The following is a 69,388-nucleotide window of genomic DNA, read 5'->3' as shown; positions in this document are numbered from 1 at the left end:
TCAGGGTGATAACCTGGAGACTTCAGCTCCTCCACACATTGCAATGCCTCATCCAGAAGCAAGACACTGAAATATTCCTTCAGGAGTGAGACAGTCTTTCTCTTGAGTTCATCAGGATTCACCCTAGCAGCTGAAACAACTGGTCTCTCTGAAACTGGAGGCACGGAAGGAGCAGGAAGGGTTTTACTAGGCAGAGAGGCTTGAGCAGGAGGCTCTGCACCAAAACCAGAGTTTGATGGCCTAGAAGGAGGACCGCCACTTCCATGCAGGAGGGCACTACTCCTACCACCTATAAAACCACCACTGCCCTCGGGTAACAGCCTGGTGTTTAGTGATGACTTGTTAAACATTGGTGATTGGACACGTCCCCCAAGCTGCATAGGACCATCACCCCTTGGCATTGGGCGGTTTCTAGGTATCTCCCGGTTGTCATTATCAATTCCAGGCATCCCAGGCATTCTCCTAGTTCCTGGCATGCCAGGCATCATCCCCCCAGTTCCAGGTCGGTTGATGGGGAAGCCCCCAGGGCCAGTAGTCCCTGGAGCGGTGGATATAAGACCACGGTTATTTCTAATGCTTGCAGTAGCACCTGGACGCAGCCCAAGAGTCTTTTCTGCCTCAGAATGTATCTCTGTGATGGTTTTAGCTTTGACCTGCAATGACAACCAATAAAATATTTACATAAATACAGCATCTATTAGCTGAATTAGAAATTAATGGCATAGAAATCTTACCTCTTCACGCCTAGGAATCCAGTTGTTCATCCGTAGGTCAAGAACACCGCGCACCATGAACTTCAGTCGGGGAGCCAGCTGAGGATTTGATGCCAGTTCCTTCAATCGACCAAAGTACACATCATTTATTCGTCGCGACTTTGGGCTTTCATCAAGCTGCTTACCAATGGTATTAAAGAACTGGCATATGGCCTCAACACTTTCTTCTGCAGGACAACCTTTATTATCGGGCCCTAGAAGCTCCTGTTCACATAGCAAAGTAGCTGTAAGCAATCCTAAGAACCTCCACCAGTGTCACGAAAAGTTATACAAGTGGAAGCTCCACTGCTAACCTGAACAATATGATGGACAATCTTTTCAGGAACCATGCTCTGCTTCAGAAGCTCTCCAATCAAACGCATGTTTCCAAGAGTGCGAAGCTTGACCAGTTTTTCCTTATCCCTACGCTCAAGCTCTTGCTCTGGAGCTGTCATCTGCCTTAATTCCTCCCTCAGCTTATCAGCACCTTCAAATGCCTCTTGACAGATATTCAAGAGCACCCGCTTAAATGTGATCTCTTTCCCACCAGGTTCATCTGATGGGAATGAGGGGAGCTTTTCATTAAGATCAGAGCACAGTTGTGCGTACATAGGGCAGAATGTGGGTTCAAGAACAGCCTTGTCGAATATAAGTGATATCACACCCTGCATTCAGAATCAACCTTAAGCTCAACTGGCAGCTGTATAAATCTAAAGGAATAGAAAAAATATGAACCAAAAAGTTAACCTTCAAGATATCAGTTGATGTAATTCCAGAGTCAATAAGTTGACCCTTGAGAACATCAAACTTCTCAGGGGTGAGCTTGTTCAGTATACTGCACAGAAAACAGAGAGCATTCAGCATATAGCCACCATAAATACTTGTATCGAACAAGCCCTTCAGATTTTTTGAAAGCAATGGCATGAGTCTGAATCACATAAAGAGCCATATAATCCAAATAGGTAAAAGTACAGAAGGAAATGATGAGAATCCCCGGCAATTTAATGGGTGAGAAAGAACCAAGGTTAAGAAAATAAAACCGAACCAGAATCTACATGGACTGACATATCCATTTAGGCTATCCATTGCTGTCAATGGCAATGATGACAATCAAAAACACATGTTTATTTTCATGTTTGTAATAAATACCAGTTCCAGGATAGTGAAATGTCCTATGGTCAGAAATCCAATTTGTTATGTGGTGCATACTATATACTTCAAACAAATTCTAAAACCATGGCTGGGAAATTCTTGAATTGTAAAAAACTATTCTAAGTGAAATTTGATGTTTCGATTTTAAGAGCTTGCAAGTTCAAAGACATTCAAGATTACAGCTGAAGCTTCATGGATGCTTTCATTACTCAAAATTAAAATCAAATTATACAGATTTTAACATAAAAAAGAATATGCGAAAACCCAAGGTGATTGTGCAATTGAGGACACTGCACTATATTCCAGATATAAAATATCACCAAAATGCTGTCAAGTTGCCAACAAGTCCACATTTTCATGTGGAGATTTTAACATAAAAACATGATGCTTGAGAAGCCAACCATGTCTTGGGTAAAAGCACAAGTAAGCCTGTACCCAGACCTTACTGCATTCAGGCCATAACCATGAAATGACACATGTATCCCATTTGATATTTTCTGACTCAAAAAATAGTCACATAGGAAATCATCAGCATCAGTTACCCTTTTACAGTCTTCAAGACACGTTCCTTTTCAGAAAGATTCACCCTTCTAGTAGACCATGGTACCTCAGCCTTGACCAAAGCAGGAGCAGGTCCTCCCTGGTTTAAAAGGAAAATACAGGAGTTGAAGCTAAAATAAAACATGAGCACATAACTTAGTTTAAATAAAGCACCAGAATACAGCATAATAACAAACGAAGAGTAGAGTGAAGGAGAAGGTCAAAGAATTCATAGTAGAACTAAGATCATCTAGATGAGGAACCGACCTGAAAAAATTGTATTAATATCTTGAACCAGACAGAGTTATTATATTATGGTTCGATAGTCATTGTGTTCCATTGAACTAAAATGTTACCAAATTTATGTAATACAGCAAAAGAATGAGACAAAAGCTGCCTGCACTTTTGGTACATTATTCATAATTAGAAGTTCAACAAGAAGCTAAAGGAAACTTCTAATGTTATGCATTTCATTAAGATGATATGGTTGATGGCAAGAGCATCTACAATTTAACTGCTTCAGGTCAAACTTTCCATGATATACAAAAGAAAAGGTGTTGGATTAAAAATCTTGTGAGTAAATTATTATTCTCGATATAGTAAAAAATTTACTTTAGAAGAAACTCTAGTTCTGACAATGCCATTAAATGGCTTTACACACTACAAATTAAGTGTGTATCGGAATAGCAAATAAGAAAATTTTAGCTGGATAGGTAAACAATTATTCAAAAAGATTGCCATAAGCAAATAAAAGGAGGGAGTCATAAATTACCTGATGGGAAGAGATTTGTGCTCTCGCGAATTGGGAGTTGAGCTGGTCTTGACGATTAGACTGATTGCCTTCTTGCTGTCTGGAGTCATATCTCCCACCAAAGTCTCTATTTTCTCGAATAGAATCCCGGGACCTCTCCTCTCCAGATGGAGAAAATTGAGCAGAACGACCACGCCAATCACGATTGTCTGGCTCAGAATAACGAATCTGAGATTGAGTTGGAGGCTGGAAGGAGCAAAAGAAATCATTACTATAAACACCATCAATCTACCACAAAGGACTTATGAAACATCAAAATAACTAGATTCCATTCTTATCTAGCACTTTTATACCCCCAGCCGCTTCTTGCAACGAAAGGGGTAATTTAAGGAGGCAAATCAAAATGGAACAAAGACTCACATTGGTTTCTCCACGACTCCAGCTCTGATCTTCACCAAAAAGCTCAGCTTCAATTTCTTGTTTGATTTTTAGAATCTCATCAAAGATTACAACAGCCTATGAGAAAATAATGGCCAAGATCAAATAACAAATAAACGAAGCATACAAAAATATATACCAAGTGATATGAGCCTCCCAAAACAATGCTATTTACAGAATACATCTCTGTGCTCTATTCACCATTATAATCATTAGGATGCTTCTGAACAGAAAGTATATGAAACCAAATTTTAAAACAGAGTGAAATAGCATGCAAAAGAATGCAAAAGTAAATTGAAAGGATGAATCCGTATATGAAAATTGAAATGAAACACCCCCCATATATTTACACTAATTTTTTATGCTCTATGCCAACAAATAAATGCCACCCATATCAGCACACGAACCAAGAATTAAAAGTTCTTTGGAAAATCAATGCCAACAAGCTTAATAAGTAATCATGTCCTCATGCATATTTAAGATCAATACCTCTCTAAGCTGCAACAGTTGGTCTCTAGTGTACCGAACACGCTCACGACCCTCAAACCGCAAGTCTCCAGTCTATAAGAAGAATACAATTGGAGTCAAGAGCTTCCAACAAAATCAACCAAGTTTAATATGCCAAAAAAATAAAGCTATTGCAGGAAGCAAGTGTTATGGGAAAAACCCCGACAATAGCATAACTGAGAAAAATGTATGGTATGGCTTACAAAACTAAGATACAGTGTTGAAACCGATGCCACAGATATACACTAGTATTATTAAACTATTGCCTTGAATCCACAAAAAGATTGCTATCATCATCTGTTTTTCCTTGGTAAATAATTAAAAGGTGAATAGGCAGAAGAATTCAACTAAAACATGCATCATACCAGCATAAGTGATTTACATATTTGGATTCTAAAATATGGCAGAAGTGGGCATGCTTAACATCATTCACATGGATAATTAAACTCAAGTCGTCAATGGACTTTACAATGTTCTATATGGAGGATTCATGAATAAAAACAACGGTGCTAATAGAACGGATGAAATTTACTTGGCCCGACCACATTCAAAAGCTCCATTCTTTTTTATATAATAAATCACAGGCAAGTAAAAAGCTGAACTTCGACCTTGCAGAATACAAAGCTCAATGAATGCTAAACCAGAAGCTACTACCCACATCAAGTAGAATAGACTGTGAAGTAGAACCTAACTAAACTTCCAACGTTTCATCATCAATATTCCTAAGAGTCTGAATGTGAGTAGGTCCTTTATGGGCAATCTGAAACTCAATAGACACCCACCTAAAGCCTACATATTGCTGTTCGTCCATATTTACAGCAGGTACACATATCAAGTGGCCAGCCAAGAATTAGGACACTACAAATTCCCAACCTTTCCAAGTTCTCATTATGAAATAACCTTTTTCATTATCGATCAACAACATAACAATCTGACTCTTAACAAAATCAAATAAACAGAACAGCAACTAAGAACAGCAGTTTAACAACATGGTAGATTGCTGGATGTCAAAAGTAGTACTTGAACCGATTATCAGAACAGTTACCAAATCCAACAGGACATAACCAAGCTTCAGTTTTTAATCCAGAAAAAACCAACCTCAGTCACTCTTAACAAGATAAAATAACAAAAGAAAAAATAAGAACAACGATTAGATATTGCAAGTAAAGAAAACATAAATAACAGATCCAATTTTTCTTCAAATCCAATCCACACTTAACCCAGACAAACCAATCCCACAAGACCACAAAACCAATGGCATAAAATCAAAACATACAGGTTTTCATAGCAAAGTTTCTAGATCCAAAGATGGGTAATGATAAAAACCTTAAAAGAAGTAGCACCGCCATGAGGACGCAAGAGAGGGAGATCACCGAAAGAAATAGAAGAAGATGTAGAAGAAGAGGACTGCTCCAAGCGAGGATTGAAGAGTCTACTCCCTCGACCACCACCAGGTCTTAAGCTTAACACCGTCTGATCACCTTGCTGCATAACTCGGTCTTTCACTCGTTTTTAAATTCCAATCCACAGTCCAATCAAAAAGAAAGAATAAACCAAGAAAGTGACAGATTCAGCTGCTAATAATAAAAGCAAGAGCTGATTCAAGATAGAGAAATAAGAAGAGAGGTTCTTTTGGGTTTTCTACTCTCTCTTCTGCGAAGAGCAAAGAAGAGAAGAGAGTATGTGAGGCCGGTCGACAATGAGAGAAAAACCAAACCCTTCTATAGGTGGTGAGTTTTTTTCTTTTACTTTTTTCCTGCTGTATTTAGGACTGCTTATGTAATTACGTCGGTGTCCTTCCGCTTGGGAATTTTAGTAAAAGATGCCGGATGAATTTTGCTTTTTCATAGAATTAAAAATAACAAAGAAATCATCTTTTTCTGGTGCTTTTTTGCAATGATAAACACTATCTCAATAGTTCCAATTCCTTTCCAAAGAATATCCTAAGTAAAAGGATGACATATAGTCTCCAAGTAGCTTTGCCAATCATCATGGTGTATAGGTAAAATCAATTTTTTTAATATAAAAAAATATTTAAATATTACTACTATTTTTTCAATAAAAAAATTAAATTATATAAAAATTAATTGAAGTCATCCAATCGACTTGATGAATATATAAATAACATGTATAACTTATAAAAATGTAATTTGATTTAAAATATTATTTAATATTAAAATATATTATATCGACTCAAATCAACACAAGTTTACTTATCAATTTGCATGTCAAGTCATGATACCATAATAATCCCATAAAAAATAAATTAAGATAAATTATGAATTTTAATTTTAAATAAACTCAATGTTGAGTGATAAAATTAAAAAAATTAATTAAAAAAAATTATTTCCAATAATCTCAATTTCTCATAATTAAAATAATATTTTTTTATTTTTTGACATCAACATCTTAAATTTATAAAAAATACTTATAAAAATATTAAATTAATACTTAAAAAAAAACAATTTGAAAATTATTTAAAAAAGAGAAGCAAGCCAGACGGGTAGGTGAACTACTTTCAAATCCAGCGTTTGAACTAAAAATTATACAAGGATAAGATCGGGACTTCAAAGCAAAGATAAATACGGAAGGATGATCCTTAAACAAAACAGGGCGAGGACGTTTTCTTTTTCCTATTTTAGCTCGTGTTTGCCCTAAACTTATATCGTCCGGGGCCCACTAATCGGTGCCCTCAGTTGCTTATCTTCTGGCCGAATGTCAAAGTGACAGCTAATAGCCTTAACACACACGTGCCGGTTTAGCCCTCCACCTTCTGTTGTTACCTTTGTGATCTAACTTATTTATCTTTTCGCGATTTTAGTTCGATTTGTTTTTATATTTAAAAAAAAATAATTTTTCTTTTTAAAATAATTTTTTTTAGTATTTTAAAATTATTTTGATAGATATTAAAAATAATTTTTAAAAATAAAAAATATTATTTTAATATATTTTTAAATAAAAAATACTTTAAAATATAACAACAATAAGAGGATGCTTGGTAGTTTAGTAGCGGTTACTTTTCAAATAATTTTTTGTGCCGAAATGCATGTCAATAATTTTTTTTATTTTTAAAAAATTATTTTTAACATTAGCACATCAAAACGATCCAAAACGTATAAATTATATTAAATTTTAGCACAAAAAAAATTTAAATTTTTTAAAAATACAGTTTACATCATGTCTAATACTCTTACCAATCTTAATGTATTCAGTAACAAGTATTCCTAACTGCGAAGGTCGGCACCTGGGGTTCCACTTCGTGTGGTTAGCAAGGGCTTCCCACTTTAATGTGTTCAATAATTCAATCCTTAAAAAAATTGATGCTGAGTCATTCATATGGAGCAAAACACATTGTGCCGTGCAAGAAATGCAAATTAAAAAGTAAAATGATCATTTCACGAGGTTTAATTAGCATTAACAAATTAGATGGAGGTAATTTTTTTTTTCAAAACAGTACAAAGACTTAATTACACTTAAAAAAAATAGTGTAAGAGAGTTTTTTAATCTTTTTTTTTCCAAATCAATAAAATAATCTAATTACTTTTTAAAACAAAAAATTATTAAGATTTTGCACAGCAACTTTGATGTTAGTGAAATGGAGAATTTAACCTTCAAATTTTAAAACTAAGATTGTTGTGTTTAAGGGTATTTTTGTTATTTTTTTCTAGTTTTTCCATTATTATCGGTTTCAATTAAGGGTAATTTGATAACTTAACAAATATAAATATTATAAAAAAAATGATTGACATATGTTAGCACATGGACGGCGTGTGCAATGCCATTCAAGGAAGAAAACTGCTTTTTATTATATCTTTAGAAGTGTCTGACTCTTATTTTCTCTCTCTTAACTTCAGTGGTCGTGTTTGTCCTTCTAAAATTCAACTGTCTTTCAATTTGTATTTATTTTGTTTTTGGACCTTAATAATTTAATTGTTGTTCGTGTTGATTTTAATATTTATTGAAGTTTATTGTTTTACAATTTTATTCCTAAGTATTTTATTTTATTTATTTATTTTTATTAAATTTGATTATCACTATCTTGATTGCTATTTTTTTTAATCTTTTTTCTTGATATGTTTTTTAATTTTATCTCTATATTTTATTTCATATATTTTATTTCATGTGATTTTTGTTTCCAAGTTTCTTTAATTCTTTGATTTTTTTTGATTTTTTTTAATTTAATCTCTAATTATTTCTTTTCATTTAGTTTTTATACCAGATAATCCTATTGTTTCTTCCTATTGTTTCTTTGATTCTTTTGACGTTGATGCAAATGGGATGTTGAATGTCACAGCCGAAGACAAGACTGCTGGGGTCAAGAACAAGATCACCATTACCAATGATAAGGGAAGGTTGAGCAAGGAAGACATTGACAAGTTGGTGCAAGACGCAGAGAAGAATAGGGCGGAAGATGAGGAGGTGAAGATGAAGGTGGAAGCAAAGAATGCTCTAGAGAATTATGCATATAAGGACGAGAAGATTGCAGGGAAATTGGACCCGGCAGATTAGCAGAAGATTGAAGAGAAGGCAGGGACTGGAACCAACTGGCTGAAGTTGATGAACTTGAGGACAAGTTGAAGGAGCTGGAAGAATTATGCATATAACCTAGTTGGGCCTTCAAAATTATTATGGGCTAAATTTCTCCATCTAGGCCAGCCCACAATGCTCACTCACTCGCTCACTTCAGATCAGACTTCAGTCTCAAAATATCGAAATTCTGTGTCTGGATAAGAAAAGAATTTCTTATGACTTATAGTTATTTTTCTCTTTAAATTTTGAAAAAAAAAAATATAGAAGCCATGGCTGGTATCACCAGCGCTAGCAGCAGCAGCTGTTTTCCGTTAGTAACCCGGACTACCACAACCAAAACGACACACTACGCGCTCTGTCTTTCTTCTCTCGATTCCAAGCTCTTCGGCCTCCGGCTTCACAACCCGAATCTCTCCAAACCGGACTCTCTCCCGTGCTCTTCTCCCAGCCCCGTCACCACTGCCCGTTTCGGCGGTCCACGATCCTATGACTCGCGGAGGCCGCGGAAGAGTGATTCCGATGATGACCAGGCTCTTAATATATCTAGCATTAGGTGATTATTATTATTAATGGCTATTTTTGTGTGATTTTGAAATGAAATAAATTGTAATTTACAGTTTTTTTTGTAATTTTTTTTTGTAGGTCAGCTACTGTGAGACTCATTGATCAGCAACAGAATATGGTTAGTTTAAAAAAATGAAATGTTGTTTTCTGTTTGGTAGCTGAGAAAATAGAATAGAAAAAAAAAGGAACCTTTATCCCTCTTTTAATTATAAATTTGATCAGTTTTAGAACTAAAACTGATAGTGGATTTATTTATTCATTTAAGGTTGGAGTGGTAACTGTTCGTGATGCAATTCAAATGGCTGAAGATACCGAGCTTAATTTGGTATATCATTCATTTTATTTTATTTTTATTTTTTTAAAATTATTGTGAATTTACGAACTTTTTTTGTATAAAGATGTGGTTTCTTTACTGATGACTACATTGCATGATATAGTGTGAGGAAAAAGATTCCATTTCATAACTATCAATTGGTTTAGACTGCATTGTTTCCTCAGTTCATCATCGAAAAGCATTAGCATCCATGTATAAATATATTTTCTTGTGGCTGGACTTCGGTGTATCAAATTTACGTGGATGATGAAAATAAAGATTAACAATGTTCAAATTTTATTTTTTTTATATATCCTTATTATGATCATCAATAGTGAATTTGAATGTGAAACACTTACCATCTTCTTGGTTAAATACCAGAAGGGAATTGCTTGTTTTGTTGTGATAGTAACAGAGTAAGTGTTCTACTTTATGGTCCTCAATAAGTATATTCTTTTGTTTAAAAAGCATTGATTTCCCCCACAGAGCCAGCATTCCTTTTTGGTTGGTGAATTGGATGCGGCACGTATGCTGTTGGTGTTGCAACTACATCCTTTGTCTAACGCACATCAAACTTCTCGTCCTGAGCTTCTGATTTGTTTCTGTTTTTTGCAGGTGATAGTGTCTCCGGATGCAGATCCTCCTGTTGTCAGAATAATGGATTACAAGTATGACTCTTTTAGCATTTTCCTTTTATAAATAAATGAAATGAAGTATATGTATGTTTATGTGGTGAAGTTTTTTACATCTTCGCTATTTCTCCACATCAATTAAAGAAGACAAACCAAGTTGCACATTTTAAATAGTGTCAACCATCATTGAATTAAATCTCCTCAAACAACAAGCATTGAGATTGTCTACTTTCCCCCCTTGTGCTGTCAGTATTGTTGATATCAAGGTGGTAATAATGAACTATGGAATGTATAGATCTATATTTGCGGTTGGGGGGCTTGATAATCCATTGAGTTATAGGTTTTAAGGGTGGTAGGATCTATAACTATGTTCTTTTATTCTGTGTAAGCCTGATATAAAGCTTAAAAGTTTTTGCTGACTGGGATTTTTAAGTATAATGGACTTTTTTTTTAATTTTATTCTTTAGAATATGGGTTTTGTATGCTTCCCGTGACACCATGTTTATTGAAGAGCATGGAGGTTTATTTATTGGTGGCCATTTCTGGTTCTGCCTTTTTTAACCTCCAGGACACAGAGTGTTTGCTTTCGATATTAGAATCTGTGCCTCTTAACTTGGTAGTCTTTTTACCATAAGCTGTATAACTTATCCAATGTTTTGGTTGCAAATTATGCTTCCATTTTGACCTGTATAGCTCATGTCTTCTCTGCTGGTCTATCTTATTTTTAAAAATCAATTAGGCATTCAGCTATTTTTGGTCTTATTTTCTTTATATAACCAAAATAAAATTGCATCGCCCTATTTTTGTGCTTGTCCATTGATTTTGAGTAATAGATATGGCCCTTTGCTGGAAGAATATTGGGATGGAAGGAAGTGCTCATCTTCTTTTTTCTTTGGTGGGGAATCCCGTGTTGAGACATTGTTCAAAATTGATGCCCTGTACAATTCTATAGTAGGCTTTCTACATTGATGTCTGCATTGCAAATGTTTTCAGTTGAAAATTGCCATAATCCTTGATTTGCTTCTCTTTCAGCAAATTTAGATATGAACAGCAAAAGAAAAAGAGAGGACAGCAGAAGAAAAGTGCTGGTGAATGCCTCTTCTATTTTATCCTTTATTTTAGAGTTTGATGCTTTACTGCATGACTAAATTCTCTTATGAGAATGTATACTGACCAAGTGTGCTCTGAAATTTTAGCAAGTCGCATGGATTTGAAGGAGCTTAAAATGGGGTAAACAATGTACTCTTAAAATGTTAGCATGTCTTTTCATTTAGCTGCCATCTCATTTATCTTTCTTCAGCTTGCAGCATGCTGTGATATTGATGGTGTTGCTGGTTGATTAACTGCTACATCTTATTGATAACTACAAAATATGACCTTCTTTCAATGCTATCATGCTCAATCCTTGCGAAGTCACATTTTCACATCGATTAGCAAATTGTTAATATCCATCTGAAAATTGATGTATCAGCATTGCTGAAAGGAAACTTACTGTTAATAAATAGAAAGCTAAGAAGTTAAATTACAAAGTGGGTGGAGTCTACTTCCATATGCATGTTGTTCCCAAGATCATTAACCTCTGAGGTAACCTGAAATATATGATATAATTTTTTCCTTGTCTAAATTTATGCTCTTGCATCATTTTAGGTGGCATTGCAAAAAGGAAAGATTTGTTATAGGAGTAGTTCTTCGTTCTGCAAATTATGAAGTAGCTAGATACCACTTGGCCATGGGGCCAGCTTTGCTTTCTCAATTAAAATTTTAATTGCCCTTTCTTTTTATTAGTTCACTCTTCTTCTTTCATCAGTACTGCCTGGACAGCATCTACACTAGAGCAGGCAGAATGTTGGAATTATGACGAGTAGAAAGTAATCATTCAAAAATGAAGCATATATGTTTCAAACTGTGTGATTTCTTCAAGATCTTTACTAGAAAGCTCAAGTATAAATGTATTCTAACTTCTAAGCTACAGCTATGCATTCTATGTTTAACCTAACACTAACACTGTGCTTTTATCAATTCTGTTGACAGTTACAATATCGACCAGCATGATTATGATGTGCGTTTAAGAGCTGCTCGGAAGTTTTTGAAAGATGGTGACAAGGTCGGCGTTATTTTATTTCTTTCTTGACATCTATGCCTGCATGTTCTGATTCCATTTGCAGGATTTTTGTTTCTGATTCATTTATTATGTTTGGTTATTTCAGGTCAAGGTCATAGTGAACTTAAAAGGCCGTGAAAATGAGTTCAGAAATAATGCAATTGAGCTCTTAAGACGTTTCCAAAATGATGTTGGAGAGGTACTCATGATGTATTTTTATTTGTTTATGCTCAAAATAATATACAAAGTACAGGAAGATTGATATGCTATATATTCTGAATCTCCTAATGTCTGGATGAATGCTAGTGCTGTTGAATTCTTTATTCTGTTTCATTCTATGTAACTTATATAAGATGCAGCAATTGTTTTTTTTTCCTAAAAAAAGAATAGAAAAGGAGCATTTTTTATGATAAATTTTTCGAACCAGGCTGGTCTAGACCTGTGCATCTCAGGCTGACCAAGTTTGAGAGAACCCAGTGCAAAATTACTTATAATAATTGCAGTGACTGGTCCTATAAGCTTTGATACTTTCAAATGGACTCACTGAACAGTATCAAGCTCATTCTGTGTTAAGGCCATTCAGTAGCAATTTCAAAATCTGCAAATTTTTACCAGTATGTCCCCTGCATATCACGTGCATGTTCTCAGTTTTCATAATTTTAGAAATGTTCATTATTTCTTCATTGAATTCTGCATTGTAACTTCCATTTGATGCTGTGATTTGCAGCTTGCCACTGAGGAGAGCAAAAACTTTCGTGATAGGAATGCATTTATTACTCTGGTACCAAATAAAGCTCTTCTACAGAAAGCTCAGGAACCTCCCAAGAAAAAAGACAAGTCAGCCGCAGATGAAGTATCAGCTGGTGTGTGAGCGCATGCAAGTTTACAAGGGGTTTTAATTATGGAACACTCGCCAGGTACTCCTGATCACATTTTGTAGGAAAGTTTGGAATCTAAGTTTGGAATCTTGGTATTTTGTATAGCTTTAGTTTAATACGACATGTACTACAAACATGATTTCATTTTTTTTTAAACAAAGTAATCTTTTGTAATCTGAATAAGGTTAGACAGGATATTGCTTGTAAGCTGATTTATTTATGTATTATTTTTTAAGTTCGAAGCAGATTAGGATGCTGTTAATGTTTGATCGTGTATAAATCCATTACTGTGGTTCTATATGCATGCTAGTCCAAGAATGTTATTTGTGATTGTTAGAGTGGGATGATTATAGGTTGCCATTTTATAGGCCACAAACTTGAGCACATAGTGTATCGCTCAAAGGAGACTGTATACAAAATGGTCGAGAAATGTCATGGATTGGAAGGTTTGACATATCACGCGGGAGCTACAAGTTAAAGATTTCAGGCCACTTTTTGAGAAAGTCATGTCGCAAGCCTTCCTCCAGCAGTTGCTGGATAAGGTTTTAAACTGGGAGGTTGGTATATGGTTACTCCATAGACAAATGCAATCAACTGCACAAGGTAGTGATTTGGAAAGAGACTAGTGATGGGGACTGGAAGTTTTATACACTAAATTAGAAAGTTCAGCAAGATTGTACCTCAAATTTGAAGAGTTTAGAGGTTCAGAGTAAAGGATGTATAGAGAAAAGGAAAGGCCACTGGCGGATAAATTTGCTTTCAAGTAACTGGTACTTCTGAGACGTAGTAGCTGTTCCAGAAGTTCAGTTTTTGCAACTGATGTATTCTAAGTTGATTCCCTATGTGCGGGGTGCTTTTGAAGTGGTGGATGAGGAGTGACATAATTTATAGACGCAATTGAATTTGAGGTCAGTGGAGCAGTGTGATCATCAAAAATTTTAGTTTGCGCAGAACACGGTGAATGCTTGTGGCAGTTTTGGGCATGTAGGCATATATTGAAAGGGTTGCTTGAAGTACAAGATCCAGAATTTACATGAAGTGAGCACAAAGTTGAGGTTGAAGAGCTTGTTCATGCTTCTTGCCAACAAGATTACATACAGAATGGCAGCAAAGGTACCGTGAAGAACAGGGGTTGGTCCTGTGAGATGACCAGCTGAGTAAGCGGGCTTAACAAAGCAAGGGATATTTAGATCTTGTCTTTATTTTGAAAGTCTTGATCAGTGGAAAAGTTGAGCCTACCCGAAAAGCCATTTCACATTTGGGCCCACCCTGTACCCTTCCCTTACCAGGTGGAAAAGCTTCTTTTTTCGAGTCTACAGGAGGGAGGAAAGCTTCAAGTGGGACATAAAACCTCGTAGCTCTACCTTGAAAAAAATACTAGGTTGGAAGGGAAAGGGGTTACTTTACTTTCTAAACGAGGTTGGAAGGGGAGGATTCGAACACGGGTACTTTACTTTCTAGTGTCGTTTTCTTTTTCCTTTTCCTTTTCTCTTAAATGGAGATGAAAAATAAAAACTCAATAAACAGAACTACCTGCCTACTGTGCCAAACTGCCTATGTAAATCAGGCAGTGGAAAACGAAAATGAAAGGAGCAGTTCATTACATTGCGTGATTGTAGAGTGTTTTCCTAAATAGAATTCTTGTATTCAAGTAGGAGAGGTTGCTCTGTCTGGATGGAGAAGCTCCAACTAACGATTGGAACATGACTTGGGTTTGAAGTTCTTGGATTCTAAGCATGCTCATTCACATGTTTTTCTGCTTGCATTAACAGTTGACGGGCAGCTGAAGCTTTGAAAGAGATGGATTCAAACTATAGCAAGCATCATCACCGGTTGGCAGATGGAGGGCCTCAGCCATGCACTCTCAAAATCATACATCTTTGATCGTTGGCAAGTATGTCTTCTGCCAGTAGGTATATGGAATTCTACTCTAGCAATTCACTCACCCATCACAAGAGAAGTATGAAATTCGAGTCTAAAGGGATAAATAGAGTTTACAGCCATTACTGAAAGGCATTTGGTTACTTGGGTATGCTATGATTACAAGCATTTTGAGCTATAGAACAGATGGAAGTTTCGATTGTGCATACATTTTTGCCAATTAATTAACATAATAAAATTAGGAGAAAAAAAAAGTATGGCAGACACGACCTGTTTTAGTGTTAACCAAGAACATGACTTCGGTTTACTTGAGCAATTTTTAATCGCATAAAACAGCACGTGTCTAACGAGCATGATTATTTCAAGGGTAAACTTTAGTTTTGCTTCTTTAGATTCATCAATATTTAACTTCTAATTGAATGAATACTAAGGATGAAACAAGAAAAAAATTAGTTTAAATAAAAGAAAAAAAAAAAAACCAAGCCAACATACTAAATCTGATCAAATTTTTAAAATTCATAATCTATGAAATCTTGGATCTGAATCCAATCAAGAATAAAAAAAAATAACAATAAAAAAATAAAAATCAAATTTGATAGGAAAAAAAATCAAAGAAAGGTAAAATTGTAAAAACAATCAATTTAAAAAATAATTTCAAACAAAATAAATAGCAATTAAAAAAATAATAATCAAATTTAAAATATAAAAAAATTAAAGGGGTTGAAATTAAAAAAGTATACTAATATAAATTACTCAAGATAAAAATCTTTCAATATAAAAAATTAAAACCAAATATAAAAAATAAGAAATTAAAGGGTTGATTTAGAATTTTTAAGGAGTTGGTGTGAAAATTTATAGTTAAAAGATTTTATTTTAGTAGTTAAACTATTGTATATTTGGATTTACGCTTATTCTGTTGGGTTCTATTAATAAATACATTAAATGGCGTGCAAGAATCATGTCTACAACAAAATAAAAGTCAAAATAATTGATAAATTAAAAATAAATCATCAAACAATATAAAAAATCATTTGGAATAAAAATCCTACGTACTCATCATTTAATCCTCCGACTCAACAATAAAAAAAGGAAGCATACAAATGCATGTCATTAATTACAGTCTTTTGATGTAAAAACACAATACATCATAAAATTGGTGTAAATCTGAATAAGCAATAGTTCAACTATTAAAACTATAAAAAAATAAAAAAATCTTTGACAGGTGTAAATCAAAATGGATAATAGTTAGGGTTTTTTTTTTTTCTAAATATAAAGTGGTTCTATTTGCTGGTGAATCAAAGCAGAAACACATCCATGTATGTGGCATTATCTTTTGACTTGTGAGAGGTACTGAAAAAGGCTTGGAGAAGCAATATATAAATAACACAAAATACAATATAAAATAAAGGGAGACCATTAATAATTAGTACGTAGTAGAGTAAAATGTACTTCATTTTCCAAGTTTTTTTTTCTTATATAAATTAATTAAATAATGAAGAAATGTTTTCCAAAAACTATAGTGTAAATACAACACACACACCAAGTTAGTCATTGAAAAAGAAGGCATGAGAGAAGGGCATGGTGGTTGAAAAAAGACGAAGCTTAACTTCAAGGCAATGGCGACTCTGCAACCAACTTCCACAGCACCGGTACCCTTACCTGGCCACATTAGGTGAAAGCAAGATATACAGCACAACTCTCCATGCCCTACCCTTCCATTCATAAAGAAGAAACATCACTCCCTCTCAACCGCCCAGTAGCTCTCTCACCCCATTCCATTCTTCAGCATGGAAGCTAGTGCTGGACTGGTCGCTGGCTCTCACAACCGCAACGAGCTTGTTGTCATTCATGGCCATGAAGAGGTAAGAAATACTAACAAAACAAACCTTAAACAAGAAAAAGCAGCAAGATACTAATCACAAGAAACCATGCATGCAGTGACTCGTCATTATTAATTCTTTGGGTTTGTTTTTGTTTTGGTGCAGCATAAACCTTTGAAGAACTTGGATGGTCAAGTTTGTGAGATTTGTGGCGATGAGATTGGCGTAACTGTGGATGGTGATTTGTTTGTGGCTTGCAATGAGTGTGGTTTTCCTGTGTGTAGACCATGCTACGAGTATGAAAGAAGAGAAGGGACTCAAAATTGTCCCCAGTGCAAGACTAGATACAAGCGTCTCAAAGGTAAAATATACAAGCCCAAAGCTATAATTTTCTGTTTTGGCATGGGATTCTCAAGCTGATTTTATTTCAAAAACTGTCTAGGGAGTCCAAGGGTGGAGGGAGATGATGAAGAAGATGATGTGGATGATATTGAACATGAGTTCATCATTGAAGATGAACAAGACAAGAATAAGCATCTCACTGAGGCAATGCTTCATGGGAAAATGACTTACGGAAGAGGCCATGATGATGAAGAAAATAGCCAATTCCCACCAGTTATAACTGGAATCAGATCAAGGCCTGTAAGTGATGCCGGTCCTTTTCTTTGATTCCAATTCAATGGATTTGTTGGACATTTTTTAAGTGGACTTTAAGAAATGCTTAAACATCTGTGCAGGTGAGTGGAGAGTTCTCCATTGGATCTCATGGAGAACAGATGCTATCTTCTTCACTTCATAAGAGAGTGCACCCATATCCAGTTTCTGAACCTGGTATTTACTCATCGCAAGCATTGATTAAAATGATTAACTGAATCACTATTTCGATTAATATTACATGAATTGCACGAAACAGGAAGTGCAAGATGGGACGAAAAGAAAGAGGGAGGGTGGAAAGAGCGGATGGACGAGTGGAAAATGCAGCAAGGAAATCTGGGGCCTGAACAAGATGACGATGCAGAAGCAGCCATGTACGTATCCGGCTTCTATATACCATCTTTTAGTAGGAAATGCCTAGACCAGTCTTGCCATCTTTGTAACTATGAATTAGCCTTAAACCGAAATCATCAAGCTGGCATTGAATGATAGGCTGTAAACCATTATTGCAGGTTAGAAGATGCAAGACAGCCACTCTCCAGGAAAGTTCCTATTGCATCCAGCAAGATCAATCCGTATAGAATGGTTATTGTTGCTAGGCTAATCATACTGGCCGTCTTTCTTCGCTATCGAATTTTGCATCCGGTGCATGATGCAATTGGGCTCTGGCTGACATCTATAGTCTGCGAAATCTGGTTTGCAATTTCATGGATCCTTGATCAATTCCCCAAGTGGTTGCCAATCGATCGCGAGACTTATCTGGATCGCCTTTCTCTCAGGTTCATAGAATGTTCAAACTAGTATATAAAACTAAAATTTCAGAGATTTTATGTTTGGAAAGAACACCGATCAGAATTATCTCAGCTGATAATTATTTCTACTGTTAAAGCAATGTTAAGAAATAAATTACAAACCGCTAATAATTTTTGCAACGCAGGTATGAGAAGGAAGGCGAGCCCAATATGCTTGCTCCAGTGGATATCTTTGTCAGTACCGTGGATCCAATGAAAGAACCCCCTCTAGTCACGGGCAACACACTTTTATCAATTTTGGCCATGGACTATCCAGTTGAAAAGATCTCATGTTACCTATCTGACGATGGTGCTTCAATGTGCACCTTTGAAGCCATGTCTGAAACTGCTGAATTTGCTCGAAAATGGGTGCCATTCTGCAAGAAATTTAACATAGAACCACGAGCCCCTGAGTTTTACTTCACTCTTAAGGTTGATTATCTCAAGGACAAAGTTCAGCCTACCTTTGTTAAGGAACGTCGAGCTATGAAGGTTCGTAATTCGCATCGACATCTATAGAATTCATCGATTTTTTAAGTTCCTGCAACCTATTTTAGATAAGATTCTATTATATTTTTGGTATTTGACAGAGAGAATATGAAGAATTCAAGGTTCGGATAAATGCGATTGTAGCAAAAGCACAGAAGGTTCCTACAGAGGGGTGGATTATGCAAGATGGAACACCATGGCCTGGAAACAATACGAGGGATCACCCTGGTATGATTCAAGTATTTCTCGGTCACAGTGGAGGACATGACGTTGAAGGGAACGAGCTCCCTCGCCTTGTATATGTATCTCGAGAGAAGAGGCCTGGTTTTTCACATCATAAAAAAGCCGGTGCCATGAATGCCCTGGTAAATAAACTTGAGAAAAAAATATTTATTTTACATGCATTAAGTTCCCTCACCTTTGAAAGGCCTGCTTTATGTGATACCTCTCGACTTCTCGCAATTTTCAGATTCGGGTCTCTGCAGTGCTTACCAATGCTCCTTTCATGCTGAACTTGGATTGTGACCATTATGTAAATAATAGCAAGGCCGTTCGAGAGGCTATGTGTTTCTTGATGGACCCCCAGATTGGAAAGAAAGTTTGCTACGTGCAATTTCCTCAAAGATTTGATGGCATTGATACACATGATCGATACGCCAACAGAAACACTGTTTTCTTTGATGTAAATCCCTGGCTTACCCCGTGTGTATGCTCTCATAACCTGTGCATGTGAAAAGTGAGATGATGTTTCTTTTCCCTGTGTTACCTGCAGATTAACATGAAGGGTCTAGATGGAATTCAGGGTCCAGTGTATGTGGGCACAGGATGCGTTTTCAAAAGGCAAGCTTTGTATGGCTATGACCCTCCTAAAGATCCAAAGCGCCCAAAGATGGAAACCTGTGACTGCTGCCCATGTTTTGGACGTCGCAAAAAGAAGAATGCTAAGAATGGTGCAGTTGGAGAAGGTACAGGCCTGCAAGGTTTTCAAAGATCTTTTCGTACTGATTTGCACAAAATCTTCTTTTCCCCTTTTGATCCTAATATGTAAAGCCTGTTGAGCAGGAATGGATAATAATGACAAGGAGCTGTTGATGTCCCACATGAATTTTGAAAAGAAGTTTGGACAATCAGCAATTTTTGTGACTTCAACTTTAATGGAAGAAGGTGGTGTACCTCCTTCCTCGAGTCCGGCAGCTCTGCTAAAAGAAGCCATCCATGTGATCAGTTGTGGATATGAAGACAAAACTGAATGGGGACTCGAGGTATGTAAACAGAAAAAATCCAGTAGCTCTGAAATGTATTGAGCAATTGAGGTTAAAAAGATGATTTATATGGTGCTTTGAAGTTTCTGTATTGAATAAATTTGCCTTTCTCCTGTGCAGCTGGGCTGGATTTACGGTTCGATCACAGAGGATATTCTGACAGGTTTTAAGATGCATTGTCGTGGCTGGAGGTCTATTTACTGTATGCCAAAGAGAGCTGCATTTAAGGGTTCAGCTCCCATCAATCTATCAGATCGGCTCAACCAAGTCCTCCGATGGGCTCTTGGTTCTGTTGAAATTTTCTTCAGTCGTCACAGCCCTATGTTGTATGGCTACAAGGAAGGAAAGCTCAAGTGGCTCGAGAGGTTTGCGTATGTGAACACAACTATCTACCCCTTCACCTCCTTAGCACTCGTTGCATACTGTTGCCTCCCTGCCATCTGCCTGCTTACTGATAAATTTATCATGCCAGAGGTAACAATACGACTGTTATTTTTTCCGTGAAAACATTACACAGAATAAAATAACAGGGTGCAGAGCTTTAAAAGGCCAAAACATTCTAAAAATGAGACTGGAATTGAATCCAATGAAGATACAATTAGATTCTTTCAAATCCTATGTTAACATGAGAACGCGATTTTGTTTATTTAAACCCTGTGATAACATGTTCCCAATTCGTTTATGATCCAGATAAGCACCTTTGCAAGTCTTTTCTTCATTGGCTTGTTTTTGTCAATCTTTTCCACGGGCATTCTTGAGCTCAGATGGAGCGGAGTAAGCATTGAGGAATGGTGGAGAAACGAGCAATTCTGGGTTATAGGTGGTGTATCAGCTCACCTCTTTGCTGTTGTCCAAGGTCTTCTGAAAGTTTTAGCAGGTATCGACACAAACTTCACTGTCACATCCAAGGCAACAGACGATGACGATTTTGGAGAGCTATATGCCTTTAAATGGACAACCCTGCTTATCCCTCCAACCACTATCTTAATCATCAACCTTGTTGGAGTTGTTGCTGGAGTCTCAGATGCCATAAACAATGGGTACCAGTCATGGGGACCTCTATTCGGAAAGCTCTTCTTTGCCTTCTGGGTGATTGTCCATCTCTACCCGTTCCTCAAAGGTCTGATGGGGAGGCAAAACAGGACACCGACTATTGTGGTTATATGGTCAGTGCTCTTGGCTTCCATCTTCTCCTTGCTTTGGGTCCGGATTGATCCATTTGTGATGAAAACCAGGGGACCTGACACCAAGCAATGTGGACTCAACTGTTAAAAGTGTGTTTATTTTCTAGTTGATTTGTGCAACAATAGAAGATACATGTGCATCCTGCTTCTAAGGGAATACGATATGCGATGTATAAACTGACAAGATGGAGATGCAGAAGGAATAAAGTTAGAGTGAAAATTTTGTGTAGCAATGTGCATTGAACCCAGTTTTGTAATTGGAATGAAAAAACATTTTCCTTATCACTCGTTCTCACACTAACAGCCCAAACGAGTGCATATTTCTGCTTTATACAACTTGGATGGCAAAAATTCTAACCACTGCACCCATCTCAGGACACCAAGAAGTTCAATCTTTTGAAGTCTCACAAGTTACCCTGAGCTGTCATGGAACATGTACCAATAATGGTTACCTTAAAATTGGATTTCTTCTAAACTGTATGAAATTCCCTGTCAATCAAGAAAACTCGGAGTGCTTGAACATGGATTTCAAAGCAAAGCCCGGTGCTCTTGTGAAGATCTTCACAGAACCCTTCACTGGAAGAACTTAACTTCAAATCCTTCATTGATTAAGGATCCCATGCTGGAAGATGCTATTATCTATTTATACCACTGTCCATTTCTGCTTGTTTCTTAAATATATCTGACGGGATCACAAAAGCACACACCAAAGTTAGTGGTACATGTTATGGAAAGAAGGTAATGCAAGAAAGTTCTTTAGGTCAATCTGAAAGGCAAACCTACAGTGAAGATTTGAGGCATATGCACTTTACCTTGAGATTGTTGACAGAAGGATGACATTTTCTATTCTCTTTGAGCTTAGCTGCGAGGCAAGTCTCCGCTATTATCCATCAGTCACGTTCAATGAAGGATATCACGATCTCCAAAATAACTTACAATCGCTCTTGTCCTAACCCTTCAATAAGAACTAGATTGTCAGAAAACTGAGGGGATATGATAAACAAACCTTTGTGTTCAGCTCCAGAAAATGTAAGCAGCATGCAAAAAAAAGCAGTGGAAAAATTTGTTGATTTCATTTTTTTCCCTAATGGAGAATCGCATGCAAATCCCATAGAAATCCATAAAACCAGAAAATCATAACTGCTTTCGCTAAACCACTAGCAAACTTGTCACAGGTCATTTTTCTTTTTTTCGACGTTGGTATACACACAGCAAAAGGAGGAAAAACGATGCATGAAATAGGTCATTAAGCTTATCCGAAACATTTCCTTTTTCACAGAAATGCAATGCACAGATTTGTAACTAAGCCACAGCAGGTGATGAAACAGCTATAACTGTGGTTAAATCAAACTTGGGCCAAAATCTCCAAAAACTCTAATTGAATCCTGAAAACAAGAATTCTTAACAAACTCAGATATCATTGTATTAAACAAAACAGTATCTCTTTGAGGCAATCTATCAAACATCTTAATAGCTATATTCTCCCGCCAAAGCTTAAGGCAAGAATCAAGAAGAGCAGAGCCAACAAACAAATCCAAACCAAACCCATCAACTATTGCCTTCGCATGTAAAATCCCACCAATTCTAGCATCCCAAAAACTCGCCTCCGCCGATATAACGAAACCATAACTATAATCATCGGGCTTCCAACGAGCGCCTTGTCTCAAATGGGTAAACAGCGAGATCGCCAACAAAGACTTGTTTTTGTTTTAAGAAGATACATCATTTGATATAAAATAAAAGACTGGTTAAATAACTTGAATAATTTTGATTAATTTTTTCCTTTTCGAACAGATATTTCAATTCATAGATCCGGTTGGATCATGCAGTGGGTTTACTTTCAAACGGATATATGAACATCAGGTTGACTGCTTAACCGGGCATTGCAGTTAACAACTGTTCTCCCAATTTTCAGTTCTTTGTTTGACAACCCTAATGCTTAAACTCAAAATGTTTGTGTCATGGATGTCAGATCCTATCTATTTCTTTTATTCAAACGGTTTCAACTTTTCTTTTATGCTCAATAACATGGCTGGCTGCGTTTTTCAACTGCAAAATCAGTATCATCACTATACACAATTTATCTTCTTCCATTTCTTTAAACCTACGAGTACATGCTGAAAATAACAAGACTGGTGCCACATTTGCCTGTTTCCCAGGGAAACATAGAATATGTAACTTTTAATTTCTTTTTTACTTTTCTGAGATCTGCTTCTACATTGAATTTCCAACCCTTAGCTTCCCTTCCCTTTCATTTTCTTTTCATTCCCTTGATACAAAAAATTACAAGAAAAAAAATGAAGAAAAAGAATAAAATAAAAATAAACTTTCCCACCGAAGTTAAGGTTAAAAAGAAAAAAATCAATTTACATTTGCCCAGAGAAGACCCCGTAATTTTATCTCTGCTGAGTGAAAAAAGTTAGCTTAGTAATTGCTCAGAGCCATGAGGGTGTTTTCATTGCCATGAATGGTGGTTGTTGCTTCTCCAGAGCTTCTTTCATTTGTATATGATGAGTCCTAATGCTGTACTCCTCTACCTGCTTGACGCTGAATGCAATTAGATACAATCCAATATATGCATGGCATGATAATAATGTCTGGGGGGGAAAAACCCTAAAATGTGTGCATGATAAGTATAGCTACAAAAAGCGATTGATTTCAGTTCTTTTCACATTTATTGAAAGTAAGCAAGCAAGGACCCCACCCCAGCTAAAGGTGTACCCACTGACAAAAATATAACTTTTCTTGCAAGAACATCATTTCAAGCCATGCAAGCAATGATGGACTGATCTTGGCCAGCCAATCTGATAGAGGACAGACCAGATTGTCCACATGTATGATCAATGAATTGCCAATGGACAAAAGGATTATTGAGCACATGAGTGAGAGAATGAAGATATTGAAAGCCCATATTGATTGATCCCACCAGCTCGGATATCTAACCAGGAAAACACTGCCATTCCTCAACCATATCAAATAAATGAAATGGTAAAAAGCTCAAACGATCGATACTGCTAGGACAGTTATCACTACAGCAATTAATTGACTGGCAAGGATTTTGTTCTGCCTTTACAAGTGCAAGACTCAAATCCAGACCAAACAGACCTAACCACTCCCACCTTGCAGCAGACAAGTTAAAGCATGTTGAGTGGCCATGTTATCCAGAGCACAAAAAAAGATTATCAATCCATGCAAATACAGCATAAGGTTGTTCTACATGCTTGCAGAGATTGAGTTGTTGGGTGTTATTGGGACCATGCAAACGTTGGGATTCTTCAATTATGAACTCAACTAAATTCATTTCCCCTTCAAGGAAGAACAAAGTTTATGATCTGAGAAAGAATGACATAGCATAGCAAGAAAGTTATAATGGCATAATCCAAGAACTAGTAGATGGTGTAGAAAAAAGTAAACATATACGGAAAGAAGGTATTCTTAAGAAGCAATTCAGCTTACTACTGATCATAACAGCACAAATTTTCCTAAATGTTTTTCTTTGACGTCCAAAAAATCCAAATGTGAGAATCGTTGATCTTACAATCCTACAAGTGATTTTGATTTAAAAATGTTGATTCACACTGCCGAGAATGCTTCTATCTAATCAACATAAAAACTTGTTAATTACTGCATCAAAGGACTAAATTTTGTATAAATTTCTTCCTATGGAAGCTTAGTTTTACAGCCATGCATGTTTTTTTCTCACCTGCATAGCTGCTGTTGATGCCAATAGAGCTTCACATTGATCAAGCTTAGCTTTCTCTTGTGCTGCAGCAGTGGCAAGCTCAGAAACCAAAGCATTCATCCCCTCCACCTATAACAAAAAAAAAAAAAGTTTAGAAGACCAGCATTAGATCTACAAATAATCTTGGCAACAGTATACAGTTTGAGGTGGGCATTGGAAATTGAGAAGCATAGCCTAAAATGTAAATTCAGTTCAATCTATTTTTTTTAGGAAAAAAAAAATATGCAAAAGAAACCATGAAAGAACTGATAAGATATCAATTTTGCATTTCAACTGAGTGGTCCCGGTCATAATGGGAATCTCAAACGAGGGTGAGCATGGTCCATAAAAATAAAAATTCAATTTGCCAATCAATTTCCAATTCTCTTTTCCCAACTTATCCACTTCAACCATCGGTAGTGAACGCATTGGGTTATGGCCTAAACAATGCATGGTCCATATAATAGCAAAAACATGCAGCTAAAATGAGAACCAAGGGGGAAAACCCCGTCATCATGCTTTATGCACTAATTAACAAAATTGAATGAGGGATAGTTAAGACATGTATCTCACTCTTGGAAGTAAAGAGCATATGGATGATCCCATTGCACGCATCACATCAACAGCTGAGCAAATAGCAACCTTCAAAGATTCTATATCTGCCTGAAGAAGCGCAATCCCAATAATGATGTCAACATCAATAATTTCTCTCTCCAGAAATCACTTCCAATCATCTTTTAAAACAAAACATACCTTTGCTCCACTGGTCACCGGAAGACGAAGAGTGCTTGCCTCCAGATCTTCCACAGCCTCAGATAAAGAATTAATATGGTCTCTTTCAAGTAAAGCCCAATCATCGAGGTAGGTGATCTGAATCAATTTACTTAGCAATTAGATAATGGGGTAGCTCAATTGGATTCAACTCCAAAAGACTAAACCTCAGTTCCAAATTAGTTTAGGAAATGAGGCATGGATAAAGAACTTGAACAGATTGTAAATTAAATTTCAACATGGTAATAGACCACCGAGATGCTTGGAGCTGACTCTCACCAGAACCTCAGCATGACATCTTTTTCACATGAAAATGTTTCTCCGTAAAAAGACAATTCTTTGTAAATTACAATATAGAATTTATAGTATAACAGGAAACTAAGCTGGTTTTCTTCAACATCAACTTGATTCTATAGGAAAAGAACTAAGATGCTGTGAAAACTTCTGATAAGCTGGATTTTAAACAAGCTTAGGACCCTACTTGATATGTTAAAAACAAGAAAAGCAACCACATTTTGTCAAATAATAGCATCTCATGTACACTGTGCATTTTTCTGAAGGCGAACAAACATTAAGTGCTTGATTTTGAGTATACCATATGCTACAATTACCCGCTAGGGTGGATTCATACTTCTTCAACATCATATTTAGAGCCACATTCTAGAAGTTAACAATGCTGCAGCAGTGCCAAGAATAACAAATCTCTTGCAATTTATCTCCCTGTAGATGCTTGTGCTCGTTAAGATCAAGGCTATCTTGTTTGTTGCTGCCACAACCAAGTTATATTTCCTTTGGCTTTTCTCTCATCAATTACAATATCTCACCAAAACTTATCCTCTCCATGCAGATACTGTTTTTGGCTCTGATTCACACAGCCTAACATCTTAAGTAAATTCAACCCATCTTATCCTGAGTTGATGCTAGCTACTGCCTTCTCAAAAATGCTTCTATAATGAGCTACAAGTTCAAACAAGCCACATATAATGAAAAAAATGGAATGGACTGCCTGTATATTTTTCCCCCCATTTACGTGTACTTTGGAGATTGGAGAAGACCTTTCACCAGTTCAGTCCAGCAGCCCTTACATTTCATAAGGTTTCTCCTTGTGCTGGAACCTTTTCTTTTTCATACATGCCTAAACCGCTAGGATGTACTCTTTAAAATATAGATTTCAAAATATACATTAACTGCTCTTCAGAATTTCAGATACTCTAGTGTACATTCAAGTTAACCAATATTCCTCCACCATAGCAATTCACCTTTCTTCTGTTTCAAACCACCACCTTCCTTTCCCCCACCAAAAAAACAGAGAACCACATTTCAGTGAGAATAAAATTGCCAAAGGATTACTTAAAGCTTCGAAAAACTGCTCTTAAAAGCTCCCCTATTCACCACCTATTCACTATCTGTTCATGTAATACAAGATCTCCCAGATGCATATAGGGGTATTTTATACATGATGGATTAGAAGCTCCCTGCACTTCCATTTCCATAGACAATAAGTGGTAATGGTGGGCCCTTAGACCCAAATATTTGCTTGCCCTATATGTTATAAGAAACCAAAACAATTCCAGTCTAAGTTGAAGCTAGATAGCATTTTAGATAGGACTAGAACTCATCTTTCTCACAAACACTTGACATACTCCCGACATGTCAGGTAATTTAACAAAACTGTTCTCATTGACAATCACGGGGATACCTTGTTGCAGGCAATTAAATTATGGATTGAAAAGATGTCCCTTTTCCCGCATCCCCCTCAAGAAGAAATGGTTGCAGCTTCTATTCGCATAATTTTAAATTACATTAATAAGAATTAAGGATCGCAACAAAATAGATAGATCTAAAATGCACAGAGGTTACGATAAAGAACTACACCCTACAACATTTCAGAGAAAACCGCTCGGTAGATGAATAGAAATAATTAGATCATGCTGTGAAGTACTAAAACAATAATGTCATGATAAAGAGAGGCATTACTTGATCAATCAATACTGCATTGAGTTTGAGCTCCAACTTCAGCTGTTGGAGATTGACCCTTTTCCTGATTACCGAATCCCACAAAGCTAAAGTGGCGTCCCAAACGTTGTATAAAGTTCTCTGCACCATCAAAACATGTTTTTATGAATTTAAAACATCAAAGGAAAGGAAATTCTCTTTCAGCATCAATGTTAAGAACAAGAGCTGAAGAGCCAAGGTTCATCTTCAATGAAAAATCACTGAAACATAAAAGGCCCATCAAACCACAAAAAGTGGTGCAATTTAACAACCTGCTGCATATTTTCTTCACAAACAGCACCACTAATTTTTTTCACTGTTTTGCATTACTCCAAACAAGCATACAACTTTCTGTATTTTATAATAAAAAACTACAGTTGTAGACTGCTAAAAGGGATTGAAACTGAGAAACTATTACCTAGAATAACGGTTGAAGGCACCATATGACTAGAATCATATTTATGGAAAGAAAGCCGACATGACAGATGCCATCAAAAGTTCCATGCAATTAACAAAACATTAAGATAGATGGCAGATTCAGGACGTCTACATTCTAAGAATATTGGTAAACGTTCAAATCCTACCTCTGCAGTCACTTTCTGAATGTAAAGAACAGCCTCTGCCCGAGCATTAGCAAATCGCCATTGCAAATATCTATTGTATAGCAGTCGTATCTGATGAGCATCTTCAATATAGCTTGCACCCTTTTTCCCCTTTTTAAAATCCGCTATAAAACTAAGCACAGAAGTGGAATTATTGGGCTGAACGGAGACACTAGATGGCCTTATCCGAGATGGGCTAACCCCTCTAGAAGGAGTAGATGGTCTTGTCCGAGATGGACTTACACCTCTATTAATGGAAGTCCTACTTGGTGATGCAGGACGCGATCCAGGAGCAGGCAAGGACTGAGATCTAACAACAGGAGTTACTAATGATATCCTGTCCGATACACTTGATGTAACAAGCTTCTGAGCACCCGATATCCGCTGCAATTTATCATCAAACGAATTCACCTCAGACACTACTCTGCCAATTTCTTCCAGTGATAACCTCGAGGTATCACTAGCTGATTTTTGTAAAGGTTTTATTGAATTATCAGGTATGGGCGTTCTCCTGAGTGAAGATAATCCAATTCCAACTGGAGTTGACAAGGCTTTCACATTCTTATCAGTGAGATCCACACTTCTATTCAGTGATGAATTAGAACATACCTTCCCACCTATCCTACTTGGCCATCGATGCTGATCAATCAATCTAGAATGTAAACCATCTACTGGTTTGGCGTTTTCTGATTGATCCTGCGAATTCTTCCCTTTAAGAGGACTCCTCTTTCTCTCTGGTGTAGGCTTTCGTGACCCAGTTGGCGTTTCAGCCTGCTTATGGACTACATTTGAAGAAGGCCTCAATGTGCGATCGGAGGAGACATTATTAACTGGTTTTTCCTTCTTACTGATAGGAATAGAAATACTATCCGATTGAAATGAAACACTGAGACTTCTCATTGTAGAGGGCCATAAACTCTCTTGTAACCGACCACCGGTACTTAGCCTTCTAGATGGCAACTGCACATCAACTGATGAATCTTGAACCGGTGTGGAAGGCCTTGAGGGTGAAGGTGGGGTTGAAGGGCGCCTCCTCTCCGCCGATTGAGATCTTTTAGGCACCACCGGGGAAGGTGTAGGCAGTGTTCTACTGAGGCTCGGTGATGGGAAACGCCTAGCAACAGAAGGTGTTGATGAAGAGGGTGATTTGTACCTAGAAACAACTTCCCTCGTCCGAGGACGGCGGGTGGTGGTTGCTGCTTTCGCTGTTGCATTGCTGTTTCTTTCAGCTGGAACCAGGGGGGGTCTTGGGGTATCCAGTACTGCTGTGTGCTTCTCTAATTCACATACATCCATCAAACACTGTCCAAATTAGACCACATTGATGGATTCTTTCACATAATTAAACAACCAAATTTGACAGCTTTCATTTTCTAGTATACCACATTGAAAGGAATCACACAAATTGCTCAAAAAGAAGATCCTTTTCCCTGCAATAAATCTGCCACAAATGCACATAACCAAGAAAAAAAAAAGGTAAGACGCTACAGAATGGCAGTCAAAAAAAAGAATATAAACCAATAAAAAAGAAAAAGTAAAACCCAAAAATTGAGAAAAGCTTACATCTTTACAGAGACTCAGATCTCAAAGATTGCAAATTTGAGAATCAAAACAAAAAAAATGCAAATGGGTATTGAATATTCATCAAAACAAGCCCAAATCCAATCAGATCATACCATGACAAAGAGGTTAAGCAATGATTATGATAAAACACCATCCGGGGGCAAAATGTGGTCACGGAAAAATCCGGAGATGGGCACAACGTGCATTAATGGTCATCACTTTTTCGGGCTAAAAGGAAAGTAACTCTTGGTGTTAAGGGGTCCCCTATGAAAATGGGGAGACTGAAGAGTGGACTACTGTGATGGAGAGGTCGAGGATAAAAGAACAAAGAAACAAAATAAAATGGGTGCGTAGGATAAGAGTGATTGTTTTTCTCTTCTTCTTCTTCTTGTTTTTTTTTTTTTTTCACTTTCTTTGTTTTTAAGCTTATACAATTTGCCCTTTTGTCCCTCTCACGGGAGTGCCATGGTCGGGTGGGCTGGCAATTGAGGTACACTCAACCACGCAACATTACCTCACTCCTTCCCTGTTTCCTTCTCCTTTTTTACTACTTTTCTTCGATGAAAGTGATATCAAAGCTTACACACGTAAACAAACTTCTTAAAAAACAGTAAAAACATAAATATATTTAGTTAAATAGAAAAATATCAAATTAATTTATCTTTTATATGGTTTTATAACAAATTTTTATACTTTAGAAACAGAAAAATATATTATTTTTCATCTATATATCTGATAAATAATGTTTTTCAATTTGTTTTTCATAATTCTTTTAAATTTTGATATTAATACTTTAAAAATATCTAATAAAAATATTACTTTAATTTTTTAAAAATAAAAAAATAATTTAAAAAACACTTTAAAAACAGAAATTTTACAGCAATGTTGTGAAATAATGAGAAATAAAAGTCACATGTTATAGGGAGAAAAATAAAATAACTGTGATGGGCATTAATGAAATAAAGAGATCCCACATTGGGATCACACAGTGAATTAATTTCTTTTTTTACCTGGGTTTTCTTGATTTTGTCATCTAGTAAAATTACGTCCAAGAAAATATTTATGGAAATAATGTGATTTGTTCTTTTGCGAATAATTTAAAATAGTTTAATAATTAGAAGATTGAAGTTGCAGGTGCTGATGTTCTTGAGGGTATGGGAACAGACATGGAAGACCACGTGCAGGCAAGACCATTGTCCATCCCCATAAATTACTACCACTTACTAACCCTCCCCCATTCATACTATTATTAATTCAAAAAAAAATTATAATTTACAGTTTGACCACTTGTGCCGAGCTTGTTATCTTCTATAATTTACAGTTTGACCACTTGTGATATTTTTAAATTATAGGATTGATTCCCTTGTGTGCAGAGCTTGTCATCTTATGTAATTTACAGTTTGACCACTTGTGAGATTTTTAAATCCTGATTCAGTGATCAGATCGATGAAAACCCAGAAGGATTTAAATTTTTCAGAGAAAATTAACATGGGTTTCTAATGAAGAATCTATTTGACCTAACAATGACTGTTTATATGTCTTTGGCATCGAAGACAGGTAATACAGCTATGAAATGGAAGAAAAAAACTGTATAAATCTCTCTGAATTCTGATGGATTTCAGAAATGGAAGACACGCAAGTTCTATGGATCATAAAAACTTTTTATATTTCTCAATTTTTTGTCTAAAAACAGGATTTAACCCGTCTCAGGAGGGAAAAAGGAAAGAAATTAAAATGTCTTCATAGATGCAAAAAAGTAAGGGAGAGTTTCTCACCTTGAATCACTGGCATTAATAAAACTGTTCTTCAATGATGGAAACTAATCAATTATGACTAGTTCTGTTAATATCGCTTCAATATCACGGAGAAGGATCGGGAATTGAACAGCAGAAGACGGTGGCGGCTTCAAGGGACGGCGGATCCAAAGAGGAGAGACTGTCAACGGTGATCGTAGAGAGAATATCACGGCGAGGGAAGTGTCGTGACCGGGTTTTATGGAGAGAGGGAGGGAGAAAAGGTAATATATTAATATAGAATTAAAGGAAAAAAAGTAAAGAAGGTTTCGAATTGAAAATGAGGGAAGGAAAGGAAACGGTTTTTCAGTTGAGAAGAGGACGCTGTTTTCGCGCCACCTACTTTATCGAGAGTTGTAGAGACTTTTCTTCTGGAGTGATTATTGTTTTTTCGCCTCTCTTTTTTTCCTTTTCTTTTTCCTCTTTTGACTCTCTGATTAATTGTTTTCTAATAGCTAATTTATTGCCTAAATTGCTCTTCTTAATACCTTATCAAACCGTCTTCCAGCCAAATAAATAAATGAAAACAACGTTGGAAATTAATTAAATATGTTTTTCCTTAAAAAAACATTATATGATGGAGAAGGGTTTTTTTTAAGGTGCCTTTGTCTTAAAATTAAACATATTTTTTTATTTTAAAATGTATAAATTAAAACTTCTTTAATTACATGATTGGTTTATCTGCTTTGAATTTCATGCAACGAAAAATATTCATTCACTGACCGTCTAATATCCCTGCTGAACGGTGTCCGTCGGGCTGCAATGATGTTAGTCCCCCCCCACTGTACCATATAATTTAGAAGTACAAAAATAAATATGACAAATACAATTCAAAGAAATTAACGGGGAAAAAAGGCCGCTAATTGCCTGCAGCTATATTTATAAAATAAAATTTTATATTTTTTTTAATTTTATTATTCAATAACCTAATTTTTTTTTAATTCTTCGTTCAATATTAAATTATTTAGAAAATTATGTTTCATATATTTTTAAATTTTTTTTTTATATTAGGTTATATATCGGTCTTCATGAATTTAGTTTTTTATTTTAATTTTAACCGTTAACATTATATTTGTTGGAAGTGTAGCTTCATAATTTTTTGTTATTTTCTTTATATGAATTTATATCGATTTTATGATTTAAGTCTCGGGGGTTTAAAAGGTTAACCCGAATTAATTCAAGTCTTTTTTTAGATATTTTTTCTAATTGAAATTATTTTTTTCAATCTCATCTGTCAACATTGTGTTGGTTGAAAATTGAGTTTTGTAGTTTTTTATTATTTGCTTTCTATTATATTGTCTCAGTCTCATGACACGAGTCACAAGTTTGACAGGTTAGCCAAGTTGACTCTGTTAATTTTTGTGTCATTTTTTAATTCAATATTTTTTTATATGAGTTTCATAATTTTTTTTATTTACTTCGTATGAGGTTATCTTAATTTCATGACTTGAATTGCGAGTTTGGCAAGTTAACCTCGATTGAATCAGTTTATTTTTTTTTCTTTTTTAATTGATTTTTTCTTCAATTTCACCCTCTAACAACTCAATCTATTATTTATTTATTTATTTAGATTTTGTTTCAATCTCATCTTGTTTGGGAATTGAGTTTTGTAGTTTTTTTAATTTGCTTTTTGTGGAGTTATTCTAGTCATATGGATTTAGTTTTTTTTTTCTTGATTTCAACCTCCAATATTAGATCTGTTGGAAAAGAAGCTTCATGGATTTTTTATTTGCTTTTTATGAATTTATTTTGGTCTTGTGACCTATGTTACAGGTTTAATAGGTTAGCTTGGGTTGACTCAAGTCAGGTTTTTATTTTACTATTTTTCAACACATTAACTATGTTTGAACTTTTTTTTACCTTAAAAAAAAATTATCTGACCCATAGTGCACGTGGGTCAAATAGAATCATGCTATCAAATAGAATCATGCTATCATGGGAATTATATTGTACAACTTTTATGCATACCTTGTATAGTTTTGTGATCTTACATAGTGGATTACACACTTGTTATTGTATATGTGCCTCAATATATAAAAATAAAAGATAGTTGCTAACATTGGTTAAAGCCACATATTATTCATAAAACTTGTTTTTTATCTTTTCTAACTTGGTATTAAAGCCTATTTTATGTTACTGCCTTAATGGATAATGCAATCAATCAAATAGTGGCTTCCACCTAATATTTTACTATAGTGATTACTCCTCACTCAATTTATAATCCATTGATAGCTACCTCTTCTCTTTTTACTATTGCACTAATTGTTCCAATTTTTTTGTTAATTATTGTTGAACTAATTAGTGCTTCTCTTCCATTAACTACTACTGATAATTTTCATTCAATAGCCATAACTTTTAATGGTGTGGTCCTAACTCTACTATCCAATACACAATAAGGTATTTCTCTAAAGTTAACTAAAATTAATTTTCTATATTAGAGGATGCAAATTAAGCTCTATTTACAAGGTCAGGGGTTTATTCTTTTGTTGATGATTCTTTTCCTAATCCTCTCTCTCATATAGTTTCCATATATATGGTTGCCCCTACAATCAATCCTTCTTTTCTTTCATGGAAACAACAAGATCATCTAATCATGAGTGCTTTTTTGCCCTTGGTTTTTTTAATGAAGTCTTGCACCTTGTTTTTAATTGTAAACATCTTGTAGCATATGGCAAACTCTTGAAATAACATTTGCTTCACCATCTAATTCCAAATTTATGCAACTTCATGGTTACTTTCAAGAGTTAAGAAAAAGAGATTATACATTTAATACATATTTACAAAAAGTAAACTCTTTATTTGATGAATTAGCTATTGTATGAAGACTGATCTTTCTGGAAGACTTTAATCTTTAATTTTTAAAGGGTTGAGAGGAGAGTTTAAAGATTTAGTACTAGTTTTTCTACCAAAACCTAGCCCTTTTATTATACTAACCTTCACAATCACATATTAACATATGAGTTTCTCCATAAAAGTTCTCTTTAAACTATTTCTAGACTTACTGGAGTTGCTTCTTTTATATCGACACCTGCGTGATCCCTTTCAACCTTCCTTGCTCTGTGCCTATCCTACCAATCTTATGGAGATTCTTTAAACTTCAATGGTTGTAATTACCATCAGAACCGCGGTGTTAAGGGATGCTTTCGTGGTGGATGGAGAAACAATAACAATAACAATACTTTTCATAACAACAATGGATATAGTTTTGGATATAATTTTTGGCAACAAGGCACTTGTTTCTCCTCCTCAGATTAGTGGTCTAATAATTGGTATGTAAAATGTCAGTTATGTAATGATTTTGGTCATACAACAATGTCTTTAGTTAGCTATTCATAATTTGCAATATAATTCTATTTTAGCATTTAATAATGCTCTTATTGCTACTTCTATTACCTGCTTTCCTGATATTGGTGCAAATCATAATGTGACACTTGATCTTAAGAACAGTTAAGCTATAGTTAAGCCAAGTACAATTTGTTTGGTTCTTATTATTATCATTTCTTGATGTTGGCATACTAATCAACTACAACTTCATAATGCATTCTTGAATGAGATACTTCAAGAAGAGATGTACATAGAGTAACCATCTAGTTTTGTTTACTCTACTCTTTCATCTTATGTTTTCCACCTTAATAAGTTTTTAGATGGCTTGAAGCGGGCTTCTTGGGTTTGGTACAATCGTTTAAGTGACTATCTCCTTTCTATTGGTTTTTAAACTTCTAAAGTTGATATTTCTTTATTTATTTTTTCTATGGGTAGTGATATCTTCTTCTTCTTTTGGCTTATGTATGATGATGACTTACTGAGAGTGATTTAGCCTTGCTCCAACATTTAATCTCTTTGCTCAATTCAAAGTTTAAGCTTTGAGATTTAAAGTTTTTTGCATTATTTTTTAGGAATTAAAGTTAAGCATATTTTTTATGGGTCTCATGTTTACTTAACAAAAATATTATCTTAACATTCTTTACATAACCAATATGTCTTTTTATAAACCTATTGCACTACTCCAATTTCCTAAAAGTATGGGAAGTAAAGAACTGTTGCTCATTCCTCTACAGGAGCCAAATATAAGGCCTTAGTTTATGACACTGCCAAAAATATATGGATTCACTCATTGCTTTTAGAACTTTGACTTCCTTTTATTTCTTCAACTACATCATAGTGTCTTAATTTAGATGCCACCTATTTATTTGTAAATCTTATTTTTCATGCTTGTTCTAAGCATATTGAGATTGACTATCATTTTATTTGTGATAGGGATGCTAACTTGAAGGGACATATTATAAAAATTATATTGTACAACTTTTATACACACTTGTCTTGTATAATTTTGTGATCTTATTACTAAATCTCCTATTTAGTTATTTATTTATTTTGTTTTTTTACCATTAATGTGTATTTTGTGGGCATTTGAACCTATCATATTGTTCTAAACTTTGTCCTACAAGCAATAGCAAATTTTCAATACATCAAAATCACCACCTAGAACAATTTGACAGACCCAGCTGATATTTATAATTATAAACAAACAAAGCATTTAATTACATTGCATTTAAATCACCATCTCCAATATCGAATAGTATTAACCACTATAAGGTCTGCACGCATGTCCATTGTTGTTTAATTACACACCATTTGCCTAATTGTGGTCCAAATTTTAGAGATGAATCTACTATTAGCATCAGGTCCCAGAAATGGATGCGAAGCTCTCAAAGGAAAAATCTACATTAAATTCTTAAAAAAAGGAACACTATATTTCCATTAATTTGCTTCATTTCAGAAACGGAAAGAAAAAAAAAACTGGGAGAAAAGACCTGAAGAGCTTCAATTAATTAAAGAGTAGTAGGTTGTTTAATCAATAAAAATCAGCTTTTTTTATCTCTCAGAATTTATTCTACTATAAATAGTAGACTCCATCTTTGCCGATCCAGAAATAAGGTAAAATTACTGATCTATTGGATGGATTGTACTAGGTTGATCATCAAGAAATATTAGATTACAAGAACCCATGAGAGAAATGGTTGAAGGGTTTGTCATCTTCCATTGCTGTCAATACATGAACTTCTCTTCGCCTCCTTGAAGGAATCCTTAGTTTATTACATCTGTCTCTGTCTTTGTCTATTCATGCTGTCCTAACGTGAAGTTTCGCTCGAGAAATTGGCATGTTGTTAACCTATGTAATACGCTAGCTAGCATAATTAATCATTTCACAAAATCCCATTACAAAGATCCCAAGGAAAGGGCGAATATGGATGACTTGACATTAGAAATAAACAAGAAAATAATCCTAATTATGAAGACTTTACATAGAGGTGGAGATCAATTAAGGATCATCTTCACATTTGAAAATTGATGGGAAGGAAATTAATCATAAACCCAATAAACAACTCAGCTAGAAAAATTGATTATCCCATGATTAAGAAAGGCCACTGTCCACATCCATAAGTTTTTGCGACTTAGATGTAAGTTTGGGCAGCTGGAGACCTGGTAAAATATAAACTTGTGTGGAGAATACAATGCAGGTTACCATGTTGAAGGAACTACTGGTTCTGTTATGACTTTGATAGGAATTATTCTAATCTTTCACATATAATATATAATCCAGTAGTTATTATGATAATAATTATTTTTTAAAGTTTTTTTTAAATATATTAAATAATTTTTTATTTTTTAAATTTATTTTTATTATCATCATGTCAAAATAATCTAAAAATATATATAAAAAAATCAATATATCTTGCTTGAAGTGAATGGAGACTTGGGTAAAATTAAATTATTTAAGAAATATTTTTTTATTATTTTTTTATATATATCTAACAAGTGGAGCTTTAAACATTATTCATTTCGCATTTCAAATCTTTTATTAATTAAATAGAGCAATTTTTATTTTATAAAACATAGCTATAAATATATCTTGCTTAAAGTTAATTTGAGCATGGAAGACATGAAGTATGAATTGAGGAGCAAGGAGTGCGAAAGATTAAAACAGTAGTACTGACCTAGACTTCGTTCAAAATAATTAGCTACTTTAAGAAACTTAATTATTTCGGAACTCGTGGAAAGAATATAAAATCTGTAAAGTTTTTTTATTAAAAAATGAAGTAGCAGAATCATGGCAACATGAATAGACATATGGGACAAGAATTTGTCTGGACTAGCCATTGTTTGATGCATTTTTCATGAAAAAATATGAGAGCAAAGTGTTTTTAGTATGATCTGCAGAGAAAACTCGTTACTACTACCAAGCTTACCACGTTCATAGAACAAGAATCATTATTGAAACAAGTTGATAATGAAGTTTGGATCAGCTAAAGAAAAAAATTTGTTTTTACGTTTTAAAAATGTTTTTGAAAAAACTTGAATGAAATTTTTTTAATACTAAGTTGTTAAGTTATTTTTTACATTCATAGCATTTAAGTTATTTGATTATTTATTAGTTAAATTTTCTCTTTACGTATTAAAATACCATAAAATTTTAAAATATTGTTTCCGAGTTCAGTTTTTTAACATTAAATTTAACATATAACCATGAAATTTAAAATCATTTTAGTTAGGAGAAAAATTAAAAAAAAAACCCTAAACACATCGAAAGCAAAAAATGACATAAAGATAGTTGGATATTTCTTCTATGATTGAGATATCAGGGTGTGGATGAAGCTCAATTATAGGTGTGTTTGGAATGTGGTGTAAATCGTGTTCCCTCAAATTTTGAATTTTTTTTTGGTTTAAATGAATTTTTATTTATGTTTTCATATCGTTTTGATGTGCTGATGTCAAAAATAATTTTTAAAAATTAAAAAATATATATTTTAATGTATTTTTAAACCAAAAACACTTTGAACCGTTACCGCTAACACAATCTTAAACACACCATAAATCACAAATAGTAGGGATAAGGGACTTTTTTTATGTGATCGGTAGACAGTAAAAGTTGAAGATCAAAAGGGTATACCTAGTTGGATTTTTCAATGGAAACATGACCGACACCATTGGCAAATTTGTTGTTGATGACAAATATGAACAAACCTTGTATCTACAATTTTTTCTTGAGTTTTCCTTCTTAGCTTTTCATTCCATTTTCGAAGTCTTGTCGGGTTTGTTTGCTTCTTCTTTTACCTCGATGGAGTGTATAATTCTTTTATTCCACTATCAATTGTTTTTACAAAGAATAGAAAAAAAAAGAAGAGAAATGGTGTAAATTTTAAAAATTGAAAGACTTAGGCCCCGTTTGTTTGCTGGAAAGTAATTTTCTTTTAGAAAGTGAATTCCGGGGAAAGTGAATTCCGGGAAAGTATTTTTCGATATTTGATAATGTAATGAAAAATAAGTTGGAAAACATTTTCCAGTGTTTGGTTATGTCATGGAAAATGAGCTGGAAAATAACTTATTAATGTTTTATTTTTCTCAAGTTTATTAAAATAATAAGGAACAGATCTTACAAATTAAAAAGTTAAATGAGAATGAAATTGAAAAAAAATATAATTTCATAAATTATCTCAAATAAAATAAATAATAATCAAAATAATAGAGATCAAATCTAAAAAATTAAAAAAAAATGAAAGATGAAGAAATTAAAATAATAATAATTAACATTTCATAAATTATTTCAAATAAAATAAGTAACAATCAAAAGAATGAGGACCAAATTTGATAGATAAAAAATTTCAATAAAAACAATGATAAGAAAAAAGCAGATAGCAATTATAAAAATAAGGACCAAAGTTAATATAAAAATTAAATTTTAAGAGATGAAATTGAAAAATAAATATTCAAAACAAATTATATATAGCAATCAAAAGTTTGAGGATCAAATTTGATATAATCAACAAATAATAACATTTCTAATTTTTTCATAACTTCCGGAAAGTGTTTTGCGTCCAAATTTTCCAGGAAAACACTTTCCTGAAAATCAACCCAAATTTTCCTTTGACTGGAAAATGTTTTCCGTTGACCAACTTTTCTAATGACAAACAAACACAAGAAAGTTTGGAAAGTGATTTCCCGGAAACCACTTTCCGGAAAACAAACACAGCCAAAAGGGAAAACACTTTCCTGGAAACCAAACCAAATTTTTCTTTGACTGGAAAGTGTTTTCGTTGACCGGAAAGTGTTTTTCATTAACCAATTTTTCTAATAACAAATAAAAACATGAAAGTTTGAAATTTGTTTTTGGCTTTCCAAGAAACAAACATGATATTATAATATAAAATTATTCATAATTAAAGGATGTTGCAATGTTTGACGAGGATTAAAATTCCACTCTATTGCTTCGAAAATAAAAAAATCTTACTCTATGACGGCTTGCTATTATTATGTAACTCCTCCTTTATTTTTGAGCGGCCCCTGCTTTCATGCCGACAAAAGCCTTAAAGTTCAAGCTACAGGTAAGCAAACAGCAATGAGAATGAGTAGGGAATCCAATTTAGATATTTACATGTGATTGTAATAAAGTTATTTTTTAAAATTTATTTTTATATTAATATATCAAAATAATCTAAAAACACATTAATAAAATAATTTAAAGCAAAACAAAAAAAATCAATTTTAAAAAAAACTCCAGTTGAAACGTCTCAAAGAGTTTTTGAGTTAAAAATGAATTTAATAAGATTTCTATAATGTTTTTTTAGGTGTTTACAAGTGAAAACAAATTGAAAATCCAAAACTTAGATCATGACTTTCCACGGCCAAAACTTGAGCTAGAAAACGACACGTTGTAGCCTTAGCAGATAACGCATCATAGGCCTTAATAAACGACACGTTATCCATTCTGTTCAAAAAATTAGGTCACTAGCCTATTTTTTTTTTTTTTTTAATGAGGTGGACAAGCTTGACCTTCTAGGCTTATACGAGTCTAGACTAGACCTTTACTTTTAGGCCAAGCATGCAAACTTGTCCTTTCATGTCCAAGCATGCTTGGAATATTGTTAAATAACCCTTAATCCCTTTTATTATTATTTTTAAAATAAAATAAAATTAGTTTTAAATAAATTTATAATTAAATAATCATTCAATTATGTCATATTTTAAAGAAGATGAGAGCTTTTATAGTAATATTAACAATTATTTTACAAATAATTATATATTAATCTAATATGCATATTTAAAAAAAATCATTAATATTCAATACAAACAAAATGTTTATTTTGGTGATTTCTTATTATAATTATTTTATATAAGTTTCTTGAATTTATTATGGGTGTAAAATAATAGATTCATGGTTTTTTATTTTTTTTAAAAAAAAACTTGTTTTCACAATCATGTTTCTTCATTAAAAAAAAATGCTTCTAATAGAAAAAACTTGGTTTCACAAAAAAAAAAAAAAAAAAAACAAGAAGAAGAGAATGAATAAAAAAATGGATTTTTTATTAAAAAAATATATTTTTCCTCTTTAATTCAAGTCATTATAATTTTTATGATTTTTATAATCATCATTAGTTTTTATTCAACAAACCATGTTGCCAATAAAAAAAATAAAATTATTAAAATAAAAGAGAACCACATGAATGAAAGGATATAGTGAATGGATTGTCGTTCTTCTAGACATGCGCTGAAACCATCATACGAGGTGGCTGGTTCTCTCTCTCTCTCTGCCACGCCATCAATCCTACTCTAATAAGTAGAGGGCCCATTTGTCTTTTCCTCTTTAGTAGACAATCTAGTACTTCCATCAACAATTTATTAATTTGAGAACTGCAAAAAGCATATTGGACCCCCTTTTTCTGATTCAATGAACCACATTCCAAGATTTGACCTTTAATCATTGTTAATATTGGGGCAACAAATTGCCTTGAGGCACTTTACCTCCAGAGATTATTTAGACATATGATATGTTAATGGTGTTTGTTTTAGTGGTTAGATTGTCTTTTTTTTAAAAATTAAATTTTATAATATTTTTGAATTGATTGATGATAAAAATAAAAAAAATATTTTAATATATTTTTAAATTAAAAATACTTTAAAAAACAACAGGTATAGTAACAATACCGAATGCTACCATTATTTATCTTTCAACTTAAGTCTGTGTTTTTTTGGGCTCTTTGTTTTTCATTTGTTGTCGGTGAGTTCTAGATATCTAAAGATTAAAATAATTCAAGTCACATGGTGAAGAATTATTTTTTTCTCCTTCTCAACCGAGTGAAAAAAAATTAAAAGAATGAACTTAATCATTTCTAGGTAAACAAGTTCAATGTTGGTTGCAAAATAAAGAACATGAAAATGATTTCGAATTCTATTATTAATTGATTTGCTATAATTGATGATTATGTTCACAATGTTGACATAATGAGAGAAATCTTATAATAATAATGTAAAGTTCATGCAAAAAGCAATTATTAATAAGAAGAAATAACATATTATGATTTATTTATTTAGTCTAGGTACAATAAATAAATAAAAAGTAAATAAAATCTCAATTTTATCCATTGTTATAAAAAAGATCAAGCTATGTTTAATAGATTAATTTAGTGATTTTTCCACTTAAAACCTAACTCGAGTTGTGTTTGATTTTAAATTAACTAGAGATTAATCTATTCAAACCCAAGTGATCTATCAGGTCAATCAACGATGCAATCGAGAATTGCGTAAAATTTAGTAAAAATAATTTATTTATTTTTATCTGAAATGACATCATTTCAGGTTTTCTCAACAAAAAAAAAAGTCCAAAAACAATAATTTTTTTTGAAAGAAAAATACTCCAATAAACCCAGGACAATCTATTAACCCACGAGTTGACTCACCCAACTTGTCATCTAGGCCTCGGTTCAAGTCCATGCATATGCCATGCCCTTGCATGTCCGAACATGCCCTTTTTTATTGAATTTTCTCTTCTTCGAAAGATCATCGAAGCTTTACTTTTCCAAAAAAGATATGCTTTGCCTGATGTGGCGTTTTGTCGATGAGACATTTCAAAGTATGGCAGTCCCGAATCCTCATGTGGTCTAATTATTTGAAGCAACAAGAATCCAAAATTAACACATTATTTTCTTCATACTCACAGAACAATCCATGATTCTCGCCGATTTTATTTTTATTTTATTTTTTGTTTCGTGGATTACTATAATTCACGTTGGATACCATAGCAAGTTAGCAGCCGCTGTCTGCCTCTTTGCTCATAAACTACAAGGTGATTTTTCCAAGGGATAAAAACAGTGGAGTTGAAAATGGGAAATGATTGATAGGATTGAACTTGAAAATAAATTAAAATAATATGTTTTATTATTATTATTAAAAAATTATTTTGATATTAGTACATTAAATATTTTAAAAAAATTTAATAAAAAGATTTAAATTTAAAAAAATATAATTTTAATTTCTATATATGTCTGCCAGAACCGAAGATTGCTCTGTATCCTGTGGTTACGTGAGATAATTGATGAAAAAAGTAAGGGTCCACAGGAATGCACTAGACTAGAGAAGTCTGACAAAAACTCATATTCGTTCCAGAAATTCTCTGTGATCCTGATGGAGCTTTGCTCTCTACACCACTCGGTGAAGAAAAAACATTCTTATGTAATTGCGGGTAATAATTTAACCGGTGAGATTTTGAATTTATTTTTTAATATCATGAGTTTAGTTTTTTTAGGATTATTGGAGATTTATATTATTATTAATTTTAGAGCCTGTAAAATTAGTCGAGTCACACGCAAGCTGACAAAGCTTATAAGAACACTTATATTAATAATAAAAAAAACATTGTAATGCCAAAATAGAAATGAATGTTCATTTGGGCAACCCCCGCCTGGTGGAAACATAGCAGAGAAGTTTCAGCCGTTGAAAGTGAGGAACAGGCCTTTCCTCTGGGCTTGATGCCTGTCCTCAATGACTTATTGGACCCGTTGCTTCTACGTAAATCTATTCTACTAAAGTTGACCAACATCGGTAATTTATCACTTCATAGTTTATATGATCACATGATCATGCAACTCCAAATTCGGAAATAAAAGGCCATGATATAGGCCAACAATAGTAAATGGAAGATATTTGCTAAATCTACTCCAATAAGCAGAAAAGGCAAGAGCAAGAAAAACAGAAGAAGGAAGTTTACTCCTACTACCATATCAAAAATCCCATCGATGAAAATCATAACTTCACATGCACAATCCTGCCAAATGTAACTAGCCAAAACTTTTAACCTGACCGAGGAAAAAGACCTCAGATCCAATATTCCAGGACTTGTTAAGGATGACTACTTTTATATTTTAAGCATGTTTGGCAATGCGGATGAAATCGTGTTTCTTTAAATTTAATTTTTTTTGTTAAAATTTTTTTTTTATATATATTTTCAGATCGTTTTGACGTGGTAATATTAAAAATAATTTTTTAAAAAAAAAAATTATTTTGATATATTTCTAAACAAAAAACACTTTAAACCATAACCACTACTACAATTCCAAACACACTCGCATACGCAATTGTAAGGACTTTCTAATTCAATCATGTCGAATTATCAAGTTATGACCAATGTAAGGATACTTTAAAAACAAAAAACTAACACCAGTCTACTTGTTAGTGAAGTGGTAGGTTGCTTGTAATAGCTGATTTCGGGGATGTTTGGGAACATTGTAACAGTTGTTTTTCAAAGTATTTTTTATTTGAAAATGCATCAAAATAATATTTTTTAATTTTTTAAAAATTATTTTGACATCAATATATCAAAACTATCTGAAAACATCAAAAAAATTAATTTGAAGTAAAGAAAATTTTTAAAAAAAATTATTTTTTTTCAAAAACATTTTTGAAAATAAAAAATAAATGGACTCTTCATCGGTTTCGGGTGGAATAACTAGTTTTAAAAAACAAAACAAATTAGAATTAATTTCATCTTTTCTCGGTCTAATTCGGATTTCTTGATTAATACCGAAGGCACTTGTTTTATTTCAGATAAGAACTAGAACAAATTTAGAACATTATGTACTAAATACACTTGAGTTCTTAATTCGATGATTGATGATTGATGTTCTAACCTCTCATTTCATTATTTATTTTTGTATTAAAATCTCTTTGTTTTTCAATTTTTTATTTTTTTTTCGTTGAACTACTTTAAGTTAATTTCATTTAAAATTTATTTTTAGATACATGCTATTTTGTTTGAATTACACTGTTTATTGTTAATTTAGCTTTTATATTTAAGGTGAAATTTATGAATCCTGAAATATTATTTTAAAAAATTATTATTTGCATTATATATAATATCTTGGGGTGGAACGTCAAAATACTTTGAAACCAAAATACATCGTAAACATAACAAAAAAAAAAAAAACCAGTATTAACAAGTATAAAGCTGCCAATTGAACATTGAATTAAAGTGTCGATAAAAATAAAACAGTGAACTTCAATCTCTTATTTAGGAAAACTTGAATCCTAGCATGTTTTTCTTATTATATTTATATTTTTAGCATGGACTTCTAATTAACTTGCACCATACTTTAAAAGTTTTTTTCTTGGTTGCGCGACACTAATTACAGCTTTTACTATTAGGCATTATTTGCGGTGCAAACCATGTTCTATAAAAATTCAATTTATTTTGTTAAAAATTAAATTTTTTTATATATTTTGGATCGTTTTGATGCGCTAATTTCAAAAATAACTTTTAAAAAATAAAAAAATATATTATTTTGATGCATTTCAGCATGAAAAATACTTTAAAAAATAACCACAACTACACCCCAAACAAATACTTAGTCGCCATGTATAACGAAATATAACTCACAAATTCAAAATTGAAAATTTTTCAATCACAGCTCATAACAGAGTATGACAACAAAAGCTAATTGTGCTCGGGAAACACTATTTATATGGATTTATAAGTGTTTTTTTATTGGAATAGTGTATTGATGAATTTACTTTTTTTTTTAATCAAAAATTCAAATTAAATTATTAGATGACACACATTATTATTAGTCAAAATTTAAATGTAGTGACACATAGCAATCCAGGTGTCTTAACCATGAAACATAATTTGAATTGCATCAATTTCTTTATTGTGTATAAAAACTTGAAGGAGTTCAAATTTCGAGATTAACATCTTGAGAAATGTATTAAATTTATTTGGGTGCACCGGATTAATGTGAAGAGTAAATTTTTAAAATCACCCTAAATAAAAACTTAATCTTGACACTAAAATTAATCCGAGAATATTGATAGATATGGATAGAGAGGTACCATATCTTCGTAATCGAATATTTATTATTTCAAAACTACAGTCATGGAGGCCTTTTGCGGTAAAAATTGCGTTTAAATATGTTATAAGAGTATGTTTAGCTAAAAAAAAATATTAATTTAATATTTTTTAAAGTATTTTTTTAATGATTTTAATATACTGATATTAAACATCTAAAAAAATTATCATTTTAATATATTTTCAAGTCAAAAATATTTTTAAAACAATATCCATCAGAATACCAAACACACTTTAGATGTTTTTAAAAATATTTTTGAATTGAAAAAATATAAAATTAATATTTTTTAATAATTCCTGATATTTTTTATATACTAATATCAAACATAAAAAAACATTTCAAAATTTATTTTAATATATTTTCAGCTATTAAAAAAATATATTATCTAGTACAATCCCAACACCCCGTAAGTCAATAAAACATACCCACCCCTGTAGGCAAGGCCAGGCCTTGAATGATTATGATTGTTATACTAAAACAAATCCCTGTAAGCCCCTAGAGACCCGCCCTTGTAAGAAGATAAAAAGAGAGAAATGGCATGAATTCAAGCTTTCGCATAATCTAGCAGATGAAACTTTATCATAAATAATCTGAAGATCTTTCAAATCTTTGTGAGATGAAGACTAATGTTACACAGCGCGCATAAGTTTCAAGCTATCATGGTGTCTTTATTTACACATGACAGAAGTAAGCTACAAACCTACAAGCACTTCTGCAATACAAGTTTAATTTCAAAGCCAACTGACTTCTAATTTTCAATCACGTATTAACCCTTCCATAGTTAGAACTCGGGTCAGTCTAGCAATCAGAACAAGATGACTTCAATTTACTCTTTCACGATCACACTAGGATCCTCTTCGACAATAAAGCACACAAACATTAGAGGAGTCAACATGACCAAGGAAAAGAGATTAACATTGGCAGACACTGAAAGACATTCCTCAGCTCCTGGATCCATCTGTTGATGATTGTTCAAATGGACTATAGCAAAATCGACTCTTCCAATCACCGAGAATCCCTCCAATTTTCTATCAGGCTGCGTTCACACAAAAAACGAGACTGAAGTATTAACAGTTTATAGACTTGACATTGACACTGAAAGTTTCTTGATCGCAGCTCTAAAATGAAATGGCATAGTATACTAACCTTCATTCAGCAATGAAATTTGGAGTAGAAGCTGAACCCATGCCATTTCTTCCCCTTGGCTGCATGGAACCACAAGCCTACCAAAAGCCCTATAAATATGAGACCAATGACCCAAGCTGCTCCTAGTACTTTGCAAATCCAGCACCTTGAGCCTTCCCCAAAACTGATTCTATGCCATCGAGAAACAAACCAAATCTTTTTGCCACAGCAAATCCTGCATGCATGCCATCAACTGCGGCACTTACAATCCCACCAGCATAACCTGCTCCTTCACCAACTGGGTAGAGCCCTTTCAAGGACATACTTTCATAAGTGTCACTGCTACGAGGAATCTGAATAGGAGAGCTGGTTCTTGTCTAGAAGAACAAATGATTCAATAGCAAGTGTGAAAAATAGATCAACGCTTAAGAAGCAAGTTTGAGAAAATATGCAGTGCAGAAGATAGCAAATGTGAATCCATTAAAAAAAAAAATGCATGTTGGATGTATTGCAAATCTTGTGTTGCCACGTGTTTGGAAAAGATAAACAGAGCTACCTCTACTCCATGGAGAAGAGCCTCATTGGAGATAAATCCTGGTAACTGAATATTCAGGAGATTTGCAAAGATAAGTTATTTTTTAATTGAGAGAATATTCAAGAGATTTGCAAAGAAATGTAGCTAAAGGTGAAAATGCTAAAACCTCTTTGTCAAACACGGAGACTGAATGCCGCAAAGCATCTGTGATGTGCATTGGAAATAACTCATGGAGCTTTGCTGCTTTCACCCCCAACCGATAGCTTGATGGGGGCAAAGATGTTACTGGCAAAACAAGGCAAGTCAACTAAGGGAGATTCAGAAGTAAAAGATCCCTGGAAAAGAAATTTACATTCTACCTGATAGCTTGCCGTCTAGAAAATCAGTTGCTGTCTGCACAGGCACTACAAAGTCTCCTCCTCCCATTACAGCTGCTCTTCGCTCAAACTCCCTCTAAATGATGGGGAAATTATTTCAGGAAAAAAGAACCAAGAACCCAAAATATGGACTTCCAAGACAGTACAAAGATTTGAATCAATCTGGTGGAAATTAGAAAGGACTAGACCAGCCAGTGTGTTGGGTATAGTAATTTGAAACCTCTTTTATGGAAAATATGAAATTTGTGACAAGAATATTAGCTAGAGGCAAAAAAAAATATTTATTGTAAAATGAAATTCTCTTAAATTCTTATGGAGCTTTGTTTTCTGTACAACTTTGGCGCAATGCTAAACTTTATAATGCAGTGGGTAAGTGATTAATATTAAGGTAAGAATAACGTAAACAAGAGCAGAAAGCCTACCTGGAAGTCAATCCCTGCAAGAGGCCCATGAAAATTCAGGGAATTAAAGTCCTGTGTCGAAACAGTGACAACAAGTGCAGCATTTGCCCACTTAGAAGCGCGACGAGAAAATGACATCCCATTGATGCATATCTCAGATGGATCTGTACTAGTCAGGACAACCTGTGGTCACCAATTTAAGCACCCACATAAGTGGATACATTCAAGGTTTTATTTATGCACAATTTACCCCTCATCCCATCTTTCCCAAGTCCTAGGTTCTAACTTGTCCCTCACTGGTTCTGATTTTTTCTGGTGCAATATAACTTTTAAACTGCATTACAAAGTAGTACCAGTGACACCCACAAGTGATTGCAACAAGTTCAGTTTATAATCCCGAAGTACATAATTACTTGCAAAAATTCAAAATTTTCATGTTAAACTGAATTTATCAAGTATTCAGTCAAGGACTAAGCATGCATTTACAGATGCAACAAAAGTAACAAACGAAGTGACTGAAAGGCAGTGTTCAAAAGAATAACTACATTCAAATCTATATTCTTTGCAGAAAATATCCAGACAAACAAGTATACCTGTCCACCGGGACACATGCAGAAAGAATAGCAACTACGGCTTGTAGGTCCTGAACTTGAGGGTGTCTTCCCATCCTCTCTACTAACATAACTAGCAACCTTGTAATCTGCCACTGGTATTTTCCCCCGTCCTCTATGAACTTCAGTGCCCAGACTAGAATACTGCAAATTTGTATAAATTGAGTTGCAAGAACAGAACAGAAAGAATGCTATTGGATGAATCATGTTTTAGAACAGAAGTGAAATATCATGATAAGTCAAGCCAATTATCAATTCATCTACATTATAGAATAGGAAAAGAGATACTTAACCAACCTGTACACTGTTTATTAGCTCTTGGGGGTGTTCAATCCGCAAACCAACCTGTTCAACCAAGTAACTTACTATGACAATGGCAGGAAAGTCTCAAGATGCCAAGTTAAAAATAAGAATCGAGCAGAACATCAATAACCACAGCATGGATGTCACATAATAAAGACAAAAGAATTAAAGATATTCATGCTGAACTGTAACAGACAAGAAATAAAATGAATTTTTAACCCTAGGTTTTTTTTTGTGCAATTTTGCTGAAAGTCGATTTAAGTGACCTATTTCAGATCAGAAATGGCACCATAGAAGCACTGCCAAAAATCACTTCACAAAATTTATAAGAAAATTCGATGCTGATTACACTGTCTAGACGAAAACAAATCATGCACTTCTACCCTGAATTGACCATTAATGAAGCTCTCATCAAGTAACAAAGGAAGTCAATTTGATTTTGGCTCTTATTATGGTCAACTGATGACCAAACATGCCTAATCCAGTGGCCAAACAGAAGCTTACTTCCTTGATATACACCATGAATAAATGGTGTGTTCTGTTTAAAGTAATTTGGTGGACCAAAGTAGCGAATGGATGGCCACTCATTGTCAAGTTCTTTTATTACACGATAGATAAAGGAGAAAAGGATTCTGAACTCACAGCAAAATCTTTTGGCATCAAATCAATATCATGGGAAAGAAGCATGTGATATATATCACGAGCAGAATGGCCCACAGCCAGAATGACAGCATCAAATCCCAACTTTTGGCAATCCAGCTTCTGTTTGTCCTTTGAATCGGAAACTTTGACACCCACAACATGACCATCCTCTATTATCAGATCATCTACCCTTGTCCCAAACTTGATTGAAACCTAAGGCAGTATAGTTTTCTGGATGTTAAATGAGTGGAAAACTGTAGTAAAGAAACACAATCAACAACTTGTTTCAGATAGGCAAATGCTGAATCAGCAACTTACACCCTGGTCCTGTAGATTTTGGCGAAAGTTGCGGAGCAACGGAACCAGCCTATCAGTTCCCAAATGAGGCTTTCCATCAATCAAGATGTTTTCCGGGGCTCCAAAGTGAACCAGAGTTTTCATAACCTGAGATTTACATAAATATTAGTACCTCGTACAATTGCTGAAACTAAAAGTAGAACTTGTTTATAAATTTTGTTTAGCAGGATTCAACAAATAAAAGTAAGAATGAAAAGAAGAAGAAATGCAAAAATAAATAGGCAATATGGGGAAAGACATGAACATTTTTTCCTAGCAGTTCTGCAAGTAGTTTAACCTATTAATTTGAATAATAATGATCTTGTAACTGGAAAACCCACATCTTCATGATGACAGCTAATTCTGCAACCACCCGGTTAATAATCAAAGAACTTTATTCATACTAAAATGCAGCTCTCAAAAGGAAATTATATCAAGTTATAAACATGCATGAATAAATTGGACCTGTAATTGTATCTTCCAATAAAACCGTATGTAAGCTTCTTATTAAAAACAAAAAAAACACAGGCAAGCATTTGTGAGACAACCAACCAGGAAATCACGGATATAGTAGAAGAGCTAATATCTGTAAAAGATAGTACGTATAGTGCAAAAGCAATGCATAGGAGATTAGATCAGAAATATGAGGAATGGTTCTCACCGCCAAAACACTGTCACTGTTCCTTCCAATTCTAGTTACTAGCTTTCCATCACTCCAAGTACCTGCACCACCCTGCCATACATAAGTCCTTTATATGACTTGGTATCAGACAAGGAAAGAATGCTCACCAAATATAAGTAGGCGATGGAAAAATAACAAATAAACAGACTATGCCAAATCAATGAAACAAAATGAGAGCCTGAATGGAATAAAATTATCAAACAAATATAAAGAAACCCATATCCTCATTGTTGCAATTCATATTCCAGCTTTTCAGCCATTCATGGGCATGTTAACCCAAGCTATGCTTCATAAGCATTTCAAAGCAGAAAATATGTCAGTCCTCAGAAGCAGGCATGGGTAATTATATTAGAGCTTCCGCTAATTACAAAATAACTTTTGAACCAGTTTCTAGGAAATATAGCAGCATATTTGGAACGGAGTCACTAAGCGCCATGATAGAGCTTTAGGAATTGAGTCACACATGCATCAGAGAAGCTTGGCTTTTCTTTGAAGCATTACAGTGCAATAATTCATCCATCCATATACAGAGAACAAATAATCCGTTTATCACTTGTCTAGCCATTCCAATTCATTCAATGTAACTTTAATGGGAAGGTTTGAGTCATTTAAATGGATACTGGAATCAAACTTGAAAAGAAATGTAATAAATAGACAAATGAACTTGACAAACAAATACTTCAGAATAAACAAAATGAAGACCATGTACTTGACAGAATAAACACACGCACAAAGAAAAAATTAAGTTCTAGTTAAAAGTTTATAGGTGTTGGAATGGCAATGGGCAAAATCATTACGACACTTTTAAGAAGCCAAGAATCAACAAGATAGTTTTGTTCTAGGAAACATGATCAGAAAGACTCCATCAAAACAATATTAATTCGCATACAAGATACTAAAACAACCTTCAACAAGAGTACTAAGTGAAGCGAGATATAACCTCCCCAAAGCAAAAATTGCTCTCCAATTCCAAAATCCGCCGAACCATCAAAGCACCAATATCACGTCCCCTTTGTTCAACTGGCTGGCCTCTTTCTATCAAAGTAACATCTGCACCAAGCTCTGCAAGAACCAAAGAAGCAAACAACCCAGATGGCCCGCTACCTACAACTGCAATTTTCGGTTTTCTACTCCCCGTGTACTTATATGCACCCGCATTGGAAGAATAACCATTAACACCACCTTCTTTCAGTAACCTTTCTCCCTCAACCTTCTTACAATCTTGTATTACACTAATTATATCACCCGAGACTCTTTCTCGAGGTATATGTTCTATAAGCCCAACTCTAGGCTCTAAGTCCGAAATGAAATCCCTAGTACGAGGTTCTAGATTTATAAGTTCACTCACATCCATATCCACTGTATACACAAATTTTGCCTCCTTTAACATCTGAAAAAAGTAAAAAAAATACTAAAACAAGTTAGATAGAAACAAAAATAAAACTTTTTTTTTATAACTAACTGTTTACCAATGAAGCATGAAATAAAAAAAAATCGAGATTGAGGATAATTTCAATCAATTTAATAGAAAGCAAGCAAAAACAGCAAACCCCTATTAATTAAACTGACCTTCCTCGCATCAAACGATTTCCTAATAACCGAAAATGCTTCAGGGGGCAACATTGAAGCAACCTGTTGAAGTTTTAAGTGATTAAAAATGGTAAAAAGAATGTCAAATTTCGTTTTCAAAAAGGGGCAGATAAGAGTATTACCGGGAACTTGATAGCTTTGGCAATTTCTTGAAGCAACCCGTCGGAGACGCCGAGAAAGTCCTTTCCGGGGTCGTCTTGAACGGAAACAGCAAGCTTGGATAGCCTCCAAATGCCATCAAATTTGTTCTTGACATCAGTCAGAGCTTCTTTGTGCTTCAACTTGAGTTTCTTCTTCTCTGAGGGATATCTTTGCTTTCCCGTTCGTTTTGTGGCGCAGATAATTTTTGGGAGTGTTTGGGGATGGTGAAGTCTACGGGTGGGATAGGGGAGGATTGAGGTGCTGTTTGGGAAGGGGAGAGAGAGAGGAAGGAGAACGGACCGGAGAACGGACATGCTTGGAGGAGTCGGCTGGGTAGTGGATACGGTGGAGTGGAGATATTGGATTTATTTTTTCAAAGTACGTAGTTGTCTTCAACATGTAATATATCCTCTTAATATGAAGGGTTCAAATTTGATGGTAAAATTCTCACTTGGTGTTAATTTTCAATTTAAATGATTTTCTCATATGAATTTGAATCGATAAAAATTAAAATAATTTATAATCGAATTAAAGTTTGTTTAATATATAATTTTTATATTTTAGAATATAACTTAAAATTGTTTTTTTATAAATAACTTCATAAAAATAAGCTAAAATAACTTTAAATTATAAATATATTTGACGGAAATGACTTGTATATTTTTTTTTATTAGAATATATGCTGAATAATTTATTAAGATTCACAAGTTAATTTAACTTTTGATCGGGTAGAAATATTAACATTAACAAAGAAACTAAATATATAGATTTGTTTTATTATGTAAACATGGCTCATCATTCTATATTTTATTATTAACAAAAAATTTTTTTGATTTATTTTAATTTTATCATCAAAATTTATTTATTTTTTAATTTAATCCTCGTAAACTCTATTTGTGTTGTTCTTAATTATTTTTTTCCTCTTGAAATTACATATTACCATGTCTTTGTGATTTCAAAGATTATTTTATAGTTAAATGACAGTTCAATTATAAGTATTTCCACGTGTATATTATTCAAGAGGCGTGTGAAACAACAATTTAATCTCTAAAATTTTAAATTTATTTTATTTTTATATTTTTTATTTCGATACCAAACTTTATTTTTTACACTTCAACACCTGAATCTTGAGAAATAAAAAAAAAAGTGACTGAAAAGTTTCAGGAAAGAAAATCAATGAAAGTGGTTTTCATTGCTAAAAAAATATAGATTAGGTTTCAAAGAATTTTTTATTAAATTTTATTTTTTAAGGTGATTAAAATGAGTTTCATTGGTAGAAATATGATTTTAGAGGTTAATGAGATGTTTTTCAGGGGAAAATAGTTGAAATCTAGATTTCTGAGGTTTAAAAATTTAGAACCTGATTTTCCGAGACATTTCGGGTGATTACAAAGGTTAATGATGGACAATGCAATATTTGCCAAGGTCATCGACATGTCATCTTCCATTTAAAGAAAAAAAACCTAATTGCATGAGCCTAAAATTTCAACTCATGAAGCTTGGCTCTTTGATAAAGATGACAATTTAATTTGAACCTAATGTATACCAACCTGAATTGGTGGAGTTTTTTTTAAATAATTATTTTACCCGATGGATAATAGATAAGGTATGAATATTGTTAAACTATATTTGAAATCTGACCCAAACCTAACTTGAGATATATATTTGTATTATTTTTAATCTAATATGTGTGTGTTTAAATAATTTTTAATTTATATTTAAATTAATGCCCTTTTCTTTAATTTATTATTTTTTTATTTAACCTTTTTAAAATAGTGATTGTTTTTAATTATTTGTATGTATTTAATTTTTGAATAGATTATTCCAATTCATCCGTATTTTTTTTTATGTTTTATATAATTTAAATTTATTTTAAAAAATATTTATTTTTGAATAGTATTTATAATAACTGCAACCTTATGAGATATATTTTTTTATTTTTTTTATTTTTATTTTATTCAATCAATTTTATTTGTATGTTTATTTCTAATATTATTTTATTAAATAAAAATTTGATTCAAATAAATAGAGTTATTGAATATAATCATGTAAATGATCCTTGTTGCGAGATCAAATATCTTGATTTATATATGTCTCTTGTTTTTTTCAAATTCATATTTAGTTATTGTTATTGATTTATTTATTAATACATATAATTTTCAATTTATTTAATTAAATACATGTATAAATATTTTAATTTATACTTAATATCTTTCATGTAAAAACATATGTTGAAAAAGCTTATATATTTAATCTTTTAATTAAAAAAATCCAACTCACGAGGCAAAATACGAGTCAAGTTCATAATTAAAGGGTGTGGGTGTTTGAATGAATTAGCAAAAATAAAAAAATAAAAAAAATAAAGGAATTTAAGAGTTTGTTTGTTTTTATATTTTAAAAACATTTTTGAAAAAAATTAAATTTTTTTTATATTTTTCTTTACTTCAAATTAATATTTTTATAGTTTTTTTTAGATTATTTTAATATGCCAATATTAAAAATAATTTTTTAAAAATAAAAAAAATATTATTTTAATATATTTTCAAGCAAAAAACACTTTAAAAAACAATCATTACTATACTCCTAAATATCTCCTTATAAAAATTAATGCCTGACTCTTGTCGTATTTAAGCCGTTATCCATAAATAAGAGTTACTTGAAATAATACAAGCTATCTATCTATAAATTTGAGCTTATTTAATATTATAGTAATTATTATTTTTTAATATATTTTTTTATTTAAAAATATATTAAAACAATACATATTTTTTATTTATTTTATTTTTAATATTAACATATTAAAAAAATTTAAAATAAATAAATAATAATTAAAAACAATTCTCGAAATTTTTTAAAAAACAAAAACAAAAACAAGCAGACTACTTGCGTGTTCACGCGCGCTTACCAACCAACCAAACCAGTACTTGCTCCGTAAAAAAATCAAAACAAAAACAAGGAAAAAGAAACAACGCTTCGTCGATCAAATCGCCAAGATCACCATGGGCAACACATCTTCGATGCTCACTCAATACGACATCGAAGAAGTCCAACAACACTGTAACCACACCTGTACGTAATTCCCTCGCTCTCCTCCTCCTCCTCTTCTCTCCACACAATCAATTTACAATTGCATTTAATCAGTTAGTTAACATGTCTGTGTAGTCTCGCAGCAAGAGACAGTGTCGTTGTACCAGAGGTTTTGCCAGCTGGATCGAAACGGCTGCGGTTTCGTCCCAGCCGAGGAGTTCCTTTCCGTTCCTGAATTCGCCGTCAATCCTCTCTCTCAGGTTCTGCATTTTAATTTCTGTCTCTCTTTTCATATATTTTGTAATTTTTTTAGTAATTTTTTTTTATTGTTTGGAGTAATAGAGATTGTTGAGAATGGTAGATGGACTGAATTTCAAGGAATTTGTGGCATTCTTGTCTGCATTCAGTCCTCGAGCTCCTTTGCAACACAAAATCGAATGTAATGCTTATTTATTTTTTATTAACTTTTTCAAAAATTAAAACATAAAAATAGTCTCCAATCTCCATAGATGTGTTTTATCTTTTGTTGTGTAGTTATCTTCAAGGTGTATGATTCGGATGGCAATGGGAAAGTTACCTTCAGTGATATGTTGGATGTATTGCATGATTTGACCGGTCAGTTTGTATCAGAACAACAAAGAAAGGTTAGATTTCAGCCTTCTTTTGGTTTCGTTTTAATTTGATTTGGATGTGTTTAGTGTTCCTGTCGATTTTCGTATGCATATGGTTAATCGGTAATGTCGAGATTCAAATAAGAAAATGTGTGTGCCAAATTGCATACCTCGACCTTGTTTTAGGTATAAAAAGAAGAATGTAAGGGCACGTTTATCTTTGAGTGAATTTCTTGAAACTTTTTTCAGTGCAGACATTTCTTTTTGCAAATAAGGGACACTACGGGGCTCAATGGTTTAATATTTAGGGAGATTCAATGCTTGCCTAATTCTTCTTACTGTATATTTGGAGTTTTCCTAATATTTTTTTCTTTTTTATGAAAAAGAAAAGGCTTATTATATATTCTTAAGAAGTATATATGTGGCACCAGTTTGGGCTACTTAAGACGTCTTTGCAACAACTTTTGGAAGGTTTTTTGAAATGATAATTGTTTAGGTAATGAATTGATTTGTTGAATTGACTGATCTATGAATTAATCTCTCTAAAGCTTCCATGGATTATGTAACTGTTCTATTTGTATTTTAAGGTGCACGAGAATGGTTTTTAATTTTATCATAGGTGCAATTTGAGTTTTTATGAACATTATAGTGCCTCCAGGGAATATCAGATTTAGTAGAGTTTGAGGCAGAGACTTGGTTGAGTTGAAGTGAGTTTTATGTGGTGCTATATTTAGGAATCTGGAAAGCCGTGGTAGCAAAAGTTTTACAGGCTTGCAGTTAAACTGATCTCCAAGCACATTGTTTGAACTTTTTCAGGGTTTTTGTCTGATGTGGTATGGTTTCAGTTAGAATACATGAGTCAATTCTGTTGATATAAAATCAATTGGAAGAAAGGCAATGGTAAACTTCACAGAATAGTCCCTTGTTATTGCCTACAATGAAGTTGAATATTTGAAATTCTTGTACAAATATCTGTTTGTAATGATGTAAGTGTCCATTGCTGAAATAGCTTTAGAATGCTTGTTTTTACTTAAACCGAGGGCTGGTTATGAAGTGTGCATTGCCTAGTTTTCAAATCAAGAAGTCAAAAAATAAAGTTCCCAGTACATGTGATCTTATTGTCTAACAGTATCAGATGTGATTTCAAGTTTTTGCTCGGTTATCATAGAAGTAGGATGTGATTTCAAGTTTTTGCTTGGTTAATATCATAGAGCTAGGACTACTTTGAAACTTATTGTTTCTTTATATGTACATCTGGTATTGACATGCACTTTGTTTTGGATCTTTACTTACGTTTGGTGCAGCAAGTGCTGACATGTGTCCTTGAAGAAGCAGGTTACTCAAAGGATTCTTTCTTAGTCTTGTCAGACTTTGTAAAGGTACTGTCATTTATATCTGGTAATTATTGAAAGTTTTATGAACTTAATTACAAAAAATAAATGTGATTAACTAATTTTACCTGATTTACCCTATTCTTTCTATGATCTGTTGTGCTCATACATTACACATGCACAATAAACATCACCACCCTTAACTTAGTGACTTTAATATAAGTTTTCTTTTTTCTTTTTCCTTTTCCTGAAGATCGGAACAATTGTTATGTACTTTGGATGGCGTTTGTCTAGAGAAACTTTTGTTAGTGTATTATGGTTAAACTTGATATTTCATTGTCTAAAGGGGGATTAGGTTGACATTTGTGCATTGGGAATCAACTTTTCAAGCATGCTTCATAGGTAGAGAATTTGTGATTGCGAAATTGATCTTATAACATGGTGATGCAGGACAAAATAGATTTAAAGTTAAAGAAAGAAAAGAAAAATCTAAGAAGAATAAGCTAAAAATAGAGAAGAAAAAGCTGAAGAAGAGAAGAACAAGTGTTGAAAAAATATGCAACTTTGTAATTTTTATTCAATTCATAAATAACCGTCTAACATTTAGAAAAATAAAATATAAATACTAAAACCCTAATTAGAACAAATAATTAGATTTATAGCTCACTAAATAAAATACCAAACAATAACTAAATCAAGCCTAACAAATAAAGTCTAATTAATAAACCTTAACTAAAAGTTCAAATAAATTAAATTAAAACTTAGGTTAAAGTCTAATCTCTCAACAATTTGGGCTACCCTTCATCGTCTATGATCATACGAGTATGTAAACAATGTCTCGAGTCCAATGTTGCTAATGTGGCGTTGAGGTGGCAGTGTGCTGCTGATGTGACAGTGTGTTGCTGACATGGCAGTGGTTAATTAATCTGCCTTGGGAGCATTTTGTGGTTTCTTTTTTTGTTGTTGCTTGTGGCGGCGATGCAAGGATGTGCTGTCGTCTTCTAAAAGCTAAGTTGTGCAGCTACTGCTGTGATCGACATGGATCTGTGGGTCGACGACTGTTGTGGTGGTTCTTTGTTTGTTGTGGTGTAATGATTTTGCAATGACAGCTTCGACGTTCGATTTACTGTGGTAAATCTGTTGAGCTGATGTGGTGGTCTCGACTGAGATAGCTGGTCTTCGACAGTTGTGATGGTGGCACGGGGTGGATAAGATGATTGGTCGTTGTGGTTGAGAGGTGGTAACGTGGGGCAGACTATTCTGAGTTGGTTGTGGTCGGTGGGAATATTGTGTCTAGGGTTTAGGGATGAATGGGTTTGTGTTTAAGATGAATATTTTTTTTTTAGTTTAGATCAGCTGTTGGTGATAATCAACCGAGAAATTGTGTAGGATTTTAACGATTTTTACAAGCCCTAAGAGATCGATTAACTGTAAGAACAATTAAAAGCTTAAGCTCCGATACCAAAGTTGATGCGGAATAAAAGAGATTTAAAGCTAAAAAAGAAAGAAAACAAAAATCTAAGAAGAAGAAGCTAAAGAAAAAAACTGAAGAAGAAAAGAATAGGGGTTGGAATAGTCTTTTGTAATTTTTATTCAATTCATCAATAACTGTCTAACATTTAGAAAAACCTTATACATTATCTATGGTTGTCAACCGAAAAACCTTTGATCATTAACTCAATCAGGTCCCTAAACCTATCTTTTCTTTATTGTTAGAGGCTTCCTAAATTGTACTTTGTTATGCTTGTAGATGCCATCCATTGTTTAGTCACTATACTTGTTGACTATGTCAAACATCATTTGTAGTACCTTTAATCTAGGTGCATTGCCCTTCTCATCATCATGTGCCCCCATACCTCATTTAATTCTCTCTATAATTCAGGGCATGTGTGTTAGAGAATAATATAAATCATATTTTAGGACCGCACTTAACAGCTTAAGCTATTGGGTTGATATGGTTTTTTGACATGATATTAGAGCTTTATTGACCAAGCGGTCATGAGTTTGAACATTATCACCTCTATTTTATTTAATAAAAATTAAGCACAAGGTAGTGAGGATCTGCGCAAGTTTCAAGCCCAAAGGGCTTTCACTTGAGGGTGTGTGTTAGAGAATAATATAAATCATATCTTGAGATCTCACCTAACAGTTTAAGTTTTTAGGTTGAATTGGTTCTTTAACATGGTATCAGAGCCTTGATGGCCAAGCGGTCACTAGTTTAAATCTCACCATCCCATTTATTTGATAAAAATTAAGTATAATGTAGTGTTGACCTGTGCAAGTTTCAAGTTCAAAGGGCTTTTCACTTGAGGGACTGTATTAGAAAATAAGATAAATCATATCTTAGAATCTCATCTAACAGTTTATGTTATTGGATTGAGATGATTATTTGACAATGTGCACTTCTAACCATCTTTGAATCTGACTTCCCATGCACCCCACTCAATTCAGATCTGATCACGATTATTTTTTTCCCTTTTCCTTTAATGAAATTTCAAAAACTGAAAGATATTACATTTGCCTTCCTTGTAAACTTTTATGGATTATATCTTTTTTATTGCCTTAAACTTCCCATTTGAACTTGCCCCCTTCAATTATTTGTTTCTTTGACAGTGGAGCCCTTCCCATAAGATTATTGCATCATCCGTCTAGCGTCTCATAACATTTAATTAGTCACTTTCTCCTCTCAATTAGTTCTTTAAATTCATCTCTTGCGCTCACTGTTGGTTGCTTACTTGCAGATTCTTGGAAATTCTGATTTGAAGATGGAAGTTGAAGTTCCAGTGGACTAAATGCAGTTGGCAGCAAATAAAATTGCAACTTCAGCCCAGATAGTGGAGTGTAGACTGAATTCTGTTGGCGAAAAGTGTGAGCTGCCACACTTCTCTGTAAATCGATGTTCAAAAGCAACTGTTGTAAGGTATCTAATTTTAGACCGTTATATCATCTTACATTACTTTATGATTAAAGCAATTCATAAATAAAAATGTGGATTCCAATTAGTTGATAATGATTCAAGCAATGAACTATTTTGCAATTGCCAGTGTTATAAGTCTTCTAGCATTAAATCTTAAATGCCCTTCACGTCCAAACCTCGCCTGATCATCCGTAAATGCATCTCCACGCTATTACAGCACGCCCATCTATAATTATGTTTTTTAAAAAATTTAAAATTATTTATTTATTTATTCATTTAAAATTAATATTTTTTTAATATGTTTAGATTATTAAAAATAATTTTTTAAAAATAAAAAAATATTATTTTAATATATTTTAAAATAAAAAATACTTGAAAAAGTAACTGCAATCACAATTTTAAATATATTTTTTACAAAATAAAAAATATATGTTTTTTTTATATGGATTCTAAAAAAAAAAAAACTAACCACATTTCTATCCAAAACACTCTTTTGATGTGTTGTGATTTAAGTCCAATTATGTTTTTAAATTTTTTTAAGTTTTGAATGGGTTTTCTTGTGTTTTTAAATTGTTTAAATATACTTATTTTTAAATTCTAAAAAATAAAAAAATAAAATTATTTTAATATTTTTAAATAAAAAAATATTTTTAAAAAAACAATTTATATTATAATCCCAAAAGGACGTGAAAGAGCATAGACTCTTTAAATGGGCGGAGGAAGAAGGGCTGCTAAGTGTCAATCTCCATTTCCGTTTTCTCATATGAAGAGCAACCTCCAAACAAACCGTGCTGGATTCTATTTGTTAAGCGTGATGCACAGGGAAATGATGATGGCAGATACCATCATCACTGTTAATGATACTGTTTCCACTGAGTAAAATTCTTGGCCGATCTCATCAAATTTGATAGTTTGTGTTGGATATGGACAGGCCAAGATGCTTAAAATAATACATTTGAAATTCAAAAAAGAAAAAAAGATAAAGATAAAATAAATAAATACAAAGAATAAAACTCTGCCATCATAATTAGCTTTACTAGTGACACTTGTCTAAACTCCTCTCCCCCTCTCAGATGCCGCCGCGTGTGTGGTGATGGCCCTGATGGGGCCTGTTAATAGCCGTTAAAACCTCCCCTTTTAACAATTTTTTAGCTTGATAAATATCCTTCGACGCCCGTTGAGGAAAAAAGCAACCAAGGCCCCCACATGGTAATCATAAATCTATTTGTTTTTTGTAAAAAAAACCCCAATTAATGCATTAATTGACAAGTGACAGGAAGATTAACTATCCTGGTCAATTGGCCAACAAGGTTAATGGATTGAGATCAGGCGCATAGTTGTCTTAACTTGTTTTTTTTTTGTTCTTTTTTATTCTCAATCCATGCGTTAAGGAATTAAGGCATTCCATGTCAGCAACATTTTGAATACGTAACTTAAAAAAGCAATTTACATTTACGTCAAATCTCACATCTGCTTTGTAGAAAAGCAATGGAAAAGCAATGAGATTTCTATAGCTATGTTTGGAACGAGAGTCCGGAAATGATGAGGTTTGCTTTGGTTGCTTAAAAATTAAGTGGGGTCTTGTCCTAAGCTCTTGTACAGGTTTTTATGCCTGAAATTTTCAAGCCTATCTGGTCTGCTTTGCTATTCTTTCGTTTTTTCCAGAGATATAACACTGTCAATTTGCTTCATGGTTGGATTGCTTGGTTTTTGGACCAGACAGTGTTATATCTTGATTTGTTGAAGACGACAGTTCCCATTTGCTAAAAGCTTTTTCTTTCTCTCTATGGGGTCATGCTCCAAGGAGTGAATATACAAACTGCAGGTGATAGGCTCAAATTTCGTTTCTTGTTGTGCTTTTTAACGTATTTCATAGAATGATTCTTTGTGCTCTCTATTGTTTTGTCCAGTATCTTTTATCATTTCCCACTCCCTCTTCTTCTATCTTTCGGGATTTCCCTGAGTTCTTTTCTTCCGTACCTCCTTTGGGCGCTTATGATTCATATTTTCACAATTAAGTTGAAAATAATTACAAAATCTCGTCATTTGTTTCTGTCAAAACGTTATTTGTTCTGCTATATCTAAGTGTGACATATGAAAATATTGCTTGTTTATGGGATGAAATCCCCCCTTTTCACTGGGTTATGTTTTCGGAAGGGGGGGTGGTGCAGATGGGGTGTTTGAGATGACGGAGCCACCCAGTTGTGTAAAGGATCAATGGAATTTATGTTTGTGTTCATATTTTTAACCAAAATATTTACAACTGTTGCGTGCAAATGTGTTAGCGAGGGAGGGTAAGTTGTTGACCCTTTGCACTTGCCTATCTGCTTGCTTAAACTCTCATACGTGCTTTCTAGTATGATTTTTTAATTCATTGTTTTTGTTGCTGGAGATACTAAGCGAAATTTGAGATGAATAAGAAAAACTGTTAATGGGTTATTGAGACTAAAAAAGAGTTGATGCTATTTTGTGCACAGGCAGGAGTCGGCATTTAATTTATTGCTCATGGATGGAAGTAGTTTATTACCGGCGCCTGAAACTAATATAGCAGCTCTGAAAGAAGCCCTTTATACACAGCAACATCTTCTGCAAACCCTTTATGCCGACCTAGATGAGGAAAGAGAAGCCTCAGCCACTGCAGCCAGCGAAGCTTTATCTATGATATTGCGGTTGCAAGGTGAAAAGGCTTCACTGAAGATGGAAGCAAGCCAATATAAGAGAATGGCAGAGGAAAAGATGTGTCATGCAGAAGAGGCTCTGGCAATTGTAGAAGACCTCATATATCAGAGAGAAATGGAGATTGCATCTCTTGAATACCAAGTTCAGGCTTATAGGTACAGACTTTTAAGCATGGGCTGTAATGATTTGTGTGTGTACGAGAATACTTATCCAGAGAATCTGTTAATGCAAAGAAACGATCCTTTATTTGGGGAAAATGGTGCCAATGGAAATGTAAGGAGATTCAACTCTCCGCCTCAGGTTTCAACCAAGGATGCCAGTTACAATAAAAGTGATATTGAAAGGAAAAAATCTATAGTCCCTGTGCTAGATACAATGCAAATGAATGCGGAGGAAATTGCAATTCGAGAAGCTAATGATTCAGAGAAGAAATCAGGGAGCCCTTCTGGTGCACACGTTGGTTCATATTGGGAGCAGATCAAAAGGTTGGATGAACGGGTAAAAGAGATTTCTGACGACAAAGATCCCGGTAGGAAAAACTCTGCAATCTGGAAGGGTGGCACTTGGTCTCCGTCATTGTTTTCACAAATGGGCACTGGCACATCTGGCGATCTAACAAGAACGGAAAATTCTACTCATTCAGACAAAGTTAAACAGCATCAGGATTCACGGGAAAGTGTTCAGGATATTTTTGAAGTCCCACAAACTATCGAGAGTTGCAAAGTTTCTGAACATCCTGTGAAAGAACGTCACAAAATGACTTTGGAAGGTGAAAAAAGGCTTCAAAAGCCAGATATGGTATCTGAGGATATTCTGATAACGCCTAATAAAGATAAAAGAGACCTGGTAAAGGCAATGGTGCTTTCCACGGTCCATGAGAAGAAATTGCCTAAGCCAAAAGATCGGGCAAGTTTTCACCGCAATGTGTCTCCTGTGAGCCGCCCAGCAATTAGTGCAAGCAATTCTCAAGCTGAGTATCAACAGCTGAGTCAGAGAGTTGAGAGGCTTGAGAGAGTAAGAAACAATACAAGCCAAGAAATTATTTCTGAAGGGGAAGAGGAACTGAATTTGTTGAAGGAGATACGAGAACAACTCAATTCAATACAGTCTGAGATCAGAAGTTTGAAAAAAACAAAAAATCCCCATGCTGCAGTTAAGCAACCTTTAGATCTTCTCCAAGAGGTATGTCTTCTCCTCTCTCTCTCACCCACTCATGCATGCAGGCATAGTCAAGTTAGAGATACGTAACACTAATATTATTCTTATTTTCAGGCAATGCTGTACTTTTGGTTTTAATTAGAGCAATCAAGTTCTTACTGCCTTAATCACAGAATTTTTATGAATTTCCGGGTTCTGATACACCTGCAACAAGGGCTACTTTGTAAGGATGATGTTTTGATTTTGAATAGAGTGAATATTATACAGTAAGTTTGTGAATTTTTTTTATTTGATTTGTTGTACAAAACCTATTCAATGTAAATGTTGCTAAGTTAACATCAATCACAGAAGAAGTTTGATTTCAATACGATGTCTTAGGCATGCTGTCATTTTTATTTTGTTCTCTCCTAATATTGGGATGATGATTGTAAATTATATTCTATACAACCATCTCCACTTTGCTCGATTTCTCAATCTGTATATGCTCTTTGTCCATTTCTTACAACAACATGAATTTTTAAGTGGCTTGACAAATTTTGAGTGATGTAGAACTCTCAATTCCTGTTCATGAGTGGAGAGAACAAGGCTGTTTCTGGTTTCATTTTCCTTCCTCCAAATGAGGTACCAAGTGATCTCTAAATGTGCAATTGGCATGTCAGAATTGAATTTTAAGTGATTTATGTTGTCTCTAGCTTCTGATACTTGGTTTTATTAACTTTGTTACTAAATATTTGCAATAATTATGCCCATGAATTTGTTTCATAGCTGCATTGTATATATTCACAATTTCTATTTCTTGTGTCTTCTGGTCGGCTAGTTGTCTTCATTGAAGGCAAAATTATGAAGAGTAGATGTCGTCTTCCTTTTACCCCTCTGATTAAGTATTCTCTTTCGAGATTTAATCACTAGTAATCATTTTATTTGATGAGTTGTCTTTCGATCCTCAATGTTAAACAAGAACACCATTTGTCTAGCAAACTTCTAGGATCATAAGTCACGAGTGAGGACTCTATCATCTACTGGATTGTCTTCTGGATTGTCTTGGGATGCAAAGGATACAAACATTATTAAGGATGGTGGCTGAGACTTTCCTTCTGATAGTCCGGACCTCCAACAGATCTGGGACTGTATTAAATTCCATCCCTGAGTTAGCTCTATGGATCATTATGGATTACTTCGAGATACCAGGCTCAAAAATGCCATGCATCATCTTTTCTGGTTTCCAGGACATGTCCCCCGACACTCCTTCATTTTATAGCTTATTTCTTTTGATGTCTACACACTATGAATAGACTACAAACGTATCACCTTTGCAGTATGTATCTTATACATGATCATCTATTTTTGAGTGCTATCATCTATTTTTGAGTGCTTCTTAGCTTCAGTATGGAGAAAGATCTCAGACAAGACTTTATTACCTTGGCTTTCTATGTTATGATACCCTTTTCTTTAATGGGCTTCTCTTCAGTTTCGGGAGAAGGACTTCACGCATATTCTAACACAATTGTCATTCTCTGCCACGATATACTTGATATAGTATGAGAGGAACACTCATGTCTTCTACCAGCTCCACTGATCACAGCATGATACGGTGAAAGAGATCTTCAGCTTGTTGAGATTACGACTTCTAGACATAAAATCCTGATACTATATGTAGAGATCAGATCTACTTGATAGCTTCGATTTCTATATTTATTCATGTTGTTTTATTTTAGTTTGATGTTGTTTAGTTTTTTGAGCTTTCTTGTAGTCTATTTGTTTTAATTTTATAGGTTTCATGACTTTTAAATCTGGATAACGGATTTATTGTATTTCTTGGGGTATATTTATCGTATCATTTTTTATATATATCTTAACTTTCTAAAAAAAAAAAAAAAATCCTCTTACTATAGAGGTAACGTGACCGGACACAACCATTCTGGTGAATGACAAGCTTGATACTACAGCCATCATTATTTTTTTTTTAGTTTAACTTGGGTGTCCGGGCTAGCTTGCGCGCACCTCGACTAATCCCACGGGCCCTGAAGTTAACGACCATGTAAGCCTTCAGTGGCCATCATATAAGCAACTACAAGGCTCGAACCTGAAACCATAAAAGAAACAAATCTCTTGGTCCCAAGCTCTTACCACTAGGCCACCACCTATATGGTTGCCATCGTCATTTTCATTCATTGAACAAATGCCAACACAAGCTCATATCACTCATTTAATACTTAAGGAAAATAAAAATAAAAATCACTACACTCATTTTCACCGGTGTACAACTCTAGCCATGTCCCATATCACTCTGCTGCATGTGATACTCGTCGTTTTCTCTTATTGGAATCAGGGAAGTAATGCGTAAGAACTTATTTACAATATTAAGTATTAATAAATAATTTTAAAATGATAATCATTTGGGCATTCATATATTGCAATGTCTTCAAACATTAGTGATTTAATATTTTAATATTTTTATTTTCGCAACAATATTATAAGTTGACAAGGATAATTATGTCCAATATATTTCTAAATATAATTATATAAAAATTCTAAAATGGTCTCATCATTATATTATTATACACATGTACAATCAATTTATAAATACTAAACACCCATAAACAATATAAATGTTTTCTCCTCGCTCTCTCTAGATTTTTTTTTATTCAACTCTCTTCTAGCATTTCATTAGATAATTATGCCATGCTATGCTATGGGTTTTTAATGTAAAAAAATACCTACGCGTTGTTAATATTTTTTCTAGTATAAATTTTTTACCATCAAACTCGTGATTCGATTCATGAGATATGGATAACATTATATAAAACAAATTAAAATAAATTAAAAAACTTAATTCTCAATCAATTAAATGTTGAAGGATAAATTTGAAGAAAAAAACAAATAAAAAATAGAAAAAAAAACTCGAGTGAACATAGTTAACTTGATGAACTCACGGTTCGGGTTATGAGACTGGAATAACCTTATAAAAAGAAAATTAAAAAAAATTATAAAGTTCAATCTCCAATAAATTTAATGTTAAAAGATAAAATTAAAAAAAAACATAGATTATATATAAAAAATCATTATAGTGAATATTATTTTATAAGGAGTACAAAAAAACCCCTTTGTCTTTTAGTTTGTTTGTTATTTTTTCTAACTCAATTAATTTTATGACCTTCAAAAAAATATTTCAATGATGATTATAGTTGAAATATAATTAAATCTGACAATGGAAAACTATTTTATTCAAGATGTGGATCAAATGAAGATGATTTAAATATTTTTTACACTTGAACCAATCAAAACAATTTCAATATATATATAATAGCTTCAAATTTTCTTTGTTGTAGTTAATTAGACAAAAAACAAAAAACAAAAATCAAATATCAACATATAAAAATAATAAAAATTACACCCTAACAAAAAAAAAATCTATTATCTATATTTTTACATTATGTTAATTATGAAGGTTATTAAAAACAAAGAAAACAAAGATTCTATTTCTAAAAGACATGAACCAATGAATTAGTAATAAAAAAAAGGCCCAATTCATATTAAAAGGATTTCCGAAATCATCCAGATTCCTTTTTTATTACCTAATTAGTAGAGTAATAATGATGGGTATAAATTTAATTGGCTCCTTCATCTTATTAATTTAGCATTTTATTTTACTGATTCAGTTAATTTTAAGTACCAATAAAAACAATTTCCATGATGATTATGATTGAAATATAATTGCTTAAAAAAAAAAAGGATTGAAATATAATTAAACTTTGACCAGTCGGAAAGTCAAGACTTTTGAAATTACAAACAAGAAAAACCAGAAACAAGATCATATTTTTTACTGAAACATATTCGAAACCACGTAAACAAAATGAAGGATGGGAAACAAAATTTATGATGAGCCTTTTGACACTGGTCCTGACTAAGAATCATTTGAAACCTAACTAACAACCATGAAATTATATATAAACAAGGATCAAAGATGAAATCTTCAAAGTCAAGTCAAGCTCCAACACAGTTCAAAGCAAACTTTCATCCATGAAAACCACCAACAAAAACTTAGAGCTAAACTTTAACATTAAAACTAACCCAAAATCATTTGAACATAAGCGCCTAAAGATGATGAATCAATTCAATATTCAAGAGAGCGCCTTTACTTTTTTGTGATGAGAGAAAAGAAGTTCCATTAGACCTTTGAGAATATGGTTCTTGAGGTATATAGTTTTTAGTGATTTCTGCTCTTTTTTTATTAGATTATCCGGTTGTTAGATTATCCGGTTGTTTTGCGACTTGGGGTGATTTTAATGAGTGTGAGGATTGTTTTGAATCGACAGCCATCAAGCCAATGTGTGTGATGGGGCAGAGCTTTTGGACATTATTCTCATGAAGGTAAACTGGCTTGTCTTTTTTGTGTGGAATTTAGGATGACATGAAAAGAATTTAGTAAATTGGTCTTGTCTTTTTCTGGACATTACTCTGTAAAGATACACAAATGCAAACGACTCATCCATGGATATTTTCCAATATCATGTTTTTTTTGCTTAAAAATCCACAAGCAGCTTGATTTATTCTCTCAGTTTGCAATATTATCACAAGTGTATATCAAACACTTCACAATTTGTCCTTTCCGATTTTATCATGTCCTGCTGAACATATCAAATACAACCTAATTGCATGTGGCTAGCAGAATTCAAATATAATCTTCATGGTCTTGTGATTTTCCTTCTTTGTCTCAACGGTCTATATATATTCTTTGTTTTGCATCCTCATGCACTGCTTGTATGGTTCGGGATATTACGTTTGGTCCCTAATGTTCTTAATTACATGTTTGTTTTGACAGACCAAGTTTCTCTGTAAATTAATCTAACATCTGTAGCAGAAAGAGATTTGTGAAACACGCTGGTTATGGAAGTCACTATCATGGAGCACTATATCACATTCACTTTCCTCTTTCATCATGCTCAAGGAGTATTTTATGCACTCCTTGTAGCTAGTGGGTTAAATGCTATCATTTGCAACTGCTTTAGAATTAAGTACTCTTTCAATCTTCCTCTAGAACTCAATAATACTTTGTAACTT

General features: G+C 33.6%; 7 protein-coding genes, 1 non-coding gene and 1 pseudogene across 15 annotated transcripts in view; 5 read left to right on the top strand and 4 right to left on the bottom strand.

Annotated features, from left to right (window-relative positions):
* Window positions 1–5,853, bottom strand: part of LOC7493385 (eukaryotic translation initiation factor) — a 6,595-nt gene extending 742 nt beyond the window's left edge. Inside the window, exons 1-9 of the mRNA XM_002324490.4 lie at window positions 5,467–5,853; window positions 4,123–4,194; window positions 3,616–3,711; window positions 3,217–3,441; window positions 2,447–2,544; window positions 1,500–1,587; window positions 1,067–1,417; window positions 735–977; window positions 1–653 (exon numbers count right to left, since the gene is read on the bottom strand). The exon at window positions 1–653 is cut by the window's left edge and continues 742 nt beyond it. Of these exons, the coding sequence (XP_002324526.1) occupies window positions 1–653; window positions 735–977; window positions 1,067–1,417; window positions 1,500–1,587; window positions 2,447–2,544; window positions 3,217–3,441; window positions 3,616–3,711; window positions 4,123–4,194; window positions 5,467–5,631 (1,991 nt within the window). The 5' untranslated portion in view covers window positions 5,632–5,853. The remainder of the gene's footprint in view (window positions 654–734; window positions 978–1,066; window positions 1,418–1,499; window positions 1,588–2,446; window positions 2,545–3,216; window positions 3,442–3,615; window positions 3,712–4,122; window positions 4,195–5,466) is intronic.
* On the bottom strand, window positions 4,873–4,977 carry LOC112325126 (small nucleolar RNA snoR103). The gene has a single exon (XR_002979186.1). It is a non-coding gene; the product is annotated as a small nucleolar RNA snoR103 (small nucleolar RNA).
* A 2,450-nt stretch (window positions 5,854–8,303) lies between the features above and the next one.
* Window positions 8,304–8,744, top strand: LOC112325080 (heat shock 70 kDa protein-like; annotated as a pseudogene).
* A 104-nt stretch (window positions 8,745–8,848) lies between these two features.
* Window positions 8,849–13,403, top strand: LOC7493383 (translation initiation factor IF3-2, chloroplastic). Its single transcript, XM_002325087.4, has 9 exons — window positions 8,849–9,223; window positions 9,313–9,352; window positions 9,500–9,559; window positions 10,163–10,215; window positions 11,212–11,267; window positions 11,376–11,409; window positions 12,211–12,283; window positions 12,387–12,479; window positions 13,008–13,403. The coding sequence occupies exons 1-9, from the start codon at window positions 8,940–8,942 to the stop codon at window positions 13,149–13,151; spliced, it is 837 nt and encodes a 278-aa protein (XP_002325123.3). The 5' UTR covers window positions 8,849–8,939; the 3' UTR covers window positions 13,152–13,403.
* Window positions 13,404–16,586: 3,183 nt separating this feature from the next.
* On the top strand, window positions 16,587–21,521 carry LOC7489430 (cellulose synthase A catalytic subunit 7 [UDP-forming]). The gene is made up of 13 exons (XM_052448952.1): window positions 16,587–16,901; window positions 17,025–17,220; window positions 17,302–17,501; window positions 17,597–17,690; window positions 17,773–17,887; window positions 18,026–18,292; window positions 18,451–18,796; window positions 18,895–19,158; window positions 19,263–19,475; window positions 19,566–19,758; window positions 19,856–20,055; window positions 20,176–20,529; window positions 20,746–21,521. The coding sequence occupies exons 1-13, from the start codon at window positions 16,827–16,829 to the stop codon at window positions 21,325–21,327; spliced, it is 3,099 nt and encodes a 1,032-aa protein (XP_052304912.1). The 5' UTR covers window positions 16,587–16,826; the 3' UTR covers window positions 21,328–21,521.
* A 1,861-nt stretch (window positions 21,522–23,382) lies between these two features.
* LOC7459861 (AUGMIN subunit 8) lies at window positions 23,383–32,070 on the bottom strand. Of its 4 annotated transcripts, none has more exons than XM_002325156.4 (7): window positions 31,667–32,070; window positions 28,311–29,769; window positions 27,709–27,828; window positions 25,714–25,830; window positions 25,534–25,623; window positions 24,943–25,050; window positions 23,383–23,776 (listed from the first exon to the last, which is right to left on the bottom strand). In XM_002325156.4, exons 2-7 carry the CDS (start codon window positions 29,622–29,624, stop codon window positions 23,675–23,677), a joined length of 1,851 nt encoding a protein of 616 aa, XP_002325192.2. In that variant the 5' UTR covers window positions 29,625–29,769; window positions 31,667–32,070; the 3' UTR covers window positions 23,383–23,674. The 4 variants fall into 4 exon arrangements, with proteins under 4 accessions (XP_002325192.2, XP_024446359.1, XP_024446360.1 ...); XM_024590591.2 differs by lacking the exon at window positions 31,667–32,070 and adding an exon at window positions 29,892–30,289; XM_024590592.2 differs by lacking the exon at window positions 31,667–32,070 and adding an exon at window positions 30,005–30,289.
* Window positions 32,071–46,411: 14,341 nt separating this feature from the next.
* LOC7493382 (uncharacterized) lies at window positions 46,412–52,995 on the bottom strand. Of its 3 annotated transcripts, none has more exons than XM_024590779.2 (14): window positions 52,586–52,995; window positions 52,443–52,505; window positions 51,814–52,263; window positions 50,853–50,924; window positions 50,174–50,299; window positions 49,856–50,068; window positions 49,208–49,255; window positions 48,893–49,054; window positions 48,321–48,482; window positions 47,881–47,974; window positions 47,688–47,806; window positions 47,543–47,587; window positions 47,008–47,363; window positions 46,412–46,920 (listed from the first exon to the last, which is right to left on the bottom strand). In XM_024590779.2, exons 1-13 carry the CDS (start codon window positions 52,916–52,918, stop codon window positions 47,130–47,132), a joined length of 2,121 nt encoding a protein of 706 aa, XP_024446547.2. In that variant the 5' UTR covers window positions 52,919–52,995; the 3' UTR covers window positions 46,412–46,920; window positions 47,008–47,129. The 3 variants fall into 3 exon arrangements, with proteins under 3 accessions (XP_024446547.2, XP_002324523.3, XP_052304911.1); XM_002324487.4 differs by having other exon boundaries at window positions 46,412–46,897; XM_052448951.1 differs by having other exon boundaries at window positions 46,412–46,889.
* Window positions 52,996–55,504: 2,509 nt separating this feature from the next.
* LOC7493381 (uncharacterized) lies at window positions 55,505–60,610 on the top strand. The gene is made up of 6 exons (XM_002325085.4): window positions 55,505–55,673; window positions 55,767–55,891; window positions 55,974–56,070; window positions 56,166–56,275; window positions 57,547–57,621; window positions 60,315–60,610. Exons 1-6 carry the CDS (start codon window positions 55,604–55,606, stop codon window positions 60,363–60,365), a joined length of 528 nt encoding a protein of 175 aa, XP_002325121.4. The 5' UTR covers window positions 55,505–55,603; the 3' UTR covers window positions 60,366–60,610.
* A 1,717-nt stretch (window positions 60,611–62,327) lies between these two features.
* Window positions 62,328–66,151, top strand: LOC7459859 (uncharacterized). Of its 3 annotated transcripts, XR_008058012.1 has the most exons (5): window positions 62,328–62,784; window positions 62,968–64,351; window positions 64,442–64,593; window positions 64,877–64,948; window positions 65,796–66,151. XR_008058012.1 is itself a non-coding variant. In XM_024589491.2 (3 exons), the coding sequence occupies exons 1-3, from the start codon at window positions 62,708–62,710 to the stop codon at window positions 64,463–64,465; spliced, it is 1,485 nt and encodes a 494-aa protein (XP_024445259.2). In that variant the 5' UTR covers window positions 62,329–62,707; the 3' UTR covers window positions 64,466–64,793. The 3 variants fall into 3 exon arrangements, 1 of the variants encoding a protein (XP_024445259.2); XR_008058013.1 differs by lacking the exon at window positions 64,877–64,948 and having other exon boundaries at window positions 65,796–65,814; XM_024589491.2 differs by lacking the exons at window positions 64,877–64,948; window positions 65,796–66,151 and having other exon boundaries at window positions 62,329–62,784; window positions 64,442–64,793.
* The last annotated feature ends 3,237 nt before the right edge of the window (window positions 66,152–69,388 follow it).

This window comes from Populus trichocarpa, chromosome 18, assembly GCF_000002775.5.
Source record: "Populus trichocarpa isolate Nisqually-1 chromosome 18, P.trichocarpa_v4.1, whole genome shotgun sequence".
NCBI lineage: Eukaryota > Viridiplantae > Streptophyta > Magnoliopsida > Malpighiales > Salicaceae > Populus > Populus trichocarpa.
The sequence above is the reverse complement of the archived record's forward strand: the minus strand, read 5'-3'. Positions and strand labels throughout refer to the sequence as shown.

What these genes read in the sequence shown, in the direction of transcription:
- LOC7493383 (XM_002325087.4), top strand. Translation starts at nt 8,940, where the DNA reads ATGGCTGGTATCACCAGCGCTAGCAGCAGCAGCTGTTTTCCGTTAGTA. An exon ending in GTCAGAATAATGGATTACAA is followed by an intron (nt 10,216 to 11,211) that starts GTATGACTCTTT and finishes CTTCTCTTTCAG; the next exon opens with CAAATTTAGATATGAACAGC. An exon ending in TCCAAAATGATGTTGGAGAG is followed by an intron (nt 12,480 to 13,007) that starts GTACTCATGATG and finishes TGTGATTTGCAG; the next exon opens with CTTGCCACTGAGGAGAGCAA.
- LOC7489430 (XM_052448952.1), top strand. Translation starts at nt 16,827, where the DNA reads ATGGAAGCTAGTGCTGGACTGGTCGCTGGCTCTCACAACCGCAACGAG. An exon ending in AGGAACGTCGAGCTATGAAG is followed by an intron (nt 18,797 to 18,894) that starts GTTCGTAATTCG and finishes GGTATTTGACAG; the next exon opens with AGAGAATATGAAGAATTCAA. An exon ending in ATAAATTTATCATGCCAGAG is followed by an intron (nt 20,530 to 20,745) that starts GTAACAATACGA and finishes TTTATGATCCAG; the next exon opens with ATAAGCACCTTTGCAAGTCT.
- LOC7459861 (XM_002325156.4), bottom strand. Translation starts at nt 29,624, where the DNA reads ATGGATGTATGTGAATTAGAGAAGCACACAGCAGTACTGGATACCCCA. An exon ending in ATGCAGTATTGATTGATCAA is followed by an intron (nt 25,831 to 27,708) that starts GTAATGCCTCTC and finishes AAATTGATTCAG; the next exon opens with ATCACCTACCTCGATGATTG. An exon ending in TATGCTCTTTACTTCCAAGA is followed by an intron (nt 25,051 to 25,533) that starts GTGAGATACATG and finishes TTTTTGTTATAG; the next exon opens with GTGGAGGGGATGAATGCTTT.
- LOC7493382 (XM_024590779.2), bottom strand. Translation starts at nt 52,918, where the DNA reads ATGTCCGTTCTCCGGTCCGTTCTCCTTCCTCTCTCTCTCCCCTTCCCA. An exon ending in TCTAGACGGCAAGCTATCAG is followed by an intron (nt 47,807 to 47,880) that starts GTAGAATGTAAA and finishes TTGTTTTGCCAG; the next exon opens with TAACATCTTTGCCCCCATCA. An exon ending in TCTCCGTGTTTGACAAAGAG is followed by an intron (nt 47,588 to 47,687) that starts GTTTTAGCATTT and finishes CTGAATATTCAG; the next exon opens with TTACCAGGATTTATCTCCAA.
- LOC7493381 (XM_002325085.4), top strand. Translation starts at nt 55,604, where the DNA reads ATGGGCAACACATCTTCGATGCTCACTCAATACGACATCGAAGAAGTC. An exon ending in TTTGCAACACAAAATCGAAT is followed by an intron (nt 56,071 to 56,165) that starts GTAATGCTTATT and finishes TTTGTTGTGTAG; the next exon opens with TTATCTTCAAGGTGTATGAT. An exon ending in TATCAGAACAACAAAGAAAG is followed by an intron (nt 56,276 to 57,546) that starts GTTAGATTTCAG and finishes CGTTTGGTGCAG; the next exon opens with CAAGTGCTGACATGTGTCCT.
- LOC7459859 (XM_024589491.2), top strand. Translation starts at nt 62,708, where the DNA reads ATGGAATTTATGTTTGTGTTCATATTTTTAACCAAAATATTTACAACT. An exon ending in AAATGTGTTAGCGAGGGAGG is followed by an intron (nt 62,785 to 62,967) that starts GTAAGTTGTTGA and finishes TTTTGTGCACAG; the next exon opens with GCAGGAGTCGGCATTTAATT. An exon ending in CTTTAGATCTTCTCCAAGAG is followed by an intron (nt 64,352 to 64,441) that starts GTATGTCTTCTC and finishes TCTTATTTTCAG; the next exon opens with GCAATGCTGTACTTTTGGTT.